General features: G+C 44.7%; 1 protein-coding gene across 1 annotated transcript; it reads left to right on the top strand.

Moving 5' to 3' along the window:
• Nucleotides 1-31,497: 31,497 nt before the first annotated feature.
• Nucleotides 31,498-59,604, top strand: LOC144783236 (maestro heat-like repeat-containing protein family member 2A). The gene is made up of 10 exons (XM_078662319.1): nucleotides 31,498-31,562; nucleotides 33,184-33,262; nucleotides 33,691-33,804; nucleotides 36,276-36,395; nucleotides 37,549-37,656; nucleotides 38,831-38,951; nucleotides 40,376-40,416; nucleotides 40,719-40,860; nucleotides 49,628-49,680; nucleotides 59,470-59,604. The coding sequence occupies exons 5-10, from the start codon at nucleotides 37,561-37,563 to the stop codon at nucleotides 59,602-59,604; spliced, it is 588 nt and encodes a 195-aa protein (XP_078518445.1). The 5' UTR covers nucleotides 31,498-31,562; nucleotides 33,184-33,262; nucleotides 33,691-33,804; nucleotides 36,276-36,395; nucleotides 37,549-37,560.
• Nucleotides 59,605-60,948: the final 1,344 nt, after the last annotated feature.

The following is a 60,948-nucleotide window of genomic DNA, read 5'->3' on the forward strand; positions in this document are numbered from 1 at the left end:
TTCAGTATCAGCGTCCTCAGTTTGCGGAAGAAGGCCAGATCAATAGGTATAGGGAGGGCCTGAAACAGGTATAGAAATTTAGGCAGGAGAACCATTTTGACCGCATGGATCCTGCCGAGCCATGAAAGGATTTTTGGCTTCCATCGATCCAGATCACATCGTATCGAAGCCAGCAGGGGCGGAAAGTTGGCCTCAAATAGGGACCTCACAGTAGGTGTGAGGCGTACTCCCAGATATATCAGGGAAGTGGAAGCCCATGGCAGGGGAGTCAGTAAACGCACCTAGTCGACCTCCGCAGAGGACAGGGTCAGGTTCAGGATGTGTGACTTGTCGAGGTTGACTCTAAAGCCCGCCACCTCTTCAAACCGGGAGAGCTCCTCTTGTATAGCCGGTAGAGACTGGATTGGATCCCCAAGGGACAGCAGGACGTCGTCCACAAAAAAGGAAATTTTGTGCTGTTCCCCTGTGAAGGGGAGTCCCGTGATGCGGTCATTCTCCCGTATTGCCAGGGCCAGGGGTTCAATACTTAAGGCAAAGAGGAGAGGGGAAAGGGGACATCCCTGTCTTGTACCTCTGGAATGAGGAAAGCTGGCGGAGCGATGACCGTTAACCAGCACTCTCGAGGTAGGACGATTATAGTTCGCACGAATCATCGTGAGGAAGTGGTGCGAAAAGCCAAAGGCGGACAGGGTGCGGAACATAAACCCCCAATCCACCCGGTCGAAAGCTTTTTCGGCATCCAGACCCACCAGTATGGCTGGAATACGGAATTTGGAGGCCTTCTCCATCAAGTGCATCACCCTCCGTAGGTTGTCATGGGTTTGCCGACCCTTAATAAAACCGGACTGGTCCGGGTGAATAATGGCCGGCATCAGGTCTTGCAACCGGCGGGCGATGATAGAGGAGTATAATTTTGCGTCCACATTCAACAGGGCTATGGGGCGGTATGAGGCACAGCTGGAGGGATCCTTCCCCTGTTTGGGGATCACGGTGATCAGAGCCTCTGCCATAGTGCCAGAGGTCTCCCCCTTGGCCGCCATTTCGTTAAAGAGCGAGACCAGGTAGTCAACCAGCTCAGAGGCAAACGACTGGTAGAAGTAGGCGGTGTATCCATCCGGCCCAGGGGCCTTATTAGGCTTCAAGGCCTTGATAGCCTCAAGGACCTCCTCCCTAGTGAAGCTAGCCGTCAGTTGTTCGTTGCTACCGTCAGAGACCTGCGGTAAGGAGAGGCCCAACAAAAAGGCGTCCTGCGCACTAGGGTCAAGCGAGTCACCAGCATATAGTGCCGCATAGAACCGGCCAAAGATATCCGCCTTATCTCCATCCCGGTGACGCACCAAACCTCCCAGGTCCTGAATCCCCCCTATATATTCCTTCTCCCTCTTCTCTCGAAGTTGGCGTGCCAGGTGTCGGCCTACTTTGTTCCCTTGAGCGTACGAACCTCGACGTAGTCGTAGGAGAGCAAGCTCAGAGCGATTGTTATAATGCGCCTTCAGCTTCCCCCTGACAGCCGAAAGTGGGCGTAGTGTCGCGCGGGAAGGGTTCAATTTGTGAGCCCGTTCCAGATCCTCGAGTTCCGCCTCCAGGTTCTCCCGCTCAACCCTCCGCAGGCGATTAAGGGCCGCATTAAGGCCTATGCAGGTGCCCCTCAGGGAGGCCTTACAGGCGTCCCAAGTGTTGAACACAGAGGTGTCCGAACTCGGGTTAAGCGCCAAGAACTCCCGAATGGCCTTCCTGAGTTCCCTACAGGAGGCGTCGTCCCGTACAAGCGCCGCTGGGAAGTACCACTTCCGATATCCATCCCCCCTTGGTGACCATTGCTGCAGAAGCACCAACAGGCTATGATCCGAGACAGAGAGCGGGAAGATCTTAGAATCGCGGACATCTCCCCTGAGGCCCTGGCTCAAAAACACATAGTCTATGCGGGAATAAGCATGGTGTACGTGGGAGAAAAAGGTATAGTCCCTAGTTTGTGTGTGAACAGCGCGCCAGGCATCTATGAGTCCCAACTCCCCCACCTTGTCTTTAGTCGCGGTGGAAAAAAGACCAGAGTCCGTCCTCTGGGCCCGGGAACAGTCTAGGGCGAGGTCCCACACCATATTAAAGTCCCCCATGGCAACCAGATGGCCTTCAACAAAGCTCCCCATCTTATCTAATAAGCCCTGGACGTAGCTATTTTGCTGGGCATTGGGCACATAGACAACCACAAATGTACACAGTCGGCCACAAAGCATCCCCTTGACCATCAACCACCTGCCTTCTTTGTCACCACACACTTCCACAGGCTGAAATTGAATGGAAGCTCTAAACAGCAGAGCCACCCCCCTGTGCTTAGTAGAGGCAGAGGACCTATAGATGAGAGGATACTGTTTATGACGGAGCCGGAGCTCATCCTTACGGGCCAGGTGGGTCTCCTGTAGGCCCACGACATCTAAGTGATGGTCCAGCAGATATTTCCAAATTTTTTGGCGTTTCTGCGGGGAGTTAAGACCTTTTACGTTCCAGGTGCCTATGCTAAGAGGCATAAGAATATGTCAGGCCCCCCCCCTCCGCCGCCGCTAGATCCATAATTCCCCGCCTTCCCCAGTTCGCGCATCTCCCACATTCATCCACGACAGGCGTTCCACTTAGCTCACCCCGGGACAAGCCCCCTCCACACTGCCACCCTCCCCAGCTCCAAGAGTCCAGCGGCCAAGTCCTCCAGATACAGAGGCTAAGAGATCTCCCTGAAGTACAATACGGATTAACACACGTCGTCCAGGACCTGCAATACACAACCCGCAACCCAGCCTTTCGGACAGTAAGCAGCCAACCGTCGCCACCACTAACAACCCCACCAAAACCCCCGCCCCAGTCAGACCACCCCTTCACCTCCCCCTCCCTCCCTCCCCCACCCCAACCCCCCAACTCCCCAACACCCCAGATCAAAAACAAACAGAGTCCCGAAAGAAACAGACCCTGACGTAAACCCCCCTGGGGGCGTGGACGGGGATCAAACGTCGGATCTCCCAAGGCCAAAGGACGGGGTGTCTTCTCGAAAAGTACATACATAACCCCGGTACCTGAATGTGCGTGCCCCTCCGGCACCAAGGTGAGCTACCCGAAGATCAGGCTGCCCCAGAGCTCTGCTGCGACGACGCCACCGTGGCAGAGGCCACTGACGCCACTGCGCTCCCACGCTCCTGCAGGCTAGTCGTGTGGTCAGGCCTCCTGCGGTTTGCCGCCGGTCCCACTCTGTGCCAAGACGAGGAGCGGTGTCTTCTCCGTGGCGAAGCACTGCGACTCCCCGGCGCCGGAGCCTCCTCCTCGATCCCCAGGAGTTCCTTCGCTTCCCGAAGGGACCGAATCTGTGCCAGTCTATTCTGCCAACGGAAGATTATGCGGAAGGGGTGGCCCCACGAGTAGGAGATGTTGTGCTCTCTCAGATAGGTAGTGACCGGACGAAACTCGCGCCTCTTCTGAAGCGTCGACACGGCCAAGTCCTGATACAGCTGAGGATGATGGTCCCGGAATAGCAGGGAGGGGATGTCCCGCGCCTTCCTAAGGATTCGTTCCTTGAGTTGGAAATCGTGTACGCACACTAGTATGTCAGGGGGAGGGCCCCCATTCCGCCTGGGCAGCCCCACTCTATGGACTCTATCCATTCTGATGTCCTGCAAGTCTTCCTCGTCCAAGATCTGAAGAAAGAGCGCCTGCACATAACCCCTGAGATCTCCAGCTTCGCCATCCCAAGGGACCGCCCGAATGCGGATGTTGTTCCGGCGGGAACGATTCTCCAGGTCCTCAGCGTGGGCCTGCAGATCAATGTTCTGTTCCATAAGTCGGAGCACGTCCTGTTGCAGCAGGTGGACATCATTGGCCATGCTGAGGTCATGGTCTTCCAAAGTGGCCACTCTTTCCCCAATACCCTCGACATCCCTCCGCACCTCGCGGAGATCCGAGGCCAGCTGAGTGCGAAGCTCGGAGATATCATCTTTGATGGAGGCAAAGAGTTCCTTCATGGAAGCCTCAGTAGCCGGGGCCTCATCGTCAGATCTCCCCGGGGACACGCTAGGGCCGGGGGAGGCCGGGGGCTGGGAGCCCTTAACGGAGCCATCCTTGCCAGGCTTCCCCTTGCGCAGGGAGGTGGCCATCACAGTCGCAGTCCAACACCGGTGGCAGGTCGAAAGAGCGGTGCGCAGGGGGGCAGAGTTCACCAGAGCCTGCTGCAAGAACCAGGCGGAGACACCTCCCAACGATCTCCAGCCGTCCCCCGGCGTCCCAATGTCAAAGGTGAACCAGGCGCCCCCAGCCTGTAGACCTCGATGTCCCACTACACAGGAGGTGCACCCCCGGAGGCAGGCGCGTGGCGGTGTGGTAGTAGTAGTGCTGCCGGGGGCCTCAGTGCCAGCCAGGCCCCCCGGGTGCGCGAGGCAATTGAGGCGCCCCCCCCACTTGACGCAGATCTGCCACTAGTCCCGATCGAGGGGGAGCCACAGCCCCCCTTCAGGAGTCCCGGCCACCCGAGAGATCCGCAAAGGGCCCCAAATTCTCACCAGCCTGATACTGCGTGGCTGCACCGGATCCCCGGTCGATTTGCTCACCGGCAGCCTTCCCCGTGTCCGTCCTGTAGGAGGGCTCACCGCTGATGGGCCAAGCGCTCGCAGTGCCCTGTGCCTCCACTCATCCACCAGCAGCCGGACCGAGCGAGGTAGGCACACCCTGGATCAAGCATGGGCCTCGGAGCGCACCCTTCCCGTAACTGCTGCTGCTCACAAGTGCAGGTGCCAAGCTTCTCCCCTCGGGTCGTCCCAGCCGCCGTTCACTGTGCAGGTTTCCACTCGGAGGGCCGGCTCCCAGAGCAGCGCCTACCGCCTCGCGGACCAGGCCCAGACCCCGAGCTCAATTAGTCCGCCGGCCGCGCCGCAGGCCCGCCGCTCGTGGGTAATAGACCCCTCCCCCTCTCGGGGTTCAAGGCCGCGGCTCCAGCCGGGTCCGTCCTCGCCACCGCTCAGCCCCTGTAGTGCCCCGCACCGAAGAGTAGGCGCCACCGACCTCCACTGCTCGCCGGGCACTACCAGAGCTCCTCACAGCTCCGTCCGGCGCTTCAGGTCACAGCGCCGCAGGGCCGCAAAGGACTGCGGCCAGCTCCGTTCCCACGGCCTCGGGCACCAGGAGCGACGAAGTCCACACCACTGCCAGCCACCGCTCACAGAAGGCTCCGGAGCGTCCCACAGCCCAGAGGAGCTCCCGGGGTCAACGCTGGACAAGGCTATGCAGGGCCCGGCGCCAGAGGGGACAAGAAGCACGTCCTACTCCGTCGCCATCTTGGCCACGCCCCCGATGTTTTAGTTTTAATAATTGATTTTTATGCATTGAAACAAAAAAATATATATATATATTTTCTTAAAAATGTTTTTGCTGTGTTAGTATACTGAGGCTTTGTTTATTAACAGTTTGTGTGAAACCTTATCTTTAATAGGTATTTTGTTGTCTAGGAACTGTTATTATTGAATTTACTGTTACTCTGTCCTAGGAACATTATCCAGACTCAGGGGATCCCTTTTTATTACACTGAATGTACATCCACAGAAGTCATCTAAAAAAAAGTTGGCAAAACAAATATGGTTCAGGGGTAGGGTTGCCACCTAACTTCTTTCCTATCAGCACCACTGTCATTTTAATGTTTCAGTCGGAACAAAAATAAGCTAAATCACCTAATGCAGGAATTTTTAGGCCTTATCTGTGGATACTTCAAAGAGCAAATATAAATAGAAAACCAATTTAAATGTGTTCTATGCGTGCGTTCATGATCCATGACAAATGATTAAAGTAAACAAAGACAGAAGAGTCATTTTGCAAATTAATACATACGATTGTTTTTAAAGTCCTATTTTGGGCCTCTGCAGACTCTTGAAACATCAACATATTACTTCATTTTTCTCTTGGAAGGAAAGGTGGCAACCGAATTTAGGGGTTGAGATCTATTGCCTATGCCAATGCTAGTTTTACCAGTAGTTCATAAGCAAATATATATAGAGAGCATAACACTTACATTCCATATGTAATCAAGCCGTAAAAAAATAACACACAACATAAATTGCACAAGCACAAATGAATCTTGGACATCTATCCTACCTTTAAAAATTCATTCAGATTGCGCTGTGAGTTACAAATGTCTTGTGATACGTTTTTCTAAATGACTAAAGAGCAACATCTGCCTAGACATTATTCGTACATGTGTCTGTTTCTTGCGGTTGTCATTACAGTTCGACTGATGGAATCGGTCCGGCGCTTGGACATAGAAAGCCTTATGGGCTTTTTGGATACGTCTGCTTCTGCCAAACCAGATGAGACCATTTTATTGGGTTGTAAAATCCTGGAACATCGAAAAAAGGTATCTGTGAGTCTCCATTGCTTTACATGACACTCAAGGCAATGAGAGGCAGTGAGCTTTAGCTACATATGTGGTTACCTAACATTGTATTATATTGTGTAGTGCTGTAGTGTGACATACTAGGCTTTACTGTACTGTGAAGGACTGTGTGGTGTGAAGTACAGCTATAATAGGTTAGGTTGTATTGGGTTGTAGTGCAGTGTGTTGATATAATGTGCAGTATAAATAAGTTATTGTGCGATATTGCAGTGTTATATCACATTTCTGCAAACACAAGGAGATGACGAACAGAGCGCTGAAACCCTCAGTCACTCAGCCCTGTCACAGATTTGGGTTGAATCCATCATAGTTCTTTAGCTCACTTCGCAAACCAAGTTCAAACCCAGCCATATGCAAATTAGTCTTGACCCTGTGCCTCGTAGTAACAGTCCAGACCAAACTGCCAAGCCAGGTCTTCCGTGCATCCGAAACAAGCATCCTGGGACCCGTTAATGTTGAGTGTCATATAAAGGAGAGATTTCTGAGAGAGCAAGCATTCATTGCTTGTTTCTCCTCTGGGTATGGATAGTTGAGAAAAATGAAGCACCAGAAAAAGGTCAATGATTACCAGTACAAAAGGACACACACACACACACACTCACACACACACATGTGTACATTTACTCTTAGACTTTGTAGTAACTTTACTGCTTTTGTCACTTCACCATTTCCAAGCATATATACATGTACAAATATTCTCCAAAGATTGGCCTGAGTCAGTGTTTTTGATTAAAATCTTCTGACAAGGTTTACTACAACTTAGGTTCAATGGGACAACACAGAGCACTCAAGGGATCACAGTTTGTTCTTAAATTAACAAGTAGACGCATTTCGGCATTGCCTGTTTCAGGCCTTGCTTAAGAGTGAAAGGAACATCTTAAAAGAGTGTATTTTTATATGTGAACACCATCATACATCCCGATAGGGGGATTTGAAAAAGCAAAGGGGGAAAGAGGGCTGCTCCGAAAGAATCACCCGGGAAGGCACTCCGTGAAACAAAATGAAATGTAATGAAACGTAGAAAGTGGCAGACAAACCGTCTATGCGTTCAGCTTGTGAAGCCTTGATCTATATATAGATAGATATATATATAGATATATATTTTTTTTAATTCAAAATAAGTTCATGTATTTCTAACATTTATTTCTATTGGGTTTTATTTTACGTCCTTATCTCCATTATTTGTTATGGAATGGTGTTGCAGTTTCAGTGATTTGCCATGTGTGATTCTGTACTTACTCCAGATCTGGGCTGAAAAAACATTTGTAATTGTTTTATGACCTTTATGGCTTAAGTAATAAAGTAAGTACCGTTTGTGAATATCAACAAGCTTACCTTGTTGTGGGTAGGTGTTTGTCCCTCCCTAAACACCTCTTTAATCCTTCCTTTACCCCCTTAGCTTTTCCAAAATACCTCCCATTTTACAATAAATGTTCCCCATTTTCCAGCCAATCACCCCTATCCTTCCTACAGATAGAAAAAAACGGTAGGTATTCATGAGGGGCATAGATCTCCTCGTAGAATAGGTAAGAGAGTTGGAGACAGAAGTCTTCAGATATAGGTTTTGTGAAACGCATTTTATAGTATGTTACAGTTTGTGAATAAGTCCCTGATTGACCCTGTTGCTTAGATGCATAAAATGTGCTTTTTACCCAGTTAACACCCCTGCAGGAACTAGCTATTGTACATTGTATGTACACTACCATCACTCAAAGGGATTTGACAGAGAGCAACATGTTGGTGACTTCTGACACTCTGGACAGCATCCTGAAGTACTCGGTAAGCAACAGGTTCTCACCGAAAGATGGTAATTATTCACTCAATCTTGGGAAACCTCAGGAGCTTAAGGGCAGGAGCTGCAAAACACTGCATCTTTACTGGAGTGGCAAAGCAGAATTACTACTGATCATTCAGTCAGACATTTAGTATCCCAAATAGTTCTCTTGTGATCTGTAGTTATTATGGAAACCAGCAGATGTGCCATTGTATTGTTAACAGGGTTATACAGATGGCTCTCCCAGAGGTTCTGAAATAATTTACACAGGATGATTATCTTGATCCCACAATGGATGTGAGTAGAGAGCCCAGCTGAAGAAATGCATGGAAGATCCAATGGGGCACTAACAAATAGCAAGATATTCATGACATGAAAAAGTTTAATTAATTACCCAGTGGCAATAGAAGGGATTTTGTAGGATGTACCACAGGATTGGTGATATCGTGGGAGCTGCAAGAAATATAACAGCTCTTGAAAAGAGAGCACCAACTTAGTTTTTCAGTGGGTGGGAATGTAATAATTAATAGGATTATATATTGGAATATTACATATAGAATATCATTTGACATCAATATCCTGACCTAAATGTGGTGATAACTTCTATCAACAATGTTTAGTACAGAATATGTATGCCAGACAATATACTGACAAAGATATTCTAGTAAAACAAACAAGATGATGGAGGGAATGTGGCACAATGGCAAAACATTCACCCCCAGTCACAGATCTGGGTTTAATCCATCGTTATTTTGCTCACCAAGCCACCCCAGTTCAGACATGGCCATATGCAAATTAGTCTTGACCCTGTGCCTCATGGGAACAGTCCAGCCCAAACTGCCAAGCCATGTCTTCCCTGGACCGGAATCAAGCATCCTAGGACCGGTTTCTGGCTATCAGCCGTCTTCCGCCAGGATAGCTTGACTCCAGTGGCTTAGTGAGCACGGGACCCACGTCTGGGCATACCCTTCCCACATAGGTTGAACAGCAAAACACACAAGATGATGGACGGAATATTGCACAATGGCAAAACATTCACCCCCAGTCACAGATATGGGTTTAATCCATCGTTATTTTGCTCACCAAGCCACCCCAGTTCAGACATGGCCATATGCAAATCAGTCTGGACCCTGTGCCTCATGGGAACAGTCCAGCCCGAACTGCCAAGCCATGTCTTTCCTGGTCCGGAATCAAGAAACCTAGGACCAGTTTCTGGCTATCAGCCGTCTTCAGCCAGGATAGCTTGACTCCAGTGGCTTAGTGAGCACGGGACCCACGTCTGGGCATACCCTTCCCACATAGGGTGAACAGCAAAACAACTGAACTGGGGTGGCTTGGTGAGCAAAATAACTAGTCAAAATACTGTCAGTAAAACATGAATTAATACCTTGTAACATTGTGAATCATTCTGATTTTCTTGAATACAATGGTTGTTCAGCACACTTAATTACGTACTTGTTTAGTTTGCAGGCCCCTGAGGAAGAGCTTTTTTCAAGCTCGAAATGCATTGGGCATCGAGGAAATTCTTCATTGAAGTTTACAAGAATATGATGTATTTTGAAATGTAGTTAAATTCTGCAACAGTAGTTTTGCAATTGTATGTTGGGTTTTGGCCCAGTTAAGAAATGTAGTAACATACTTTTTTGTTGAAATTGTGAAAATATATGTGGTTATCACAAGAAAAGTTTGTGTATTGAACTTGTTAATTTAGAATAAATTGCAAGTGGTTTTTGAGTATTAGAACCACCCCAGCAACAGTGCACGGAGGTTAAGTGTTCTGTACACTTAAGATAGGAGGTTATGACATAGGCACGTTAGGGGCATACGTGCCACCCCCGCAGCACGCTTGGAAATTATAAGGTTAAATTTCGTTAATTCATAGAAGTCCTTCATATTAAGCAGAGGAGTGCTTCTCCAATCTTTGATTCATTCAATCTGAAACCTTTGCCAAAAAGAAAGAGAACTGAAAAAGAATGCACAACAAAAGAGGGAAAGGAAGAAATAATGCAAACAAATAGTAAGAAAGTGAGAAAGAAGGAGAAATTAAGAGAAAGCAAGAAAGAGGGAATACAATACATTAAGGAACAAGAGACATGAAAGCAAGGACAAAAGAAAGAAAAGGAAAGAAAGGCTAGAAAGAAAGTAGAAAAAGAAGAAATTATTTTTCAGAAAAGGGTATTCTGCATCATCCAGCACTCTCAGCTTTTGAGTAAATCATAGAAACGGGCACAGTGTTTTAAATAGCTTTGTCATCTGTATGGCACCTGCATATCCTCAAGCTTGTTGACAGGCAATTATCATATGTGAGCTACTCAGTAGCAGCCTGCGAGCTACTAGTAACTTGCAATCAACCAGTTGGAGACCCCTGTTTTTAATCCACCAATAAGAAACATGCCTTTGTAAACTTTTAAATATCATACATTCCATCACCTACAATTCTTCTCCTTCTATGCCTTACACTAACACCTACACCAGATATCCTATAAATCTTACACTATTTTCTCCTTATCAACCAATGCCACCAACATTTCAAACTCACATTATTTAACTTACATTATTACCTATACCCCACATACTGACTAACAACCGTTGCACCACCACAGTCATTCTCACCACCCTCCAAATCATATGTCTCACAAAATTTGGTAAATGGCTGTCAAACCGAGGATGGCCATCAACCAACCATTTTGTATCTAGAAGGAAACTCTAGGTACCAAAATAAATGTAACAACTCAAGTAACGTCCACTGACATCCTAGCGAACCAAAATGAGTAAGTGCGTTCTGTGAGTACCAAAATGGTAGTAAGTTTAGGATTTTGTCTTACGTTATTTCTGTGAATCGGGCCCTAAGTGTTTGGTAGTTAGCGATATTCTGTTACAAACGTGAGGGACATCTTGTCCTCCATATTACAATTCCATTATATCCTATGGAACTTGTAATATGGCGGACGGCATATCCATCACATTTATGACGGAGTATCCCATCCGCCAAACTCATAATCAGGCCCTTTATTATGTGTTTAGGCATCTCCTGTTTCAGAATATTGTCTGCATACCTGATACTTTGTACTTAATTCTTGTTTTGGATTTGTTTATATCGTCTGGTGTTTTTGTCATAAATCATTTAAATGACTAATATTTCATATTTCTACATATTTAGGAGAATTCTGCTGAACTTGAAAGGATGGCTTTAATGTGTCAAATTGCTCTTACCAAGTGGATACCAATGTCAATATCTTCTAGGATTGTAAATCTGTTTATGGTGCCATCTATTCAAGAGGAGATTGTGTTTTGGGCCATCCATCAAATGACAATTCAATACGGTAATTTCAAAAATGCTATGTTGTTGTGGAACACTGTGATCTGTGGCAATCTAACGGATTCTACATTGCTTTTAGGTCTGGCTGCAGATATTATTATATGACTTTGGCTCATGTCATTACACCACTCAAATACACAGATAGTTGGCTTTGAAGCATGCCCTGACAGATGTTGGCTTCTTCTTTCGGGTCCCTTAATAAAGTGTTTCACATTTTGTATTAGCCTATGGTGGATTAATACATTTTACAGTGGTGTTTGAAAGTGGGTCAATCACTAGCATTGAATTTCTATGCAAATTGAAAGAGGAAAGAAGCAACACAGGGTTTATTTAAGTTATTTTCTACATATGTTTCAAACAAATAGTGGCATTGAGAATAGAAGCCCATGACTTTGTCTTTTCAACCCACATAGTTGAAACACTTAATTTGTGAGGAAATTGACAATGAACAGGAAAAAAATATAACAGCAACAGTTGCGACCCCATGTCATAATGGTTATGCAAATCAACTCTAAGATGATTACTTTCCAGACAGTGCTCATTAAAGAAACAAACATTTCAGTGCTAATTCTATCAGTAGGCTTCAAATATGGAGCTCCAGCAATAGGCCTTTGAAGTGAACGGTTGCATCTTAAATATAGGTCCACCGACAGCAATTCTTGTAGGACAAACATGTATTGCTGCTATTTTGGTTATTATGTTAAAATGATACATATTGTTTTAGATTTGTTGTCGTTCGTAGTCCTTTCACTTTGCACATTCACATTTTAGCACCATATACCTGCACCAGATGTTCCTTACATGTGTTGTTTCATTATGTCTCTTGCTAAAAAACAGTTAAAAACTAAACAGCTCTACACAAACTAACTACATAACTATGAAGCCTTTCTTCTTACAAGGATTTTGGATTTCTGTAAAAATGCAGCAACCCTGCTATAATTCCGCACTCCTTCATCACCATTATAAAAAGGTGCAAGTGAATCCAGGGAATCCAGGGTAAAGACAATGTGAAACTTTCTTTTCCGCTTACTGATGGAGGCTGATTGCCTTAATTGAGCTGTAAAAAGTTGCTTTGCCTGGAGCATGTTTTGGCTAAACGCCCAACTTGCTTTCTCCTGCAAAGTTAGTATAAACTTTGCTGTAGATGCAGAAATGCATCAACTGCACCAAGATACAAAAATTGTAGTTAGGTCTTACTTGTGGGAGCCATGTTAAAAAGGAGTTGCAGTCATGTTGTCAAAAAAGAAAGGTGCCCATTTTCCTATATCAAATCTGGTGAAATTTGGTTCCCCTTTACCTCGGAGATTTGAAGTTTCATTTGCTGCTGAGTGGAACATTTAGAAAGCCATGCATCAAGTTATTTTTCAATATGTATCATAACAAACACATGAGCTTTCTAGCACACTCATCATTTTAAGTTTGTATTCGTCTTTCTTTTCATTAATAATGTTTTTTTATTTTCTCTTGCAGGACCAGAAATTGAATCACACCTGGGTCTGATTCTCAGAACCTTCTATCCTGTAATGAAGACTGCTTCTACAGTCAACCAGAAATATTGGTTTAGCCTTGGTGTGTACCTGCACTGGTGGAAGGGTGGGGTTCTGTATGATGGTTGGGGGAGTGTGGGGAAAGGACACCTTTATTAGGCTCCCTTTTGTAACATTTGCAGAGAACACCCTTCATGCAAAGAGATGCGATTTCTTATGTCTGATTGGTGCAGAGAATATTAGTCCATAGTCATCCCATAGTTTTGAACAACTGATAACTTATCTCCATTGAATTCTCATTTGTGGCCCAAATCACAATTCAACTGCAACATTGGTATACATATAGTGTAACTCCACTACTTTCTAGTACATCTGCCAATTGAACTTGCATGTTGAGCTGCTGTGTCAAGTTTGCCATGTCAGAAGGGGAACACATCTCATGCCTGAAGAGCACACCTCCAGTAAAAACCTATTATTTTTAGCAACAAAATATAAGGGCCTGATTTAGAGTTTGGTGGACAAATTGTTCCGTTGCAAACTTTACTTCCGTTCCCGCGGACTTATTACAAGTCCTTTATATCCTATTGTACCTGTAATTAGACAGACCGGTTCTCCATCACGTGTGTGACGGGATACCCATCTGACAAACCCAGATTCTGATAGATACATCTGCCAGTGGATTCCTTACCTTGTGAATATCCCCCTTGCGTCAGCAACATTCAGAAATTCTTTTGTAGCTTCACGCCGACGTGGACGACGTCATAGAGGCACGGCATCGCACGCGACTCCGCTGATGTCACTGACACTACAATAGGCCCACGCCGGCGTGATGACGTCAGTTCCCTTTTTTCCGCTTCGTCGACGCTAACGGTTTCGGGGAATCTCTGTAGCCTCTTAGTAACTTTGTTGCTATATTCTTCACTTTTCTGTTTCCTTCACAATGTCGTCAAAGAAGACCGGTTTTAAGCCTTGCAGAGAGTGCGGGAAAATAATGTCCATCACGGACCCGCACGAAGATTGCATCTGGTGTCTTAGCTCGGATCATGATGTGTATGGATGTTCATCATGTCGGAAGATGAACCCAAAGGCTCTGTGGGAGAGAGAGATCAAACTTCTGGTGGCGAAGCTGAGAGGTGACAAGGGTAAAAGGTCTTCGAAGTCTCGTTCGAGAAGGGCGAGGTCGAGGTCGGCGTCGAGATCAAGGCCTCGAGCGGAGTCGACTTCGAGATCGTCATCAGATCATGCTTCAAAGTCGAGGAAGAAGCATAAGAAGAGAAGACATGAGTCCCGGCGTCACTCCGGTAGGGATTCGGACTCGAGGTCGAAGTCACCCAAGAAGGTACGTTCAAAAGTGGTTCCACCAGAGGAGGACTTGGATCCGGAAGGTGAGGCTTCGCCTTCGGAGTCGCAGGTCCCGGCTCCGTCTCCGGTTCAATCTCCGGAGCCGTCCCCGGCCCGTGAGGATGAGGAAGAAGTTCCGGAAGGTGAGAATTCTGCGCCTGTGGAAGAGCCGAATTCGGAACCTCCTCAAGGCCAGCCTGAGGGTCTTCAGCCACCTTTTCCGGCCCCGGGCCAAGACCCATCAGCGTTTTTTAATGCTATGTATGGTGTGTTTTCAAGGGCCTGGTACTCCTCTGGTGCGCCTTCGGGTCCCATGGGTCCACTAGCCTTCAATTTAGGAGTACCGCACTCCTATGCTCCGGCTCCATTTATGCCATTCATGCCGGCTCAGACACCGCCATGGCAATACCCGCCCCCGCCGAGGTCGTCGACGCCGATACCGACGTCGTCTGCTCCGAGTCAACCTGGAGACCAAGCCACTATGCCATTGGATTCGATACCGACGTCGGTTCCGGCTCCGTCGGAGTCGTTGATGGATCCGGTGGCATTGCGTGTGAAGGAAAGGTCCAGGAGGGAGGCTCAGCGCCTCAGGGAAGAACAAAGGTATACAGGAGCTCAAGCTGAAGTGGAAGAAGGAGAGCTTGAGGATGACTGTTTTGATAGTCTGGCGGAGGGTAGTGGCCCGGAGTTTTCTCCCGAGTGGGAGTTACCTTCCGTGTCTGATGCCCCTTCGAAAGATGTTCAGCCTTATCATTTGGTTATGAGGAAGGCGCCGGAACTTTTGAATTTGACCCTTCCAACAGTAGAGTTTAAGTCCAATCTTCTGACTGAGGTTCTGCATTCACCCAGTTCTGTGGTGGAACCGTTGCTCCCCTTTAATGAAGCTTTAACGGAGCCAATTATGGAAGTTTGGAAAAAGCCGCTTTCGGCACCAGCTGTTTCCAAGAGTGTGGTAAGAAGGTACAGGGTTGCTCCTGAAGACCCTGCTTTTCTGACTTCTCATCCTTTACGTGAAAGCTTGGTAATCCAGGCAGCTTGTTCCAAAAAGGCTGTGAGTGCATTTCCTCAAGTGCCTGGGGATAAGGATGCTAAGAAACAAGATCAAGTTGCAAAAAAGACCTTTTCTTCTGCGAGCATGGCATTAAAGTCAACTAATGCCACTTGCCTTATGGGGAGATATGTACATGCTCTCATGGATTCACTCCGTCTTCTGGCACCTAAGATCCCTGTTGAAAACAGGAAGGATTTTGAAGAGGTGTTGACGGATGCGCAGTCAGCGGCTCGTCAGGTAATTCAGAGTGGGCTGGACACTGCGGATTCCGTGGCACGCATCATGGGTACTGCGGTTGCTTCAAGGAGGTCAGCATGGCTGAAATCTTCAGACTTTTCAGCAGATGTTCAGGCCGCTTTGATAGATCTGCCGTTTGATGGTGCTGGACTCTTTGGTAAAAAGGCTGACACTGTCTTAGAAAGATTTAAGGACAGTAGGGCTACTGCCAAATCTTTAGGGCTTCAGACCAGGGGTTCTTCTACCAGAAAGTTCAGAGGATTCGTACGCTCTTCCTTTCGCTCCTATCGGCAAGGTCAGCAGCAGCAGCAGCAGCAGAAACCTTTGTACAAGTCGTACAGGGGAAGACAAAGAGCTCATCCTAGAGGACGTCAAGCCTCTTCCTCCTCCACCTCCTCCAACCCCCCAGCCACAGAAAAGCAGCCCTAGATTCGCCATTCAGGATCATGTGGGTCCGGTGGGGGGTCGGCTTACCCACTTTCTACGGGATTGGGAATCGGTTACATCAGATCTTTGGGTTCTCAATCTCGTAGAAAAAGGGTATGCTCTTCCCTTTCGAGAGTTTCCTCCAAATTACCCTCCTTGCCAAGGTTTTTGCACGGAGGAACACCTCTTACTTCTGCAGGAGGAAGTGCATACTCTTTTAAGAAAGGGTGCGATAGAGGTGGTTCCAGAGCAGGAAAGGGGTCAGGGATGCTACTCCCGGTATTTCCTTATTCCCAAGAAGGATGGCAAACTTCGTCCAATCCTGGATCTCAGGATCTTGAATCTTTATCTGAAACAAGAAAAGTTCAAGATGCTCACCCTTGCGCAGGTTCTTCAGGCGCTGCTGGAAGAAGACTGGATGGTGTCGCTCGACTTGCAGGAAACGTATTTTCACATCCCAATCCTGAAGTCGCACAGGAAGTATCTTTGTTTTACGGTGGGATCGCAACATTATCAGTTTGCGGTCCTTCCTTTTGGAATTAATACTGCCCCTCGAGTCTTCACCAAGGTGATGGTGGTGGTGGCAGCACATCTCAGAAGATCGGAGGTTCCAGTATTCCCCTATTTGGATGACTGGCTGATCAAGGCAGAGTCCTCAGAGAAAGTGCTCCAGCATCTGCAGGAGACAACTCGGTTGTTGTTCCGGTTGGGTTTTTCAATATATGTACCCAAGTCTCACCTGGTGCCCTCCCAGCGCATCCTGTTCATAGGTGCTGTACTGGACACAACTGTATGTCATGCATTCCCTCCTCCACAAAGGATTCGCGACATACAGGAAATGATTCCTTTATTTTACAATGGAGCGGTCGTTCCAGTCCTGAAGGTCCTTCGCCTGCTCGGTCTGATGGCTTCTTGCATTCTGTTGGTCAACCATGCACGCTGGCACATGAGGGCGCTCCAGTGGTGCCTCCGCAGGCAGTGGTATCAGCACAGCGGAGATCTCAGGGAGTCAGTGAGGATCTCAAGAGAAACTGCAGCGGATCTGTCTTGGTGGGGCGTGGAAGGCAATCTGTCACAAGGAAAGCCTTTTCAACTACCTCCATCGGTTGCCACAGTGATAACGGATGCATCCACTCTAGGGTGGGGTGCTCATCTGGGGGATCTGGAGGTCAAGGGTCTTTGGTCTTCAGAGGAAAGGTTGCTTCACATCAACCTCTTAGAGTTGCGGGCCATACGTTTGGCACTCAAGACCTTCCTCCCTTCCCTTCGCGGTCGGTTGGTTCAGGTCCTGACGGACGACACCACCGCGATGTGGTATGTCAACAAGCAGGGAGGGGTGGGGTCGCAGTGTCTCTGCAGAGAGGCTCTGCGCCTCTGGTCCTGGGTTCAGGACCACCAGATTTGTCTGTTGGCAAATCATCTGGCCGGAGTTCTGAACGTGCGTGCAGACAGTCTCAATCGGCAGTTCTCGGCCGACCACGAGTGGAGACTTCACCCGGTGGTGGTCCGGCACGTCTTTCAGATGTGGGGGACTCCTTGTGTGGACCTGTTTGCTAAGCGCGAGAATGCTCACTGCCCGTCATTCTGCAGTCTCCAGTACCCGATGCAAGGAGCCTTGGGGGACGCGTTTCAGTTGAGTTGGGGAAGTCAACTCCTTTACGCGTTTCCTCCCATACCTTTAATTCCTCGGGTTCTGAGGAAGATTCGCCAAGACCGGGCCCAAGTTATTCTGGTCGCCCCGGATTGGCCAAGAAGGGTGTGGTACACGGATCTTCTCCACCTCTCCTCTCGCCCGCCGCTCCGTCTCCCATTCAGGGCAGATCTCCTCTCCCAGATGGAGGGGCAGGTTCTACACCCCCACCTCCAGTCATTACACCTTCATGCCTGGAGATTGAACGGGGCAACGTGAGCTCCTTTTCTCTCCCACACGATGTGGTGGATGTCATTCTTTCGGCTAGGCGTGACTCCACTAAATCCATTTATTCATACAGATGGTCTAAATTTGTCTCTTGGTGCAGAGAGAAATCTGTTGACCCTTTGAGGGCTAATTTGTCCGATATTTTACAATTTGCTCTTTCTTTGGCACAGCAGGGATTTGCTGTTGCCACAATCAATGGCTATCTTTCGGCATTGTCGGCATTTATCTGTTTGCCGGATCAGCCGTCTCTTTTCAAGTCTCCTGTGGTTTTATGGTTTTTGAAGGGCCTCACAAATAAGTTCCCTCCTACTCCCTTTATTGTACCTCAATGGGATTTAAATCTTGTTTTAACCTTCTTGATGGGTTCTCGCTTCGAACCTTCACACAAGTGTCCCATGAGGCTTTTGTCTTTTAAGACGGTCTTCCTCGTTGTGATCACCTCGGCAAGGAGGGTAAGTGAGCTTCAAGCTCTTAGGGCCTGATTCACAGAATGGACTTAAGACTAAATCCTAAACTTACTACCATTTGGTATTCACAGAATGCACTTACTACTTTCAGGATTCACAGAGTGAACTTTCTACTTTCGGGATTCACAGAATAAACTTACTACTTTCGGTATTCACAGAATAGATTTAAGACTACTAACTCTAAGTCCGAACTCGGGCCGTAAATTCCGGCCCGGAGGCGGAGTTTCCGGCTCGGGGGCGGGGCTTGCGGCCCGGAGGCGGAGCTTGCGGTCCGGAGGCGGAGCTTGCGGCTTGGAGGCGGAGCTTCCGGCTCGGAGGTGGGGATTTTTGCCATGCTGAAATCTCCAACTCTGAGCCGCAAGCTCCGACTCCGGGCTGGAAGCTCCGCCTCCGGGCCGCAAGCTCTGCCTCCGGGCCGGAATTTACGGCCCGAGTTCGGACTTAGAGTTAGTAGTCTTAAATCTATTCTGTGAATACCGAAAGTAGTACGTTTATTCTGTGAATCACAAAAGTAGTAAGTTCACTCTGTGAATACCAAATAGTAGTACGTTTAGGATTTAGTCTTAAGTTCATTCTGTGAATCGGGCCCACAGTTCCAAGCCCCCATTCTTGACCATTCATGCTGATCTAATGGTTCTTAGGACCAGGGCTGCTTTTCTCCCTAAGGTGGTAACTCCTTTCCATCTAGGACAATCTATTACCCTTCCTATCCTCCCCCTCACCCTTCCAAGGAGAAGAGACTACACCGTCTGGACCCTAAGAGGGCAGTGAGCTTTTACCTTGATAGGACTAGAGACTATCGAATGGATGACCAGCTCTTCATTGGTTTTGCTGGCTGCAAGAAAGGAAGAGCGGTGCACAAGCGCACTCTTTCAAAATTGAGTTATCCTCTGTATAAAGATCTGCTACTCTTTGGCCGGTAAGGAACCTCCAGAGGGTATAAGAGCCCACTCTACTAGAGCTAAGTCGTCAACTACTGCTCTGTCTAGGGGTGTACCTGTAGAGGATATTTGTAGGGCCGCGACTTGGACCTCCCTCCACACTTTCGCGAAGCATTACTGCTTGGATGCCGAGGTGAGGAGGGAAGGTCACTTCGCGTGCTCTGTCCTTCAGGATTTTTTGGTAGAGATGAGTGGACACCCTCCTCCGGGAGTGGGGACTGCTGTGGGACTCTATTCACAAGGTGAGGAATCCACTGGCAGATGTATCTATCAGAAGAACAAGTTACTTACCTTCGGTAACGCTTTTTCAGGTAGATACAGTATCTGCCTGTGGATTCCTCCCTGACCCACCCGCCTCCCCGTTGTCCACTCGTCTATACCGAAGTTGTTGTAATTCATTTACTTTATTGTCAAAGAGTTGTTTATTTCAAATGTTTTATTGCATTTGCTTCACACTATGTGTGTTGTCTTGACATTTGTGTACTGTGTATACTATGAATATTTCTTCTGTCGGTGGTCCGTCCATGAGCCTCGAAGGCATGGAAAAAAGGGCGGAACTGACGTCATCACGCCGGCGTGGGCCTATTGTAGTGTTGGTGACGTCAGCGGAGTCGTGGGCGATGCCGTGCCTCTATGACGTCATCCACGTCCACGTCGGCGTGAAGCTACAGAATAATTTCCGAATGTTGCTGACGCAAGGGGGATATTCACAAGGTGAGGAATCCACAGGCAGATACTGTATCTACCTGAAAAAGCATTACCGAAGGTAAGTAACTTGTTCATCCGGTCTTAAGTTGTGAAATTACCTCCATAGGAAGAGGAGCATTAAAACCTGTAGAAACCGCGCATCATTTTCAAGAGGTATTTGTTCATTTCATTGGCACAGGCATCTCGCTGCAACCTCCAGCTCACACAATTGCAAACTAAGCACCATATTAAGTAAAAGTTTTGACTGGTGCAAATCATGGAGTTAATATATTTTAACCATTTTTACCACTTAAAAAATAGAGAATGCAGGAAGCAAGTTTTGCTCTCAACTAAACATTTACAATAATAGGACAGGAAATTTGAGTCAACACTTTTTGTAATGTTTAAAATAGAAAATTGAGTGAATCAGTGTTTATTCAAATGTATGAGATTAAATTGGTTCAGTTTCTTCCTTCCTGAGGAGCAAAATAGTGCAAAATCATTATTCCACTTTTTTTACTCTGGTGATACCCGAACCAGCACTTCTTTGTTAACCACATAAAATTTTAAGTAGAAAGCACCCTGGTGATACATATTCGTCCTTTCATTCTTTTCAGTTCAATACAGTGAGTTGCAGTAATGTGGAATTATTACCATGTAATGTCTAGTGTCTAGAATGCTACAAAAGTACAATAGGATGTAGGATTGAAATGGATGCAATTACATGACCCATGAGAGCCAGAGAAAACCTATGTGAATTGAGTCTAATTCATGCAAAAAATCATTTGCTGTCAGAAAACACATTGCAGTGTTTTTGTTCAGTATGTCCTACCAGGCAAGGTGGTGAATGTGCAGAAAAATGCAACACTTAAGCCTTTGATCTTTAACTGATTTTTTAATGTTTCTGTAGTCATTGAGATGTTAGCAGGCCAGTTTGCTGCCACTGTAGATGCTCCCCTAGTCACACTTTTCTTTGAAGCCTACTCAGCCTGCAAGGTCTTTCTTCTTGAAACCATCCCCAGTCTGCAGGAGGTGAGTTGGAAAAGTTCTGAAATAACGGAGCGCAGAGGATGATTTATTAGAGCTGTACCGTTTTGTGAGAAGACTGATTTATGCACAAGCCTCCCTCTGCCTTTGCATATGCACTTCATTTCATGAAATACAAACAAAATGTAATTCCTTCTCTTGATCCAGACTTGCAATCTCTATTCTTGTAGATTACTAAAATGTGTAAAAACCTGGGGCCTCATTTATGAAAAGTGACGCATCGCTGCGTGAAAACAGCGATGCGTCACTTTTCATTGCGCCCTCCTTGCAACACCAATGATGCGTCATATTTAATGTATGACGCATCATTGCGCAAGGAGTTAGAGATACGTCAGTATTTCTGACGTATCTGTATGGCGCAAAAGTGACGCACTGCTGGAGTGTGTCACAAAAGTGACGCAACTCCAGCAATGTGTCTATTCACATGGGGCAAGCCCCATGTGAAAGGGCCTGCGTCAGTCTTACGCCTGCTGTGAGGCAGGCGTAAGAAATTGACGCATTTGGGTCCTAGAAGTGGCGCAGTGAAATCGTATAGATTTCACTGGGTCACTTCTATGACTCTTTCTTGCGTCAGAACGCCCCCTGCATACCTTATACCTGGCGCAGGTATAATGTAGCGCAGGGGTTTACAAAGTGATGCATCTACCTAGTTGCGTCACTTTGTAAATATGGTGCAACAAGGCACATTTTTTACGCTGCTGATGTGTCACAAAAAGTGACGCACCGGCGGCGTAAAAGTGACGCACTGCTTCATAAATGAGGCCACTGTATTGTACCATACCAAGTATCCAATGCATATCAGGCAGCTATGTAAAACACAATTAAAGCTAAACCATGTTATAATACTAAAGTACTAAGGAACAGTAAGTGTAATAAGTATTTTTGAAAAAGAAAGGGACAGAGTGAGATACTAGGGTAATTTAATAAAATCGGAGTTGCAGGAGTCTCTGTTTTACGTCTACCACAATCTTAACAGGTAGAGGAGGCAAGGAGAACAATGGGTATTGGGATAAAATGATGGTACAGATTTAAAATGGTATTGAGGATTAATGGCAGGAGTGGTAGTGAGGGGCTTCAGGGAAGAGATGACTTAAGTAGGGGAGTAGGAATTGTTGAAAACAGGTGAGAAACGTGGTGGGTGGCAGGGAAAGCATATAAAATACAAAAGTGGAGGAGGGGAGTTAACAGAGAGAGTGGATGTAGAACTCTCATCCAAATAACACAAGAGAGGGTTGTGAGGGATACGGAATAGGAAGGGTATGGCGGCGAACCCAAGGATCTATGCAATTTTAAAAATGGAATTGGAGGTAATTACTCCTATATTAAATGCATTAATCAGGATAAATATAACAACTTGGGACTATAATATTTGAAGTATTTGTGGAAACAAATTCATGGATAAGATTTCTATTTTCCAGAATCAGTCCTGTCTAGTTTTTTATACTGCCAGTAAAAACAAGCCTCTGCCTTTGTATGGCAAAACCACTTCCTGGAGAACAGGTGTCAGGTGCAGCAGCCTCTACAGGGAACCACCTACTTCCACATGTGGCTCATGTTTTTTAGTAGTTAATGTGTAGTGTGGGGTACTGAAAACCAGGTGTAATTTAGATGTAACGCTTGCCAATAATTCTACCCTCACTTACGCTAATAACCAATGCCCCCAAACTCATAACCCCATTTCTAACACCCAAACCACCTGTGCCCTCCATATTGCTCTTCCCTCTATTCGCCCATTTTCCCCTACTCTTCATCCTCTTAACACACTTCTCCCCCAAACTCTGATGGTACCCCTCCTCACACCCCTCTCGTCCGCTCCTCTCCTCCTCTTCCCCTTCCCAAGCCTCTACTTCTAATCAATCGCTCTCTCCTGAAGCTCCCTTTGACATCCCCAACTCACTCTGCATCTCCCCAAATCTCTTGCTCATGAACAAACCAAATCCCACGCCCTCTAATAACACTCCCGCCAACTCCCTTTCTTACCTCTCCAACTCCAAACCCCACCTCCTGCCCATGCTATACTACTAAAATACCCCTCATTGCCCCTCACTCTATTACACACCCTTCTCCGACCCTCCCTTTTCTTAACTACACTTCTTCTCCCAACATTGATGTTATTTCTCCCCACACTCATCTCGACCTCTTACCCTCTACTCAAAACTTTCTCCTTCCTCTCTCAGTGCCCTGCCCTCCTCCACACCCCTTCCATGCCTCGACATGATTTTCCGTCCCTCACCTACTCCCGACACCCTTCCCTCCCTGAACATTAACTTCCTCCTACCAACCAATACTGAAAATACACCCTGCTCCACCCCTGCCCCTTCTGTTCCCCAGCTCACCCTCCTTACCCAAACACTCATCAACATTGACCAAAATATTACTACTTAGTGACCAAACTCTCTCTACTTAGAGAGGATTATAAACAACTTATATCCCTCAACCCCAGGGCCCCCCACTTTACTTCTACTTCTCCCTACTCTGGCTTTCAATAGGTCACAAATCCCAAACACTGGAGAACTACTCCCCTCCGCTGCCGTACTCATAGGCCTCATCGCACATTGAACGGTCTCTCAAACTCTGACCTCTCTGCCATTTGCAAATCTTACCTCCCTTCAACATCGCCTAAGGATCTCCCCCCTCACTCTCTCATCCCAGTTATCCTGGGGACTAGCGGAATCCCCCCTCTCCCTGCTCCCCCAGACTCCCACTTCAACGTACCACCATCCACTCCCGCTCTCCCCCCAAAACTTACCCTAACCCCCTCACCTGTATGCCTGCTAATGGCCACTCGTCCATTTGCCATACACCTGCAATCTCTCACCTTCCTTCAATACCGCCTAAAGATCTCTCCCCCTCACTCTCTCATTACAGTTATCCTGGGGGCTAGTGGAATCCCCCTCTCTCCTAGCTCCCCCAGACTCCCCCGCAACATACCACCATCTTCTCCCACCCCCTCAAAACTAACCCTTATCCCCTAACCTGTATGCTGGTCAACTGCCGCTCGGCCGGTTGCCATGCATCCTAAATCTCTGAAAATATTTTGAGTGAAGTTTTTGATATCGCCTTCCTCACTGAAACATGGCTGAATGATCACTCATCACCCATCCTTGACCTACTCTGCCCCCCTGGCTACTCTATCATAAGAAAGGACAGACCTGTGGGGAAAGGAGGGGGAATAGCTATAATCTTTAAAGACCAACTCCAACTCTCTCTTGCCAAGAATACTGACTACTCAACTTTGGAATACCTAGGTGCTGAACTCAAAGTCCAAGGTGCTCCCCGATTCGCCTACACAATATCTACCAACCTCTTGGTGACACTCCTCACTTTGTAGACAAATTATCCAACCTTCTTACTCAATCCTCTCTATATAACTCCAAAAATCTCTTCCTTGGAGATCTCAATCTCCACTGGAATGAACAAGATAACCCCTCAGTTACACTTCTTTGCAATCTCCTAGAGATTAATGACCTCAAACAACTCTGCCTCTCCCCAACTCACTCTAAAGGCGCCATTCTTGATGTCATCATCTCTAACAATGACCTGGCCTCCCTTTCCAACATCATCCCTATTGACTGGTCAGACCACTACCTCATTCATTTCACAATCTCCCCCTCGGCCCGATCCCCCCACCGAAAAACACCATAACTGTGAAATGTATTCGAAACTTTGATCTCATCCCCCCAGGAGTATTAGAGTCCAAACTCCAAGCTCAACTTCGCCTCACCCCTCTTTCTCTTAACACCAATGAGCTCACCGAGCATTTCAATAAATCGGTCTCTGAGGTTCTAGACCAAATAGCTCCGTCTAAACTTAAAACAAAAAAAAATCCCCTCTAAATCTTGGTTTAACTCAGACCTCAACATAGAAAGACGTGCTCTCAGAATGACTGAAAGAACCTGGAAACTAGACCCTTCTCCCTCCCATCTTGCCCTCCTCAGAGCTGCCAGATCCTCCTACAAGAAACACATCTTTAATGAAAAGGTATCTTTTTTCTATTCGCAACTCTCAAGTGCCAAATATAGACCCAGAGAACTGTTCAACATTGTTAGAAAACAAACCTCCGCTACCCCCTTTAAGCTTACGGCCTCCACTACCAAATGTGAAGAAATCGCCAACAACTTCTCTGAAAAAATTGGCAAGATTGATCAATCTTTTGCTCAAATTTAGACCCCTCCCAACCGACAGAGCCCGGAAGCCGCCCCTGTACTCCCCGCCTTAGCCATACTGCCCCCTGTTTCATCCCCACTCCTTCCTGCTGCAATCATACCTGAAACCAACCCCGCCCACCAACAACTTAAAAACAAAGCCTCGTGGCATAATTTCCTCCCTGTCTCCAAACATGAAGCCTCTAATATCTTGTCTAAACTAAAACCTTCTTCTCACACAAAAGACCCTCTCCCTTCTAACCTTGCCCAAGATCTTAAACATGTCATTGTCCCATACTGGACCATTATCATCAACTCCTCCCTTACCTCGGGGTGTGTCCTAGTCTCCCTCCAACTTGGTCAAATCACCCTCATTCTCAAAAACCCTAAAGCTGATCCTGACGATCCTAACAACCTCCGCCCTATCTCAAACCTTCCCCTCTTCTCCAAAGCCCTTGATAAATATGCCCTACTCCAACTGGACAAACACATTGACACTTTCAACCTTCTTGACCCTCTACAATTCGGCTTACATAAAGGCTGTAGCACTGAAACCGCATTGCTAAAACTCGTTGATGACATCCACCACGCCCTGGATACAGGTGTGTCTTCCCTAATCATTCTCCTCGCCCTCTCAGCTGCATTTGACACTGTCAACCACACAACCCTACTTAACACACTCAAATGTCGGTTTGGCCTTAATGGCCCTGTCCTTAACTGGTTCACTTCTATTCTCAACATAGAACTCAACAAGTCAAAATCAAAAATTATCTCTCAAACCCTTCTCAAGCCTCTCGTGGTGTTCCCCAAGGTTCTATTCTCTCTCCAGCACTTTTCAAACTCTTCATGGAACCCCTCACTGCCCCCTCCCCATCTCTGTGACCCCTTCCTTCAACTCCTTCACCCCTCTGCGCACATCAAACCTGCTTCCTATATACACTAACCAAGTAGTTAATCCTCTTGTTGCTGTAAATAATTGTATGTACGCACTATATCTTTTCCTTCAAGCAGTTCCCTCTGTCGCTTACTTACCAATGCAAAATGTTACGTTTACTTTGTTCCCTATACTGATCTTAACTTAACACCGCACTTTATTACTGTATTTTTTACTTTATGATGTGTATTTCTTCGGATACTTTCCGACTGTATTATCTTCATACTTATGTAAAGCGCTCTGATACCCATGGATGTAGCCAGCGCTATAGAAAACCTTTCTAAATAAATACATAAATACATTTATCTTAACAGGTCTGGGGGCATGTTATCACCACTCTGGGACATTTGGCCTCCGTCCTGCCAGAGGAGCAACTAGATAAAGAGCTTCCATGGTTGGTTAAAGAGGTTGAAAGCCTCCAACCCCAGCTGCCTGCTGATATGGCATTTCGTTTGCTCAAGGTGAGTGTGACCTCGATTTGCTGTCCATGCCTGCCACTGCAACCATTCCCAAGTGATCCGCTCATAATGAACACCCTATCCCATAGTGAGAAATTAGCTTCAATGAAATAATAAATTATTGAGAAATGAGGACCAAATACAGAATTAAAGAATTCCATTGGTGAGTCACTTACACCACAGGTGGAGGTGTGCAATGGTTCAGGCCTCCATCATGTGCACTTTGGGTCAACATATTGGTATTCCGCACCTGACACTACCAATGTTCTGAGTATCAGTAATTTTGAGTTACAGGAAAAATGTATGATTCCAAGTTTGCCCCTAAGGTAACCATGAGAAACGGAAATACCACATCAATTCAGACTGTAATTCCCCACTATATGACACACTCACCCCTGATAATTTCTTCGGCTTTAAGCTGGTGTATTGAGTGGGTAGATGAAGGGATTAAGGTGAATATAGTTTTTCAAGCATTCATTTTAAATACTGAACCAGCTTAAATTCTGATTTGTACACAATGTGTGAAGACAGCTTGAGAAGCAAAACTTGTATTTTTATTTGTTACATATGAAATCGGGATAAATAAAGGAAATATGTGAACCCAAACAATTGTGCTAGAATTAAAAGAGAACATCAACCTTGCTGCAATTTTTCCACTTGTTGTGATACTGGGTAAGTCAAATTTGGTTATTTAACTGAAATCAAGCATACTGACGTCCCATATTGGTGCGTTAATCACAACAGAACAGCAAATCTTCAGTGCCTAGAGCCCAGCGATAGGTCCTGAGCAGCTATGAGGCATCCTGAAGCCTCAGTGACCGCTTAGAACATACAGAGGGACATTGTATCTTCTCTAGTCTGAGGGGCTGCTTACAACCTTTGAAATGGATGTATGACGTTACAACGCATACTTTTACAACACCTACCTTTACATCGCAAGCTTTACAACGCATACAATTACAACGCATAGTGCTTTTAGGCGCTGGATAGTGAATAGTTTAATTTACTATTCCAACTCCAGTCCCCGTAGATAGTGGGGAAGGTGTTGGAAAGTACATTAAACCTATTCCCTAGCCCCCCAGCGCAATGCGTTGTAATGGTTTGCGTTGTAAAAGTTGCGTCGTAAAGGTACTGCGTGGTAAAAGTTGCGTTGTAAAGGATGTTTACCTTTGAAATACAAGTTGGATACCATAAGTACATTTTTAAAGGACCTTCACTAAAGAGTACAATGACTTTGCATTACACTCCTGGTGACCAAACATACAGGTAAAACAAGGTAATTTTAAGAGGGGCCCTGGAATTGTATCATGTTGGTAATCAATAATTTGTTGGCATTATTGAATACTACTTTTGGTTGCTATGTGAAATTTAAAAAAAAACATTAGCAAAGGAAATAGTCCACATATTCTGGGGTTCATACTGTATTTGCCGAAAAAGCAAGAGAGACGTAGAGCTTGGTGAAAACATTATTGGGATCATTACTTCTTGAATCTTCCAATTTTCATTTCCACAGAAATATTGTTTGGAGAGGCTTTAGAATAAAAGATTAGTGCTGAGGCTCTAAGTGGGCCAGTTTCTGCAGGGTCTGATCACTTACAGTTCCAAGGACAAGATGTTCAAATTTCCTTACCAGCCCTTCTTTTGACAGACTCCACTTGGAATCAACATTTGAAAGCTAGCTAAAAACCAAAAACAAATCACAAAAGTTTGGTGTAAGACATACTGACCATGCACTTAATTTGCACCATTTTTCTGATGATTCTTCTGAGTCTTCAATGTAGGTGAGAAAGAGAATTCTCCTCATTAACATCGGTTAATCTAAATGTGTTCCTAAAACAGTTTTTAGGCACACATCTTTTGTCCTGCAGCTCCTGCCTCCAAGTTACCGGAGATTCTCATAAGCAAATGCTCCCACATTTAGGCACCTCTGTACGCCCTTGGTACACAGTCTGCATGGCTGCAAGGGGAACATTGAGGAACCTTGGTCCACAAATGTTAAAAGTGAAACAGGTGCAGTGGCACTGGGATCCAGGGCTTAGAAGAACACCCAAATTAACACTGTATTATACTATCTAACAGAAAACAACATGCTGATTTCCTTTCAGTAGTGCCCATCTACCTGTGCTACATCTCAGTGTGCCCTCTAGCTGGAGGTTTATCTGGTTGACTTTGTATGAGGATATATTGTGGGGTTGGTGCACTTGGAGAAGCAGGCAGATACCTAAAGGTCCTCTGGGATGAAGAGGGATAACCAGGGGAATAAATAGGAGGTCACAGAGATGAGGAGGAATTAATGGAGGAGAAGGATCAGGTCCACCAGCAGGATTAAGAACACAAGGAACTGGATGTCCAGGAAAATGAAGAGAAAGCTATAGCAGGAGGACCATGAGAAAGACATGGAGGATCACACAGCCAAAGGCCAGGATGACTGGGACCAGGACATGAGGATCAGTGAGCCCAAGAAAAAGAGGAAGCTCAGTAAAACTAGGTTGAGAAGTAGAATGACGAAGACCAGAAGGACCAGAACCAGAAGGCGAAAAAAGGGGAGAAGAATGGCCAAGTAGAAAAGGAAGACTATCAGGAGGACAAAGTCCACCAGAAGAAGAAAAAAGATGACCATATCCACAAGGAGAACCTAGACCTCCACGAATACCGCACACAGGATGAGGAGAAGGAAGATGACCATGAGGATGAATAGCAGGGGCGTCAAGTGGGGAGAGGAGTTGGCCTAATGACTAGGGCGGTTGACCTTGAATCTGGGGAACCGGGTTTGAGTTTCGGCAATGACGCTGAACATCCTGTGATTCTGGGCAAATCACTTAATCTCCCGTGCCTAAAAAAGGAATGTGACCTCATGTAATGCAACTGGTGCAATGTAAAGCGCTCTGACACCCGATACCGGGTCAAGTTCATGCTGTATAAAACTCCATACATATTTTTTACAAAGATGCCCATAAAGTTTTGGGATTTCAAGACCACCAGAAGGATTTTGAACACTAGAACCAACAGGGGACCAATACCATGCCCCAGAACTAGGAAACCCAAAAGGAGCAAGACCAGGAGGACAAGGAAAAGGACTTCCAAGAGGTAGGAGAAACAAGAAAAAAAACAGGAGGAGGAAGACCAGAAAGAGGAGGAGGACCAAGAAGAGAAATAGGAGGTCCAGAACAACAGTCACCACCATGACCATCCTGAAGGCCAACACCAAGACCGCTAGGAGGAATAATGTAAATTGTAAATTGATACTTTTATAGCGCACTACTCACCCGCAAGGGTCTCAAGGCGCTTGTACGAATACCGCTGTGGAACCCATCCTGGCTTTCCCTGTGAGGTGTCCACTCCGGGGCACCCCCAAGGTGGAGGCCAGGCATCCTTAGCGTTGTGGGGGCCGTTGTGGAGATTAAGCAAGCTATTGCCCAGAGTTGCAGAGTGGGACTCCATGATTGGAATAGGCACCAAGGCGAGAATAATCAGGTCCGTGGAATTTTTTAGCCCAAGACCCGCCGAGGCGGGGAATTGAACCCTGGTCCCGGGCTAGACCTCTGCATCAGGGTCCGCCGCTCTAACCATTGAGCCACACTTCTCCACTCAATAGCACCAGAAGATTCGGAGTGCCAGGATGAGGATGACCAGGACTAGCAGGACCACAAGCATAAGGACAAGGAAGATCATGAGGACCAATAGGACTCAAACCAAAAGGAAGAACAACTAGGACAGGCACAGCAAGAAGCACCATGGTGAAGATAATATTTACCAACAGAAGGATGGTCTCAGGAGGATGAGGGCCACTTATGAACAATGAACAATACCCAGGAGGCTAGGACCAAGAATATGTAGATGAAGACCAGGAGGATGAGTTTGAGGAAAACTACGAGGTGGCAGAAGGGAAAGAAGAGTAAGAGGATGTTCAGGAGGAAGAGATCTAGAAAAAAGAAGAGCATGAAAATCAACACAAAGATTAGGGGAACTAGGAAAAGGAAGTCTTGGTAAACCAGGAGCATGAAGATGAAACCCTACAGGTGGGATACCAGGAAGAGGAGAATGATCAGGAGTAGAGGGAAAAGGCAACTAATAAGACCAGGAGCACTAGGATTACCAGGTTCACCAAGAGAATTGGTGGACCATGACCAGGAGGATCAGGACATGGTTCACAAGAAGAAACATCAGTTGGGCTAGGTACAGGAGTAGCAAAGGCAGAATGAGGATTTGAAAAAAGGAAAGGGAGAGCAACAAAGCTGATTAGTGCCATCAAGACCAAGACCAGCATGAAGACCAGGAACAGGAAGACCAAGACCAGGAGGAAGGGACTAAGATGGCTAAGTGGATCTAGACAACAGTACCATAAGAAGCAGGAGCAGCAGACAACCAAGAGAACTCGAACCACCAAGAGAATTAGGACAACCGAGACAAGGGCCATCAGCAAGAGCGGCTAGGAATACAGGGCCTACAATGACAAGTAGTGATTCTGAGCTACGTTTTAGGGCATGCCCCAGTTAAATGCTGCATATGTTCGGTTGTGGTTCCTTGATAGACCACAATCCAACATCTGATGCCAACAGAGAACACTACTATGTGAAGCACAGCGAGTCAAGAAAACAGACAAACCAGTGAAGAAATAATTAAACCTATGAATGGTCATCTGTCAACATGTACTTGTGGTAATGTCTATTAAGAATTAGAACATATGAGAGCTCATTCAGACACAAACTCACTCTGGCATTCATACAGAATTTACACTTTAAAGTTTGTAACTCACCACTGACCATCACCATTTCCTCAAATTGCCCTTTGGCCTCATCCCAGTTTTCTTATCTCCTTACAGACCCTTGAGTTATGCATGCAGGCAGCTGTTACTAAGAGTTGCAGAGGCCTGAATGGAACTGTGCCAAAGGTTCTCGCAGCCCTGCATCACCTGGTAAGTATATACATGAGGATATACAAAGTATCTCAGCGGGAAACTACAGTCATTTCCTATGTAACATATTGTAACAAATAAAAGAACCACATTGTTCCCATTTATAGCAAGAGGGTTTTTAAAGGAGAACATTTGGGAAAAAATATTAAATTATAATCCATAAAAAGCCTTGTTAAGTGCAATCTCAGCAACTGAAAAAAGAGCATATGCCATTTGCATTTTTCGATGTAACCAGGGCAGTAGTCATGCCTTTTGAAAGCAATCAGAGCAGGTTGTCTTCACACCGCTACTTGATAGTGTGGGATCTTCACTTATTCACCACCAGGTATTCCCTACTGTGAACTAGATCCCCACATGTAGACCCAGCATCACCAAATGGTAGCAAATGTACAAAACGAAACATGAAAATCTGCTCATGCGTACAACCCAGATGTGAGCTTCCATATTATATTGGTTTGGGTCATCCTGTAGTCAGAGATGGTGAAAGTTCTAATGGCCTTGTACTTTTCCTTCCCACTATATCATTTGTAAACATTTCCCGACACATGACAAATTTCAGTGTGATTCATGCCAGACCAACACACAGAGTCTCATCAACATGAACCAATTATCATCAAGAATGCAAAGAAAAAAGATTATTGCAAAACCCATGTCAGACTGTCAGCGTAGTGAGGTACTAGGCAGGAGCCACCCTTAAATCCACCTCTCTGCAACTATGGCTCTCATAATAGGTAACAGAGAAGGATACCGACCTGAAAGAAAAACGTCTTAACAAATAACAATGGTTTCCAACAGAGACATAATCGCTAACAAAGCTTATCTCGGAGGATCAATTTTCCATCTAGACTTTTCTATATAACATTTACTGGACACTCTGTGACATTCCCAACAACAGGAAACCCAATGCTTATACGGTTGATACAAAGAGGTTTAAAAACATCACATGTCATAAATCGATAGGTTTAATAATAAATAGTATATATCATATACATGTGATTAATAACATCAATTGAAGGAAATTCATTAGTTACCCAACAGAAAAAGGTCCTAATGTAGGCACCCACAGAAAGACATGCTCCCCCCTCTGCCGACCAGAAACTAGGGATGCAAAAGGAGCAAAAAGTGCACAAAAGATGCCCGCTCTGAAAAGCATGCAACCCACCTTACCTGCCAGACACTTCGGGATGGAAAAGGAGAACTCACTTACTGTCCCCAAAGATAAAAAAAGCTGAAGTGCAACAACCGTGTCCTCCTTTATTTCCTTGAATAGCTGACACCGTCCCTAGTGCCAGCTGTGTTAAATAGCATTCTGTACGACTGTCTTCTGCAATCTCGTGAGGCTTCAGTCTTCAAACCATACAAAAAAACATTTGAAACTAAGGTGCCCATCTTAGAGTGGTAACTGAGGATTTGCAATTCCACCAATATTGGACTCCCAGATAATGCTGTTTTCTACGCAATTGAATTTGCTGTAGCGCTGTATGGATCATGGCCACACAAGGCCTCACAAACTCTTATGCTGTCATTCCCCCACTGAAAGTTATTTTCTGTCTGGATGTACGGGATTGGCTTTCAGATAGCCTAATTCCATTATTGTTTATTATTGCTTTGTTATTGACAGATCTGCACACCCTCAAGGGGAGTTTCTGATGAAAGGGAAGCGCCACTCAAGGTGTCCACAGCCATTATCCTGTCACTGGGTAAGTTGGTCAAAAATGCATGTATGTTTATATTTGTGATACTGCAAGTATATTATGGTCTTTACTAGGGATCAGGTCCTCAGAAACATTATTTTCTGTTCACTGCCCTGCATATAACTTGATCTTCCTAAAAACGAATATTGCTTCAGTTTTTATCTCCCTTCCCAGTGCATTGGTTGACTTTTACTGGAACATGGAGCCCACTTTACTATATACAGCTATAGTAATCACATGAGTACTATGTGCTCCTAAGATCATCATTAAATGTTGTAGACCATTGATATCGTACCTCCTGGATACGAGTTGAAGAATATCCGTATATTTGGCCTTGATGACCTGCTCCCCTGCATTGAGTTTCTCCTTGCATGATTTTATGTTGTGCTATTTTTCATTTATGTCTATTTTTTCTCTTCACTTTACTCTTGCAGCCCATTCTCACTCTAGTGAGGTCCTTCAATATTTTGAAAGTAGCTTGATCCAGATGGGTGCAGAGTCCCGTGCAGTAACAATACAGCTGCTTTGCAAGCTTCTTGCTGAAACTGGTAAGACTGTCAGTGGGGTAGGTGGCAGTGTGTGATTTAGGTAGACATGGAGAATAGTTAAAGGACTCAAATTTGTGTCATGGAATCTGGAGCCCTAAATTATAGTCCCAACGTACTCCCTTACTTAACCAATATGGTGCAGCTCTAAGCAAATCAGTTCAATGTCATATTCCTCAGCTATATTAACTGCAAATAGTTTCTGGTAGAGCACTGTAATTTAAGATCAAGCCTCCCTTCCATCATCTTCAATAACAGGAATTGTGGTGAAAAAATAAAGTAGTGGTCAAACAATGCCACCTCTGTCTTTTCCGTTAATTGTTCCCATTGTGAGCCATTAATGGGACATGGACAATGTGAACAGAGATCCTGACATAGATACTGGACAGGAATAAAAAGGGACATAAAATGTGAAGCAGGAAGACAAAGACACGCTCAGTGGGACATGATGACACAGACATGTACAGTGGAACAGGAAAGCATTGATAGGCCCATGGGACTCACAGTCAGAGACTCGCAAACCAAAACTAAAAGACAGGACCCTCAGGGTGGTCAGCACAGTTGATAGCGGAAACTTCTTCTACTTATCTATTAATCTTGATCTTACTAGACAAAGACAATATCTATGTGTTATGAACATTTGGTGTATGGCTTTATTTCATAGATTCAGAAGGTGCCTCTTATCTGGATGCTGTCTGTCACGTGCTTGAGGATGACAATCGCAAGGTACCATCAAGCTATTATGTGTGAAGCAATCTGTGTTAAAGCAGTCTCATACCCAACACCTCAATCTAATTTAAGTTTTGCACTTTTTGGATAGTGCAGTATGCTCTACTTACAAGGACCCATAGCAGTGGTATGCGTACCACAGTCTGTTGATTTACTCCAAGTCAAATCTTCCTGGAGTCGTTGGGTCATGGAACCTCCATTCATGTGTTTCTGTTCAGTGCATCCTGTGTACCATTGTTTCCCTGTCCAAGTGGACATATCCCAGGTTTCCTGTCCTATGCGCTGGTCCCTAATTATTGAATAAATGTGTGTTAAGAAACAATTCTTTTGTGCTGTCCACGTGTTTGGTTTGTATTTCACATTGAGTTGGTCTGTAATACCCTTCACTGAAGAGGAGAGTGTTGATGATCAAATCAGGGGGTTTGAAGTTTAGAATAATAATATCTGCTCATACCTTTAACAACCGGAGAGTAAGATATTTTGTTGATGAGTCAAAGGTCTCTTCCAAGAATGTTATTTGGGCTATGTCTCAGCAAAATCTCATCAAACGTGGATCAATAGTGCAGAATAATATTCAGTGTGCACATTTGAAAAGTCAAATTGTGATATAAAAGATATATTGTCTGTAGAGATTGGAATATATGTAACTTTCTTGACGCCATATACATCCACAATGTGCCCAACTTCAGTGACATTGAGAAAGCAGGTAATTTCAATAACAGCATCACCATGGTCAGCATGTAAGAAAGTACAGGACATAGGCATAAAGGAAAATCGAAAAAGTAATTTTCTTTTGATAATCAACAAAACCTGTATTTCCATAACTGGGTCTCTATTGTATTCTCTTTGGGGGGTGTAATGGGTTTGCCATTTTTAACCTCATAATATAAACTCAGTTGACTTTAGATACTTGACAGACTAAACCAGAAACATGAGAGACACAGGACTCTACAAGGAACGTTAGAATCACAGAAATCAAACATGGATGTATTCTTTGGTGGTTGAAGCCATTGGGGCCAGCTTGTGCAAATATGCAGCATACAGAGCCATATTAGGGACGTGAATTTTAACCATGATACGTGGATATAGGAGACTGTGACTATTTATGGTATTGAGACCAAATGACTTCTTGAAAGTGATATGGACCAATCAAACATCAAGGTGTGGGATAATGGACTTTAACCCATTTGTTAACTGATGGCAGAGTGGGGATGGTGTAGGTTTGCTATATCCTGCGGGTGGAGTTAGAAAGTGGCCATCATTCTTCCCACAGACTACTATTGGTTGTTTTCATTCCCACAGTAGTGAAATCCACAGCCTATTTTTCAGTCTCATTTATTGTAATCAATACCAGATCCTGAGAGGTTCTTTGTTGATTGTAACCTACCTGGACATATTTTGCAATCTTTTTACCACGTCCCAACCACCTATTGAAGGTGTAGTCTACCTGGAATGTTTGAATATTCCCTCAATTGCACTTCGGTCAGACACTCTGTAAAAACAGTTACATTCTCAGAGTGTCTTAATAACCCTTTTCCAATATTTTTATAAAGGTTGCATCCAGGTACTAGCTTTCCACACATAACAAAATGTATCTTTCTATCCTCTGTGAACAAAAGGGAAGGAGAGATTGTATGGTTTCCTCACACTCCCTTGCTGCTCCCTCACCAGAATGTGTGATTTGATCCTATTTATATGCCAAAAGGGTTTCTCACTAAACATGCTTACCATTTTTTTAATTATAGGTTATTCGTGCTACTTTAAGTTTAATAACCAGTTTAACATCCAAAGGTTATTATGATATTAACGGAAGCGCTGTGATTGAATATGTCCTCACAAAGTACAACCTCCTCACCAAAGAGAAAGTAAGTGGTAGATGTACATATTTGTTTAAGTGAATGTGTTAGGGAACATCAACCGTAGTCAGTCAAAAATAAATAAGGGTACCTTTTAGCCCCCTTGTGCCCCGATGAAGCTCCTATACCATATAATATAGATCAGCAGTGTTCCATATTTGCCCCGAGTGGTGGAATATAAACCTTGCGTCCCTCTATTTAGTTCCCATAGACCCGCCTTGACATTCCATGTTCTCCATTTGAGCCTAATGTTTCCCCACTACCACTCCAGTATGTCTTTCACCCTCCCTTGCTTTAAAGGTCTCCCTTGCTCCATCTATCTGCTTACTTTTGCGCCTGAAATAAAAATGCTCAGACACCGTGGGAATGGCACAGGATCCACAGCAGTGCTCACAGGCAGTGCAGAGGCCTACCACACAATCCAGCCTATGAAAGGCAAATGACCATTAGACTTTACCAGAGCTTCTAGGGTGATTGGGCAAGGCACAAGGGCATTCCGCTACTGCACTTAAATGATGTCACTGACAGTGTATTATCCTGTTACATACCCTTCTTTACAGTTCAAATGCCTGACAGGCCAAACTACCAAATCCTGCACAAAGTAGCACAAATATACTTCAAATCAATATTTCATATCAACATTGTTTCCCAAAAATGTAGTTTCTGGTACTCTTTTGTCCTTATTGAGAGTAAAAAGTCCCATAATATAGCACATACTTCCCCATCAAGCGGTGGGGGCAGGGTGCATGAGCAGCCCAATCCTGTGGTAAGCATGAGAGACTACCTTGGGGTGCCAGAGGTGCAATGTCTCAGGTGTAGTGTCCCATGTATCAGACGCTTACATAGTATAAGTGAGTCCACAAATATATCTGCAGTATATGAATGCTATACCCTTCCCTGCCAAATTACTGAATAATAATACAGAGCAGAGCATGAGAGCATAACCTAATTTGTACATTTTTATTTACATGTTTGAGGTGATTGTTTTTGTTTTCACATTTGAATTTAAGCCAAGAGATTCTCTTTGGCTTGCAACATGGATTAGGAAGTTGTAATGTTTTGACTCTCACATCTCTTATCCCTCCGTAAGGAGAGAAAACATAGTGAAAATGATGTGAAAATACATGTTATTTTACCTTTCTTGCTTTCCACATTTTCACAGTGTACTAGTCACATGGATCATGAATCTGGTGTTGAGGAAGAGACTATCTGCATCCAAATCTCTCAGTTCCTCAATAAAATTGCATTACGCCATAGAAATACTGATGAGGTAAGTGAGAAGGATGTGGAACAAGGTGGGACATTTAACTAGGAGTGTAGAAAATATAAATTGCAGAATATCCAGAGAGTCCTGTTTTCCCAGGTGATCTTAATTATCTTCCACCTCACATACAAGCATGTTTTAGTAAAGCTCCCTCTGCTACAGGGGTGTATGTGGGAACCATGCAGGCATTCATCACGCCTGCCTTAACAACGTGGTCTGAAACACAAATGCGTGTTTAAAATGCATTCCTTTACCACACAAGTTGTTACGATGACTTGCCTTAGGGAAAGCGCTGGACTTGGAATAGTACAATCTACTATTCCACTCCAGTCTGCACAAAAGTAGGGAAAGTGTTAGATTTAAAGTCCAACACTTGTTGTAATGATTTGCATTTTTAAAAGGAAGCGTTGTAAAGATGCATTTGTGGTTTGGACCACGTTTTTAAGCACGGCGTGGTTCGAGACGCGATGTAAAGGCTGTTTCCTCTGCTGCTGGGATGGAGGTCTGCTGTCCCATGCGGTCCTCATTCCCAGTGTTTGCAGCATTCGGGGAAGATTGCTAATCAAATCCTACCTCATTCATTTTAATGAGGCAGGAGGTTTTGCATTCTTCTAAATAACTAGTTTGAAATGAGACTGAATGGTACATGTGTGATATTGCAAAACATTGCTACTCAATTTGCATCTAATATTTGCTATCTGCCCCATGATGCATCAGTCACCAATATTTCACATCAACAAGGTCCTGCATTCCCAGCAATGGCTTCGCATACTCTGGCACATTGATAAAGATAATTATATGAAGATAACAGCAGATAATGAGATCATTTGCAAAGTTCAGCTCACTTGCAGGGTTTTTGGAGAGTAAATGTTGCATACATTTTCTTCAAATAATGCCTTCATTCTCCTTGGATGCAGAGCCACAGATTATAGCATTAAACAGGGTTGGTGCTACATGAGTGTAATACTAGGCATCTGCCTTGGACACCATCAGCAAGGAATGGTATAAGGAAGAGGAAGAATTAAATGTAGCCCCATCTCCAGGAGAGGTGGACTTAGAAAATGACACATGACCTTAGGTGCCAAAAACCCTCCCACCGGGAATGACTGTTTATCTGTGGAAATAAAGCCTTATTAAATGCTAATGATACAAATAACACATTTGCCGGTCTTTCTTGCAGGAATTTTGGAAAGAGATTTTGAGCTACATGCTGGAAGAGGACTATACGTCATCTGTGCCAGCTCTGTGCCAGATGCTACTTGTTGTGGATAAACAAGCAAGCATCAACTTTCAGAAATGTGGTGAGTCTTATGCATCCCACTCATTGATACTGTGGGATTGATCATTGAAGGTGGTTAATGCTTCCTCCTCAGCTCCCCAGATCACCTCTTACATAGTCATGATATGGCATGAGGTGAAAAATCTGTCCATTAGCTTAGGAGTTGTGGTTGATTTATTATAGCATGTGGGTGTCCTTCTTTCAAATAATAGTTTTTGCTCTCCTTTTAGAGTTATATGTATCTGTGCCAATGTTGCTGCTCACTACATACTTTTTGCAGTTTGCCAGCCATAGAGTTACTTTCCTGTTGGTTTCATCTCTCCATCTGGTTAATGCTCTTAACCCCTGTCAACTGTCCCAGGTTTCCACACTCTGTGAGGCTATTCAGTCCTCTAATGCTCCTCTGCATACCTTGGAGTGTTTTTGCTCTCTTTGGAATTACTTCTTTCTGGCATGCTGATCAGACCCTTCTGGGTATGGTACCTATTTATACGCGTTTCATTTTGTTGACAGCAACAGGGGTGCATTTTATTCCTCCATGGAGTTACTTTCAGTTATTATATTTTTCTCTGCAATGTTTCTGGTTCAACATTTTGGACCTGAGATCCAGACTAGAATACAAGTATTTGGCCCCCACTTGACTAATCGGCCTGGTACACAAGGATGCCTGCTCAATGAGGGTAAGTGAAAATAATTATTTTGACTGACTCCAGGGTTAGGAGGAAGATTTGCATCTGTGCGTGAGTACCTGTAATTGAAGACTGCATTTCCAGGGTTCCAATTAGCTCTCCTCACTCAGTTTTCCATTGTCTGTGTTGCTAAAGTGCAAGGGACCTGGACAGATGGTATCATAGTCTATTTCTTTGTCACCTGTGTTACGGGGTCGTAAGCAGAAGAGAACAGGCAATATGTGCCCCTATATTGCCTGCCTCACAGGTCATTAACATTATTAGAAAATGCATATGCAAAAACATGTTCTGGAGTCCTATTTTCTTACGGGTATCCGCTGTCACAGAATGATATGGTCCATTCAGGATGCAAAGCAGGTCCACAGCTCCTGCGGCATCCTCTCTTATCCCAATGAAGACTTTTGCCCCGCAATACCAGCTGCAGGGGGGATCTGTGCATGACAGCTTAGGTCATTCCTTGACAGCAACTGCTGGGGATGGTAGTGGGAGCATTGTAACATAGGACATCGAGGCACCTTACAACTCTAGCAGCAACCTTAGTGGTAGGGGACCTTTGCCAGTATCTGCAGTGATCTCAAAGTATCCTCATGACCTCTAGAGTATCAATAAAATGTCACCCATCACCCTACCCTCTTCTTTGCAGGTACAACTATGTGTCATAAGTGTGTGTATCAGCCATATATCTTTCTTTAGCAAGTGTTACTCAGTATTTTTTGACCTGAGTATGACACAGCTTCTTTCTTTTGTATCTAAACAGCTAAAGGCCTTCCAATGCGCAGCCTGTTCATCAGACTACTAGTGAGTATCACATACTACCCCCACCATATTCCACCAGATCCCTTTTCCCAAGTTATTTGCTGGCATTTCTATACAACTTGCCCATAAAGATCTTGAATTCAACTCAGCTTTTATCCATATGAATTTGATGGTTTTATTTCCAGTCAATTGGTTATCAGTACAACATACTGCTTACATTGTACAGAAACAGCCAACATGTGGATTGTATAGAAAACAAGATAGCATTTACAGATACTCTAAAGCCCAGAGAGTAAGACCTGATGAAATTATCACGTTTTGAATACTTTGTTGTGGATTTTCAGGTAATTTCTTCTAATCCCCACTGGGATGTCGAAAGGGGAACCTCGGTGTTGGCTCTTCTCGAGCACCTGATTCCTGCAAACTACCCATTTCTAGTGGGACTCGCAAAAATGAAGATTCCCCCCCTGATAGCATATTTAGAAGGTAAGACACCAAAGCATGAGCCAGTGAGCACACAAATTAAACAAGCACTAATGGCATTTAAACAAGCATTGACAAAGCCAATAATTCTGGTGTTCGCTGCTAGCTTTTAGGCTTTGTCACGCTTGTATTTTTTTTACGTTTTTTGTAAAACTTTTTTTTGCGGGAGGAGACGTCAGGTACTAACCAAGATAAAAAACATATTGGCTAAAGCATAAAATATTGTTTTGGTCTTGAAAAGTCCACATTCCCATAGTAGTCCCAGGAACTAAAGAAAAATACTTTGGGTGTGAATATACACCTTGTGTAACAGTAGAATGTCATCACTCAGTGAAGTTAGCCTAGGGCTGATTGGCCCATTGTGAATGCTGTGGAGGACAGAAGAGAATGTGTTTGATATGACACAATAGATCCGCAAATGAGGAGGTCTGTATAAGTAAGCAACCAAAAAAAATAGAAAGAAATACACACAGTAATTTTTTGTAGCCGGCTGCTGCCATACTCCAAACTGCATAGACAGAAGCTTCATGCAAGTTCTGGGTTCCTTCCTCATGTTGACAGCATTGGTTTGCTGAAAATCAGTTAGTGACAAAGCTTCTGCAATGAAGTGCTTCAGCTGTAGACGCAAGCTTGATCACATAAAGAAGCGGTATCTTGAATCCATGTTTTAAAGTGCACATTTCCTCAAATATTTCATGAACATAGAAAAAAAAACTTCTTCAATATATCCAAGGCCATCATGATTATTACACTTCTCAGATCCGCAACAGGTCTTATATTTCAATTGTGACTTATTTTAACAATGTAATATCACCACTTCTTCGAAATTATTGAGCTTGAAAAAAAGACCACAGGTGGCTTCAATACAAAACACATTTATTAACACCAAACGTTGTCTCTACTTTTATATTAGAAGCAGGTATTAGTCAGGGTACATGGGAGGGTAGATTAGCCTACTTGGGCATAACATTGTTTGTATGAAGAGTAAGGCTGAACAGGGTATTTCTGATAGATACATCTGCTGTGTGGATTCCTCACCTTGTGTATATCCCCTTGCGTCAGCAACATTCGTAAATTCTTTTCGTAGCCTCGCGCCGACGTGGATTCGGACGTCATAGAGACACGACATCGCTCGCGACTCCGCTGACGTCACCGACACCTATAATAGGCCCACGCCGGCGTGATGACATCAGTTTCCTTTTTTCCGCGTCGTCGACGCTAACGGTTATCGGGAATCTCATTAGCCAACTGGTACTTTGTTGCCTTTTTGTTTCTGTTTCCTGCTTCTTTGTGTCCTGTCTCTTCGGCGATGTCGACAAAGAAGACCGGCTTCAAGCCCTGTAGAGAATGCGGGAAAATGTTGTCTATTACCGACCCGCACGATGACTGCATCTGGTGTTTAAGCTCCGACCACGACGTCGATAGTTGCTCTTCTTGTCAAAAAATGAACCCGAAAGCCTTGAGGGAAAGAGAGGCCAAACTCCTGGTGGCAAAATTGAAAGCTGGTAAAGGAAAAGCATCGAGGTCTCGTTCTCGAAAGGCAAGATTGAGGTCGAGGTCGAGGTCTAGATCTCAAGAGGATTCATCTTCGAGGTCTGCTTCGGATCAAACTTCAAAGTCGAAGAAGAAACATAAGAAGAGGAGACATGAATCCCGACGTCGTTCCGGTAAGGAGTCGGACTCGAGGTCGAGGTCACCGAAGAAGGTACGTTCTAAGGTGGTTACTCTGGATGTCTCTGAACCGGAAGGTGAGGCCTCACCTTTGGAGTTGCGTGTTCAGTTACCGACGCCGGCTCCGAATCCGTCTCCGGCGCCGTCCTCGGCCCGAGATGAGGAAGAGGTTCAAGTGGATGTGGATTCCGCGCCTACCAAAGAGCCGAATTCGATTCCTCCACAAGACCAGCCTGAGGGTTTCCAACCACCATTTCCAACCCCAGGCCAAGATCCATCAGCATTTCTTAATGCTATGTATGGTGTCTTTTCAAGGGCATGGTACCCCTCTGACGCACCTTCGTGTCCCATGGGTCCACTGGTTTTCAATCTAGGAGTACCTCACTCCTACCCTTCTGCTCCATTTATGCCTTATATGCCAGCCCTGACGCCGCCTTGGCAATTTCTGGCTCCACCGAGGCCGTCGACGCCGGTTCCGGCTTCACCCGCTCCAAAGCGACCTCGAGAGCATCAGGCTAAACCTTTGGATTCTATTCCGACGTCGATTCCGACTCCGTCGGAGCCGTTGGTGGATCCGGCTGCGAGGCGTGTGAAGGAGAGGTCCAGGAGGGAGGCCCAACGTCTTTTAGAAGAAAGAAGGTATATAGAATCTCATCCTGATATGGAAGAAGGTGAATTGGATGAAGATAGTTTTGATGAACTGGCTGATGCTAGTAGCCTGGATTTCTCCCCAGAGTGGGAATTGCCTTCAGGCTCTGATACACCTTCTAAAGATGTCCAACCTTACCATAGGGTTATGAGGAAGGCGGCAGATCTTCTTCAGTTAACTTTACCTACAGTGGAATTTAAGTCCAATCTTCTGACTGAGGTGTTACATTCTCCTAGTTCTGTGGTAGAGCCATTGCTTCCATTTAATGACGCCTTGACAGAGCCCATTTTGTAAGTGTGGAGGAAACCACTGTCAGCTCCTGCAGTTTCCAAGAGTGTGGCTAGAAGATACAGGGTTGCACCTGAAGACCCTGCTTTTTTGACTACTCATCCTTCACCAGAGAGCCTAGTCATTCAAGCAGCTTGCTCTAAAAATAATGTAAGTGCCTTTCCCAAGGTTCCTTGTGAAAAGGAAGCAAAGAAACAAGATCAGGTTGCTAAAAAGACCTTCTCCTCTGCAAGCATGGCATTGAAGTCAACTAATGCCACTTGTCTGATGGGGAGATATGTGCATGCCCTTATGGATTCTTTGTGTGTTCTAACTCCTAAGGTTCCTGATGCCAACAGGAAGGATTTTGAGGAAGTGATCTCAGATGCACAGGCAGCGGCTCGCCAAGTTATACAAAGTGGTCTGGACACTGCAGACTCTGTGGCGCGTATCATGGGCACTGCTGTCGCTACTAGAAGATCAGCTTGGCTGAAATCCTCAGACTTTTCAGCGGATGTTCAAGCGACTTTATTGGATCTTCCTTTCGATGGGTCTGGCCTCTTTGGGAAGAAGGCTGATACAGCCCTTGAGAGATTTAAAGACAGTAGGGCAACTGCTAAATCTTTAGGTCTTCAGATAAGGGGCTCTTCGACCAACAAGAGATTCAGAGGTTTTGGTCGCTCTTCCTTTCGGAATTACCGACAAGGTCAGCAGCAGCAGCAACAACAGCAGCAGCAGCAAAATTTCATGTACAGGTCATACAGGGGAAAGCAAAGAGTGCGTCCTCGAGGACGTCAAGCCTCTTCCTCCTCCACTTCCTCCAACCCCCCTGCCTCAGAAAAGCAGTCCTAGATCCGCCATTCAGGATCATGTGGGTCCGGTGGGGGGTCGGCTTACCCATTTTCTACAGGATTGGGAATCGGTTACATCAGATCTTTGGGTTCTCAATCTTGTAGAAAATGGGTATGCCCTTCCCTTTCGGGAATTCCCTCCCAATTACCCGCCTTGCCAAGGTTTTTGCACCAAGGAACATCTGTTGCTTCTACAGGAGGAAGTGCAGACACTGTTAAGAAAGGGTGCGATAGAGGTGATCCCAGAGCAGGAAAGGGGTCAGGGATGCTACTCCCTGTATTTCCTGATTCCCAAGAAGGATGGCAGACTTCGTCCAATCCTGGATCTCAGGATCTTGAATCTCTATCTGAAACAGGAGAAATTCAAGATGCTCACCCTTGCTCAGGTTCTTCAAGCGCTGCTAGAAGAAGACTGGATGGTGTCACTCGACTTGCAGGATGCGTACTTTCACATCCCAATCCTGAAGTCGCACAGGAAGTATCTCCGTTTTACGGTGGGATCGCAGCACTATCAGTTTGCGGTCCTTCCATTTGGACTTACTACTGCGCCTCGAGTCTTCACCAAGGTGATGGCAGTGGTGGCAGCGCATCTCAGAAGATCAGGGATTCCAGTATTCCCTTATTTGGACGACTGACTGATCAAAGCAGAATCGTCAGAGAGAGTGCTCCATCATCTGCGAGAGACAACCCAGTTGTTGTACAGGTTGGGTTTTTCGATAAATGTACCCAAGTCTCACCTGGTGCCCTCCCAGCACAACCTGTTCATAGGTGCTGTACTGGACACAACTGTATGTCGTGCATTCCCTCCTCCTCAAAGGATTCGCGACATACAGGAAATGATTCCTTTATTTTACAATGGAGCGGTCGTTCCGGTCCTGAAGGTCCTTCGCCTGCTCGGTCTGATGGCTTCCTGCATTCTGTTGGTCAACCATGCACGCTGGCACATGAGGGCGCTCCAGTGGTGCCTCCGCAGGCAGTGGTATCAACACAACGGAGATCTCAGGGAGTCAGTGAGGATCTCCAGAGAAGCTGCGGCGGATCTGTCTTGGTGGGGCGTGGAAGGCAACCTGTCTCAGGGTAAGCCTTTTCAGCTGCTCTTCCGGTGGCCACAGTAATAACGGATGCATCCACTCTAGGGTGGGGTGCTCATCTGGGGGATCTGGAGGTCAAGGGTCTTTGGTCTTCAGAGGAAAGGTTGCTTCAGTGAGTAGTGTGGCTCACTGGTTAGAGGCGGCAGGCCTGAGAGCAGAAGTCAGCCTGGGACCAGGGTTCAATTCCCGACGCGGCAGGGTCGTGGACCTTGGTCAGCAGACTCGATAATTCTCGCTTCGGTGCTTACTCTAATCAGGGGTTCCACTCAGCAACTCTGGGCATTAGCTTGCCTAATCTCCACAACGGCCCCACCAATTCCAGGGATGCCTGGCTCCACCTTGGGGACTCCCAGCAAGGGACCATCCCACAGGGAAAGCCAGGACGGGTTCCCCAGAGTTATACAGCGCCGGGACGCCCCGTTGCTGGGGCAGCTGTGCGCTTTACAAGTATACTACATTTACATTTACATTCACATCAACCTTCTAGAATTGCGTGTGATACGTTTGGCGCTTAAGGGCTTCCTCCCTTCCCTTCGCGGTCGTTCGGTCCAGGTCTTAACGGACAACACGACCGCAATGTGGTACATCAAGAAGCAGGGAGGAGTGGGGTCGCAGTGTCTCTGCAGAGAGGCTCTGCGTCTCTGGTCCTGGGTTCAGGACCATCAGATTTGTCTGATGGCGAATCATCTGGCCGGAGTTCTGAACGTGCGTGCAGACAGTCTCAGTCGGCAGTTCTCGGCCGACCACGAGTGGAGGCTTCATCCGGAGGTGGTTTGTCACGTCTTTCGGACGTGGGGGACTCCTCAGGTGGACCTGTTTGCCACTCGCGAGAATGCTCACTGCCTGTCATTCTGCAGTCTCCAGTATCTGTTGCAAGGAGCCTTGGGGGACGCGTTTCAGTTGAGTTGGGGAAATCAACTCCTTTACGCGTTTCCTCCCATACCTTTGATTCCTCGGGTTCTGAGGAAGATTCGCCAAGACCGGGCCCAAGTCATATTGGTCGCCCCGGACTGGCCAAGAAGGGTGTGGTATACAGATCTTCTCCACCTCTCCTCTCACCCGCCGCTCCGTCTCCCTCTCAGGGCAGACCTCCTCTCTCAGATGGAGGGGCAGGTTCTACACCCCCACCTCCAGACATTGCACCTTCATGCCTGGAGATTGAACGGGGCAACCTGAATTCCTTTTCTCTCCCGCCTGACGTGGTGGATGTCATCTTGTCAGCCAGGCGTGATTCCACTAAGTCCATCTATTCTTATAGATGGTCAAAATTTGTCACTTGGTGTGGAGGAAAATCTATTGACCCTTTCAGTGCCCATTTGTCTGATGTTCTCCAGTTTGCCCTTTCTCTGGCGCAGCAAGGGCTTGCAGTTGCCACAGTTAAGGGCTATCTTTCTGCGCTGTCGGCATTTCTCTGTTTGCCTGATCAGCCTTCTCTTTTCAAATCTCATGTAGTTTTAAGGTTTTTAAAGGGTCTCACAAATAAGTTCCCTCCTGTTCCTTTTATTGTGCCTCAGTGGGACTTAAATCTTGTCTTGACCTTTTTGATGGGTGCTCCCTTTGGGCCTCTTCACAAATGTCCTATGAGGCTTTTGACTCTTAAGATAGTCTTCCTCGTTGCAATAACGTCTGCAAGGAGGGTAAGTGAGCTTCAAGCTCTTAGTTCCAAGCCCCCATTATTGACCATTCATGCTGATCGAATGGTCCTTAGGACCAGGGCTGCTTTTCTTCCAAAGGTGGTTACTCCTTTCCACCTTGGTCAATCCATTACCCTCCCTACCTTTTATCCTCCCCCACACCCTTCCAAGGAGGAGGAGAGGTTACACCGTCTGGACCCCAAGAGTGCGGTGTCCTTTTACCTGGACAGATCTAAAGACTGTCGTTTGGATGACCAGCTCTTCATTGGCTTTGCTGGCTGCAAGAAAGGAAGAGCGGTCAATAAAAGAACTTTGTCAAGATGGATCGTCCTCTGTATAAAGATCTGCTACTCTTTGGCCGGTAAGGATCCACCAGAGGGTATAAGGGCTCATTCTACAAGAGCTAAATCTTCAACCTCAGCATTGGCTAGAGGTGTTCCTGTAGAGGATACTTATAGGGCGGCAACTTGGTCTTCCCTCCACACTTTCGCGAAACATTACTGCTTGGATTCCGAAGTGAGGAGGGACGGTCACTTTGTGCGTTCTGTCCTCCAGGATTTCCTGGTTTAGAAGAGTGGACGCCCTCCTCCGGGAGTGGGGACTGCTGTGGGACTCTATTCACAAGGTGAGGAATCCACACGGCAGATGTATCTATCAGAAGAACAAGTTACTTACCTTCAGTAACGCTTTTTCTGGTAGATACAATATCTGCCTGTGGATTCCTCACCTCACTGACCCACCCGCCTCCCCGTTGTCCACTCTTCTATACCAGAATATCTGTAGTGTTTTTGTTTTATGGTCAAAGAAATGTGTTATTTCAAATGTTTGCTTACTTTTGCTTCGCACTGTGTGTGTTATTTTGACTATCGTGTACTGTGTATACTATGTGCATTACTACTGTCATTGGTCCGTCCGTGTGCCTCGAAGGCATGGAAAAAAGGGCGGAACTGATGTCATCACGCCGGCGTGGGCCTATTATTGGCGTCGGTGACGTCAGCGGAGTCGCGAGCGATGTCGTGTCTCTATGACGTCCGAATCCACGTCGGCGCGAGGCTACGAAAAGAATTTCCGAATGTTGCTGACGCAAGGGGATATTCACAAGGTGAGGAATCCACAGGCAGATATTGTATCTACCAGAAAAAGCATTACCGAAGGTAAGTAACTTGTTCTTCACCGCAAGTAATGTGTAGGAAAATGTTAATTATTATTTTTATTTATTTATTGCATTTCTAGAACGCACTATCACCTGTCAGGCATCCTGGCGCTAAAAGTGAATTGACCTGGCCTACCTCCTTCAGAAACCTACTGAGATCCTAGATCTTAGGAAATAACCATGTTTTCAACTTCCTTCTAAATGGCAAGAGTTCAATAATTTGTCTCAGCTCAAAAGGAAGGATGTTCCAGAGCTTAGCAGCTACTACCTCAAAGGATCTACCACCAGCTCTAACTTTTTTAAATCTAGGGATTTTTATCAGTTTTGCCCCAGAGGAGCGTAACGTTCTAGCAGGAACATACCACTCAAATTTGCGTTGCAAGGAGATCGAACCCATTCCATGCAAGGCCTTAAATACCAGGCAGAGTGATTTAAACTGGATTCTTTGTTTCACTGGCTGCCAGTGCAACTCCGCCAAGGCCAAGGAGGCAGAGGACCGTCAAGACCAGCCTAGTGCTAGTTTAGCTGCAGTTGACTGTAACCTCTGCATCCTAGCAAGTAAAAACTTTGGTGACTCAAGGAAGAGGGCATTGCAGTAATCAACTCTGCTAAGTACCGTGCTCCGAACTATCAAAGAGCGTGCCAGAGGGGGAAGCAGAGGTAGGATCTTCCGAAGAGAGCGGATAATAGCCAGACAGCAACCTACTACTTTCGTCACATGCACCTCCAAGGTGAGATTACAGTCAAATCTCACCCCTAAATTGCGGACTGACTTCACAGGCTGAACCAGGACACTGGTTCAACCATTAGTTGCAGTTAAAACAAATGTTTTAAATGTTGCATAACTGAATTCTACTATGTGAGAATTTCAAAGTGAGGGACATTAAGAAGAGTTGGTGATATTACGTTGGTAGTAATGAATTGATATGTATTACTGTTAGGTTGCACACCCTTGTTTTCTGAAACACAAGACATATTTCAGCCTGTGTATACCAGAGATCATCCCGAAATGTTTTAATGTGTTTTTAGGTGGATATTACTTATTATAATTTCATTTAGGTGAATTATGAAGTGTTAAAATCATTTTGGTTTTGGATATAGTAAAAGAGTATTTCTCTATGTGTATGTAATTTTAGAGCAAGTATTCACTTTTTAACTCTGAAGGTGATCCCCTTTGTGATCATGGTTGCACCTGACAGCCGAAATGCTTAAGGGCAGAAGCTCTGTAATACACTGATTTAAGGAGTTAAGAGTAACATCAAGTGCACATGAATAAGTGAGGACCTTGTAATCAATTACTAGGTGAGGCTGAACCAACAGACACATTTTTCACACTTTGAATTGTGTGATTGTACTTCTGCCAGTGCTTGGTATGTAAGCCCATAGCCTTTAAAACGTGTCTTGACGTTTACCTTTACTTACCTATATATCTTTTTTTCCAACTGCTATTTCAGATTCAACGGAAAGAACCTTTGACTTGGCACAGTGGAAATGCATCCTTGTTTCAGTAAGGATTATTTGCTAATGAATGTCACACATGACTCTTGACTCATTGTTTTCTTCCATAACCACTCATTCAGAGGTAATATATGCAGATATTTAATTCACCCCTTCATAGTGCTGTTCTGCTGGAAAACACCCTTAACAACGAAGTACTAATTCCTACTTACCTGAACAACGATGTCCGAACCACGACAAATTCCGAACAACGAAGTTCTAAACCACGAAGTTCTAAACCACGACTTTTCCCGGACTGCAATCCAAAACTATGCTTGGCATCTCTCCGCCCCCATTGTCTGCACGTCACTCTCTTCCCCCGACATTAATCTCAGAACCCGGGCTGCTCACGTCACTCATCTCCACCCCCACCCCTGTAGACTCACAAAAACAAGTGAACACCATTGTTCCGGGAGATGTTTACTCAAATAATCTTTGCTCGGGATATATCCAATCAGCATTGAGGAGTGATAGAGCCATCAATGTGCACAATTAATCCCGTTTCCTATTGGTCGCAAAGGTTTCTCAGGGGCTAGATCACAGTGAGACGCTTCCTCAAAATATTAAGTAAACAGTTAAATTGGTTCCTGGGTACGTGATGTGTGCCCAGCTGGCACACTCTGTTGTTTGTTCAGGGCACACTATGGTGCGTGATTCTACATGCCTCATATTTTGACGAGATAGCGCTCAAATCTTCTTTAATTAGGCTATGCACGTCCCCCACCCCCAACAAGACACTTGAATAAAAATATCAGGCTGACGGTCTCAGAGGAAGGTTGGGAAGCAGCCAGCCTTCATAATGCCAACATGGTAATAGGTTGGGGGAACCAAACACCACAAGTCTCTCCTCCTCCCCATCGATGTTGTCAGGTAGGTGATTTAAATTTAAGATTGAATTGATTTAAACATTATTTATTTTATTCTTTTGTAAAATAATTAAATCGGAGTCAACATTTTGTAAAACAATATTTTAAATAATGAAATATGAAATAATCAAAAATAAGCGTAATCGATATTGTTAATGTTGCCTTTTCCAAACATTTACGTTTTTAAGCATAATATCAATTAAAAAAAATAACAATCATTTATAGTTTGTCAGATTTTAGAAAATATAACAATAAATTAAAATATAAATTGAATAAATTAAAAATAAAATGGATAATGAACAATGTAAAAATATTTCAAAATAGTATTGTAAATACAATAGTGCCATCTAATGGCCAGTCACGAAGTGTTTTTTTTTCCGTGGATTAGGAAGTCGTTGTAAAATACAGTAGTGGTTTAGCATAGCTAGTTGTTCAGCTTTCGTGGTACAGAAAGTCGTTGTTTAGGAAGTCGTAATTTAGTCATACATTCGTTCTGCTACGTGGTTGCAATATTTTCACCATATTTCTATTGTTTCTCTAGATTATGATCCTTTCTATGACCTATGATTGGGCACAGAGGGGGAGAAGCCGTACTGGGTACACAACATTTTCTTAGGATGTAATATCTACCAGCAGCATTAATAACCTCTTTGGTCCAAGTTGACACTCAGAAAATTTAAAATTACGTACTTACTGCACCTAGTCCTGTATGTATCAGAGTGTATCCCCATTTTTTACTCAGGTAAATTACAGGCTCTGCTGTGATTAATCCATTACTCATAAATTTGACTGCTGTTGCACAGGGCTAAAAATGAAGCCACACATTGGTAATCGGGTACTCTGTATATTTTTGTCCCCAGGATAGTCACAGCAGAACAAAGTTCTTTTTTTCCATGGATTGTCACAATATTTCTGTTCCTGCTCTGCCCACTGCTTTTTGAAGTATCAGTATGTTCATATTATGCAGTCGGCTTGGCACATGATCAGTGCCCCCTATCTTCGTCTGAATTATCACTCTGTCACTGTTCCAGTTCAACCTTGTGATGGCCATGTAATAGCTTTCTCTATTCTTCCATTGGTCAGCCCACTACTCCTTGGTTCCTTTTTAATTCCCAGACAGTCACATTAACTGTATTTTGACGAGGTCATCAAACTCCACTGTGCTATTATTGTGCTCCTTGTAGGAAGGTGGAATCTGACTACATGGTTGCCCCCACTTTTTTCCTTATGCTTTGATAGTTTGTGACCTAGTTTGGCTGGGAACCTGCTAACCAGGTCCCCAGCCTGTCTGTTTTCTCTTTTAAATTGATTCCATGTACTTTAGATACACTCCAGATTAGATTCTAGGGTACCCTCATAAATCCCTAGTATATGGTATACTATGTACCCAGGGCATAGGTACCCCAGAGGCCTCCCAGGGGCTGCAGCATGTATTATACCACCCCTGGGAAGCCTTCCAAAATGACATAACAGGTCTGCTACACCAGCCTGTGTAAGGTGGGGTATGCACCCCTTACTCATATATAGGTTTCCTATACCTACCTTATCACTACACATATGTACCTATCAGTCACCCCTATGGCAGGCCTTTTCAATCCTGAAAGCAGGGTGCTGGGATTTGTGTGAGAGGGTGCCCATGCATGAGCAGAGCCCCTCTGCAGCCTTCAGAATCTATCTTCTGGGGTTGCTAGTGATGCAGCCTAGACCATATACTCTTAAGTGCGGTATAACCTCGTGGCTTCACAGGACCATGTGGTTTTTGGGGTAAAAAACACCTTGGAATCATACTTCCACACAAGTAACTGGTGTGGGAGGTATGATTTGTCTATGGTAGAACCACTAGTGTAGGGCACGAAATGGATGCTGCAGCCACAGACACAAGTCTGGCCTCCTGCTGCGGGACAAAACTCTGGCAGGGGAGGCCTGGACTATAGGTTTCCTATCACAGGGAGGTGTAACCACCTCCCATACAGGTTTTAGTGTATTTGGGGCTGTGCAGGTGCACTCCAAGAATGCTTTGAAGTCTGCACTGGGGGCACATTTGGTGTCCTCGTGCATAGCCCAGTTCATACCAGTTGCAGAGTGATGTTTGGGGCTCATGGTCGAGCCTTTGGAACGAGCAGTAATTTGAAAGTGCATCCATCCAGGATATATGGACTACATCTCCCACAAGCACAATGTGTGTTTTCATACAGGGAGATGGTAGACGTCGTGCACTTTACTGCTGGCCCCTGATGAGGAAAATAAATTTCCGAAACGCGTCAGGCCTATTTCAAACACGCAACTGCCCATACCAACTAACGCTTTGGGGAAGGCACACACAGGCTCGGGTGCTACCCGCTACTTGGACAACCCCATGGAGCGTAATACATTAGCGGCGGTCCGCCGCTGGGTTGCACCACCCCGAAGAAACGGGGGCCACGAGACTCGCTATCCAAGGAGTCTCGTATGTGGAGCTGTGTGATGGATGAGGACAGGAGTGATGTTTGGGGCTCATGGTAGAGCCTTTGGAACGAGCAGTAATTTGAAAGTGCATCCATCCAGGATATATGGACTACATCTCCCACAAGCACAATGTGTGTTTTCATACAGGGAGATGGTAGACGTCGTGCACTTTACTGCTGGCCCCTGATGAGGAAAATAAATTTCCGAAACGCGTCGGGCCTATTTCAAACACGCAACTGCCCATACCAACTAACGCTTTGGGGAAGGCGCACACAGGCTCGGGTGCTACCCGCTACTTGGACAACCCCATGGAGCGTAATACATTAGCGGCGGTCCGCCGCTGGGTTGCACCACCCCGAAGAAACGGGGGCCACGAGACTCGCTATCCAAGGAGTCTCGTATGTGGAGCTGTGTGATGGATGAGGACAGGAGTGATGTTTGGGGCTCATGGTAGAGCCTTTGGAACGAGCAGTAATTTGAAAGTGCATCCATCCAGGATATATGGACTACATCTCCCACAAGCACAATGTGTGTTTTCATACAGGGAGATGGTAGACGTCGTGCACTTTACTGCTGGCCCCTGATGAGGAAAATAAATTTCCGAAACGCGTCGGGCCTATTTCAAACACGCAACTGCCCATACCAACTAACGCTTTGGGGAAGGCGCACACAGGCTCGGGTGCTACCCGCTACTTGGACAACCCCATGGAGCGTAATATATATATATATATATATTATATATATATATATATATTACCTACTGGCGATAGCCAGTAGGTATATATAGTTAGGATTGTTTTCCATAGGGAAATCGCAACATTCTATTGGGAATAACTTTGGCGCCGGTTGAGGAATCTTCCTGAAATTTTCCTTAACTTTGCCTCGCGGCGCTTCGCTCCTACCCTGAAAGTTTGGGGGGGATTCGTTAAGCGGGGGCCGAGATAAAAGGGGGGTCCCAAAACGTGTTTTCCCCATGTTAATTTCCATAGGGCGGTTGGACTCACTTTTAGCCCGAACGGCTGAATGGTTTTCCACCAAACTTGGCAAAATTGTAGGGACTGGTAGCCCGATGTGCCTTTGCTATGTCTCAAGATATGTGCTCCAGTGGTTTTTACGAAAATTAACTTTGAAAAAATATATATTGGGCTACATTGGGCTATATATATGTCAGAGCCCAAATGTAGCCCAATGTAGCCCAAAGATGGCCACCAGAGACAAAAAAAACCAAATGTAGCCCAAATATCTGCCAGATGTAGCCCAACTATAGCCCAACTATAGCCCAATTACAGAATGTCCCAGTTCTAAAGAACAACTAGAGCGCTAACAGTCTTACTTATGACAAAAGTATGGCACACCTGAAGTCATCTTGATTGGAATAAAGTGTTAACACTTAAAACATTTAATTGGCAAAGGAACAAAATGAGGGGGTTCATTTTGCCATAGAAATTATGATTAGTGCTGAAGAAAGAAAAATTAGGGCACATTTTGAGTGACTTCTCAAATCCTCTTATATTTCATTAAAAAAATTCTGATATGCAGTCTCCCAAGATGGCCACCAGAGACAAAAGAGCCCAAATGTAGCCCAAATATCAGCCAGATGTAGCCCAACTATAGCCCAATGACAGAATGTCCCAGAGTGTTCTAAAGAACAACTAGAACGCTAACAGTCTTACTTATGACAAAAGTATGGCACACCTGAAGTCATCTTAATTGGAATAAAGTGGTAACACTTAATACATTTAATTTGAAAAGGAACAAAATGAGGGGTTTCATTTCGCCATAGACATTATATATATATTTATATATATATATATATATATATATATATATATATATATATATATATATATATATATATATAAATATATTTATATATATATATATATATATATATATATATATATATATATTCACTGAAAAAACCATAGGTTACACACCAGTTATAGTTAGGAATTAGCATTTAAAAAACCTTTGAAATTCACTGAAAAACCATAGGTTTCACACCAGTTATAATTAGCTGGAAATTTTACTCTCATAAAACCATTGAAATTCCCACGTTATAGTTAGTTGGACTCACTATAACTTGCACGTCTGCAGTGCACTGCTGATGACGTCACATATTACATCACTCATGCATATATTTAAATATTTAAACATTACTCGCTAATATATGTATTCACTAAGATACACTTAAGAAGCCAGTTAACCAATCAATTTTTTTTTTAAAAACACTGAAAAAAACATAGGTTTCAGGCCTTATATAGTTAGGAATTAGCATTTAAAAAACCTTTGAAATTCACTGAAAAAAACATAGGTTTCAGGCCTTATATAGTTAGGAAATAGCATTTAAAAAACCTTTGAAATTCACTGAAAAAACCATAGGTTTCAGGTCTTATATAGTTAGGAATCAGCATTTAAAAATACCTTTGAAATTCACTAAAAAAACCATAGGTTTCAGGCCTTATATAGTTAGGAATTAGCATTTAAAAAAACCTTTGAAATTCACTGAAAAAAACAAAAATTAAAAAAATTATATAGTTAGGAATTAGTTTTTAAAAAACCTTTGAAATTCACTCAAAAAACTATAAGTTTTAGTGGTGTTATAGTTAGCTGGACATTTTACTCATACAAAACCAATGAAATTGCTCCTATATAGTTAGTTGTACTAACTATATTTCGCGCACCCGCAATCCACTGCTGATGATAACATATTAGATCATATTACACCTCTCTGCAACGCAGCCCCCTTGCATGTTTGAAGAGGGGGAACTAATTCCCCTTGCATACTGGGGGCCCCTGGGGGCCAACTAGCCCACCTTGAACCTCCTGTATGCGCCAGGGGGCTTCATTACAGAGGTGTAATGAGGCTATGCCCCTTGTTACACCTCTCTGCAACGCAGCCCCCTGGCGCGTTTGCACAGGGGGAACTAATTCCCCTTGCATACTGGGGGTCCCTGGGGGCCAACTTGCCCACCAGGAGCCTCCAGTATGCGCCAGGGGGCTGCATTGCAGAGAGGTGTAATGAGGCCACACCCTTTTTTACACCTCTCTGCAACGCAGCCCCCATGCATGTTTGAAGAGGGGGAACTAATTCCCCTTGCATACTGGGGTCAACTAGCCCACCTGGAACCTCCAGTATGCACCAGGGGGCTGCATTGCACAGAGGTGTAATAAGGCTATGCCTCTTTTTACACCTCTCAGCAACGCAGGCCACTGGCGCGTTTGCAGAGGGGGGACTAATTCCCCTTGCATACTGGGGGTCCCTGGGCCATATCTGCCCAAACGCCGAAATTCTTATCGATCGAAAATGACTTTTCTTGAGAAACATTTGAATTTGGATTATCATGTCCTATACTTTGGAATTTTTGAAAGACTGACTTTGAGGATGCTATAAATTACTCAAGTCTGCCCGAATTGTGTGGGTAAAATTGATACCTAGTTACTTTGAATAAGAATGTACTTACGTCTCGTCTAACATTTGGAAGAAATATCTAGTTATATGACAACAGGATACCGACATAACTTGAAGGAAATAAGAACGCCCTGAAGAAGTTCTGTTGTACAGAACGAAACGCGTCAGCTGGCTGTGGTACATAAACTTAAGGAAAATAAAAGCATTTGAATATACACCAAGATTCAGCGCTTCAATAAGGACTCTAAGTGATATGATTTGATTGAACTTATTGTGCAAGTGGTGCTGTGCCAAAGAATATTCTCCACTACTCTCTACTACTTACTCTCTTCTACTCCACTACTCTCTAATACTCACTCTCTACTACTCATTCTCTACTATTCTACTACTCTCTACTACTCTCTCTCTACTACTCACTCCCTACTACTCACTATCTACTACTCTCTACTACTCACTCTCTACTACTCTCTACTCTCTACTACTCACTCTCTACTACTCTCTCTCTACTACTCACTCTTTACTACTCACTATCTACTACTCTCTACTACTCACTCTCTACTGCTCACTCTCTACTACTCACTCTCTACTACTCACTCTCTACTACTCTCTACTACTCACTCTCTACTACTCTCTCTCTACTACTCTCTACTATTCACTCTACTACTCACTCTCTACTACTCTCTACTATTCTCTCTGTCTGCTACTCACTCTCTACTACTCTCTACTACATATCTATATAAATACAAATATAAATGCATGCATACATATACATATATGCATACATATGCATGTTATTTACATGAAAGTTTTAAAAACACTAATAAAAGCAAAGCTAAAAAGCCACCTCATTACAAACAGAATAGCTTTAACTTCAACAAGGGCGAGATCTATTGCATTTTCAATGCTTGTTTACTTTGGTTCCATCAAGAAGGCATTCAGATGTGTCACACATTTGCCATAAATTCTGAATGTTAGCACTCTAGTTGCTCATTAGATCACTGTAGTAAAGCTACTGCTCACCAGTGAAGTCTGCTGCTAATCATACTTTCTATGGCAAATTGAACTCCCTCATTTTGTTCCTTTTTCAATTAAATGTTTTCAGACTTACCACTTCATTCCAATCAAGATGGCTTCTGGTGTGCCATACTTTTGTCATAAGTAAGACTGTTAGCGCTCTAGTTGTTCTTTAGAACACTCTGGGACATTCTGTCATTGGGCTATACTTGGGCTACATCTGGGTGATATTTGGGTTACATTTGGGCTCTTTTGTCTCTGGTGGCCATCTTGGGAGACTGCATGTCAGAATTTTTTAATGAAATAGAAGAGGATTTGGGAAGTCACTCAAAATGTGCCCTAATTTTTCTTTCTGCAGCACTAATCATACTTTCTATGGCAAAATATACCCCCTCATTTTGTTCCTTTTTAAATTAAATGGTTTAAGGGTTACCACTGTATTCCAATCAAGATGGCTTCAGGTGTGCCATACCTTTGTAATAAGTAGGACTGTTAGCACTCTAGTTGTTCTTTAGAATACTCTAGGAGGCTGCAGAGGAACACAAAGGAATCAACTGACAGTCTCTGTCCTATGTACATGTTTTACTGAGAATGGCAGACTTCATTCTCACATGACTGAGAAAGATAATGTGAATTTACAGAAAATATGCTTTCAATTTAGCTTATAGATCCCCTTCCAAACCACTGTGGGAAAAGCATGAGATAATAGTTTTCTTTCAAACATGATTCATGATATTCCAGCAGAAGGCTTTTTCACATGGTAAAATCACCTTAGAACACACCACAATTTCTAAAATGAGTATGGTACCATCAACAAATGATTTATAATGTAACTAAAGTCCTAAAACCCTCTATTAACTACATTGCTTTTTAATGAAGTGCTATCATGTATATTGGTCCCAAGATGGCTGCCAACACTTCTTGGATGAAGTGCTGACAGCCAATCAGATCTCACGATGAGATGTGTTGTTAGGCTCCGACCAGATATATATGTGTTTTTGAAGTTAATTTTCATAAAAACCACTGGAGCAATTTTCACCAAATATTGAAAAGGCACTTCTGCGTACCAATCCCTACAATTTTGCCAAGTTTGGTGTAATTCCGTTCAGCGGTTCGGGCTGTAGCATTGTCAGAACGTCCTATGGAAATTAACATGGGGAAAACACGTTTTGGGACCCCCCTTTTTTCTCAGCCCCCACTTCACGAATCTCCCCGAAACTTTCAGGGAAGGAGCGCAGCCAAAATTTGGGAAAATTACACGCAAATTCCTCAACCTGCGCCAAAGTTATTCCCAATAGAATGTTGCGGATTTCCTATGGTAGCTAGGTCCTAACTATATATACCTACTGGCTATCGCCAGTAGGTAATATATATACCTTTTGTGGTTCTCCTTTCATTTAGACATTCAAGTGGGTATGAACTGGTAAACCAAGCTGCTTTACACACCTTCAAGACTTAGCCTAAAGTCTGCTCTCCATAGCTACCACTAGGATAGCTCTTAACCTATCATCAATAAGGGTTGCTTGGACTGGTGCAAGATGCCCACTATAACTAGTGGACAGCATATGTCAGACCAACTTCTCACACTTCTGAGATGCAATTTTCTTTTCCTTGAGTTCAGTCTTCACCCTTGTTAAAATTAAATTTACATTTGACCCCCATGCTGGTGATCGAAGAGTCTATATGTTTGCATTCTGCTCCTAAGTATGTGATATTGTTGCACAGTTTCCACCTGCTTTCTATCTGGATTGCTGCACTGTTGCTCTTTTCACAGTAATTTGTTGGCAGCAGGCTTTTGTTTCGTGTGTTTCTTTGTAAATCATGGACACTGTAAAGGTCTCCTTGTTACTTCTGACCACTGATTTCACACCATACTAGTTAAGCGTTGCTGTATGTGTTCTTTGGTTCTTCTGCCATCATAATATTTCGTCATTACTGAGGTTGTTGTTAGCCGTAGTTTGTTCACTCATCTTCTCAAAGTCAATGCACCCAGACGTCAGCTGTAGATACTGCATTTAAGTATATATTACTGCGTTAAAGTTTCTTTCTGTTTTCTTTGCAGTTCCTGGGGTCTATCCTGAAGCAAGTCCCATACAGAGAGTGGCACGTCTCATTAATGGAGGAGTTCAGCTTTCAGATTCCCAGTTTCGTCCATCATGAGAATGAGGAGGTTAGTGCTCTCAAAGGTCAGCATTGAACCACTGGGGAAGTCAATTTAACACAAAGGCAGAGAAGGATAGAACTGAGTATTCCAATTGCACAGTGATTGGTAAAGTTCATTTTTATACTATGGGTACACAGGACTGGAATAGACCAGTCGAACAAAAAGGTATGGTTCTCCCACTCCCTGTAAAAGCTGACCTACTAAGAATCAGATGGAGATGAACTCCATGAGGTAATTCATCTCCACCTGGCTCATTAGGAGCCACTACATGTCAGGGTTATACTCATTTCCCCAATGGATCTCCTTCAGCTAAAAGGTACTCTTCATGTTAGAGCCACTCTCCATTGAATGGGCCTGAGGTCATATTCATGCAAAAAGCAGTTTAGGTATTGTTCCTATCAAAAAGCAAAGAAGAAATCTGTGAGTGTAGCCAGGTTGACATCTTTGGCCCCAAACAGCCTAAAAAGATCCACAACACTTCTTCAGGACCCAAATAAATGGGGAAACCCTTCCCTACACCCAAGCCGTGATATGCACTGTAGGTATTCCCTCAGAAGAAAATACCTGTTTTAAAATGTTTAAAATTGATTTTCCAACCTAGACAATAAATTATGAAAATAAAGAAAACACACAGTAAACAAATGTTTTGTATGTATGGTCCAATACACCACCAGAATCGCTTTTCCAGCTCACTGTATCATAGTGTCTCCAAAGGTAGACATGTACATGCTATTGTTGGTGCTGATCAGTCGCCACAACCTGAAAGATGTGAAAAAAACAAGCTAGTGCACACAATATAACAAAACAGGCAAGTAGACATACGTGTAATGTGTAATTGGAGTGATTGTTCTTAGGTGTGGTGTGTACGACCCCGGGAAGGAGGGATGACCAAATGGCCAATGAGGAGAGGAGGGGCAAGCTTGAGCCAATAGGAGCGAGCCCCCTTGTATGTGACGGCCGTCTCAGAGTGTGTAGTGTTCAAATGCTGGCCAGCCCAAAGACACCATGGTTTTATAAATGGGGCATCTAAGCAGTAAAATAGGACAGTTGAATGTTTACTTAATGGAGAGTGACGGTAAGAGAAAAGCATTGTGCACTGGCATATATAGTGACCGAGAGCAAGTCAGGTGCACATAACTGCTAGCCATCCCTCATGGTGGAATCTAGGCCTATTGGTGTCTGTGTTCATGTTGGAAATATGGTACTCCTCATGTAATAAGTAACATGGATGACCAAGTGGTCGATTTCCAATGGATTAGAGTGTTTTGGGAGCGCTATTGGGTAAAAGGCTAATGAGGAGAAGAGAGAAGCGAAGGGGTACGCTGGTACGCTAGAGCCAATAGGAGCAAGCCCCTCGAGTGCTGGTGTAACGGAAGT

The sequence above is a fragment of the Lissotriton helveticus genome, chromosome 9 (genome assembly GCF_964261635.1).
Source record: "Lissotriton helveticus chromosome 9, aLisHel1.1, whole genome shotgun sequence".
In the NCBI taxonomy this organism is placed as follows: Eukaryota; Metazoa; Chordata; class Amphibia; order Caudata; family Salamandridae; genus Lissotriton; species Lissotriton helveticus.

Coding starts and splice junctions, on each gene's coding strand:
- LOC144783236 (XM_078662319.1), top strand. CDS start 37,561: ATGGATCATGAATCTGGTGTTGAGGAAGAGACTATCTGCATCCAAATC. Junction 37,657..38,830: donor GCCATAGAAATACTGATGAG/GTAAGTGAGAAG, acceptor TCTTTCTTGCAG/GAATTTTGGAAAGAGATTTT. Junction 40,417..40,718: donor GCCTGTTCATCAGACTACTA/GTGAGTATCACA, acceptor GTGGATTTTCAG/GTAATTTCTTCTAATCCCCA.